Source organism: Nicotiana sylvestris, chromosome 3 (genome assembly GCF_000393655.2).
Source record: "Nicotiana sylvestris chromosome 3, ASM39365v2, whole genome shotgun sequence".
NCBI lineage: Eukaryota > Viridiplantae > Streptophyta > Magnoliopsida > Solanales > Solanaceae > Nicotiana > Nicotiana sylvestris.
Window position 1 is genome coordinate 147,917,865 of NC_091059.1, and position 71,915 is coordinate 147,989,779.

General features: G+C 40.1%; 5 protein-coding genes and 1 long non-coding RNA gene across 7 annotated transcripts; 4 read left to right on the forward strand and 2 right to left on the reverse strand.

Moving 5' to 3' along the window:
* Positions 1-3,190: 3,190 nt before the first annotated feature.
* On the forward strand, positions 3,191-3,712 carry LOC138888155 (uncharacterized). The gene has a single exon (XM_070169971.1). The coding sequence runs from the start codon at positions 3,191-3,193 to the stop codon at positions 3,710-3,712; it is 522 nt and encodes a 173-aa protein (XP_070026072.1).
* A 13,085-nt stretch (positions 3,713-16,797) lies between these two features.
* LOC104245346 (glucan endo-1,3-beta-glucosidase) lies at positions 16,798-19,226 on the reverse strand. 2 transcript variants are annotated; one of them, XR_715715.2, is made up of 3 exons: positions 18,666-19,226; positions 16,965-18,540; positions 16,798-16,870 (listed from the first exon to the last, which is right to left on the reverse strand). XR_715715.2 is itself a non-coding variant. In XM_009800937.2 (2 exons), the coding sequence occupies exons 1-2, from the start codon at positions 18,742-18,744 to the stop codon at positions 17,459-17,461; spliced, it is 1,161 nt and encodes a 386-aa protein (XP_009799239.1). In that variant the 5' UTR covers positions 18,745-19,226; the 3' UTR covers positions 16,891-17,458. The 2 variants fall into 2 exon arrangements, 1 of the variants encoding a protein (XP_009799239.1); XM_009800937.2 differs by lacking the exon at positions 16,798-16,870 and having other exon boundaries at positions 16,891-18,540.
* Positions 19,227-19,639: 413 nt separating this feature from the next.
* On the reverse strand, positions 19,640-22,769 carry LOC104245347 (thylakoid lumenal 17.4 kDa protein, chloroplastic). The gene is made up of 4 exons (XM_009800938.2): positions 22,572-22,769; positions 22,323-22,450; positions 21,292-21,538; positions 19,640-20,146 (listed from the first exon to the last, which is right to left on the reverse strand). The coding sequence occupies exons 1-4, from the start codon at positions 22,687-22,689 to the stop codon at positions 19,923-19,925; spliced, it is 717 nt and encodes a 238-aa protein (XP_009799240.1). The 5' UTR covers positions 22,690-22,769; the 3' UTR covers positions 19,640-19,922.
* Positions 22,770-24,849: 2,080 nt separating this feature from the next.
* On the forward strand, positions 24,850-29,214 carry LOC104245348 (protein ACTIVITY OF BC1 COMPLEX KINASE 3, chloroplastic). The gene is made up of 7 exons (XM_009800939.2): positions 24,850-25,379; positions 25,464-25,691; positions 25,858-26,193; positions 26,365-26,920; positions 27,069-27,255; positions 27,357-27,723; positions 28,292-29,214. Exons 1-7 carry the CDS (start codon positions 25,056-25,058, stop codon positions 28,427-28,429), a joined length of 2,136 nt encoding a protein of 711 aa, XP_009799241.1. The 5' UTR covers positions 24,850-25,055; the 3' UTR covers positions 28,430-29,214.
* A 2,439-nt stretch (positions 29,215-31,653) lies between these two features.
* On the forward strand, positions 31,654-33,929 carry LOC104245349 (subtilisin-like protease SBT3). The gene has a single exon (XM_009800940.2). The coding sequence runs from the start codon at positions 31,656-31,658 to the stop codon at positions 33,927-33,929; it is 2,274 nt and encodes a 757-aa protein (XP_009799242.1). The 5' UTR covers positions 31,654-31,655.
* Positions 33,930-36,564: 2,635 nt separating this feature from the next.
* On the forward strand, positions 36,565-40,713 carry LOC104245350 (uncharacterized). The gene is made up of 2 exons (XR_011406210.1): positions 36,565-36,924; positions 40,422-40,713. It is a non-coding gene; the product is annotated as an uncharacterized lncRNA (long non-coding RNA).
* The last annotated feature ends 31,202 nt before the right edge of the window (positions 40,714-71,915 follow it).

Consider the following 71,915-nt stretch of genomic DNA (forward strand, 5'->3'; position numbering starts at 1 on the left):
TTCTGCTATCTCTTTGGTTACTTGCTATTATTCTGAGTTAGTCGGCTGCAAGCCAAGGCTAACTATTGTGCTTTCCTATTCCTCACTTTGTGTTTACCATCTCTCTACACTAATGTACTGATTTTAATTCAAGTTTCAAAACCAATATGTTTCTTTTACTACTTCAGTTTATCATGTTTTTCATTTGTTTCTATCTATGATTCTGTTGTTCAACATGCAATTGACATGTTTACATTACTGCTTCATCTAGCATGCTAGTCTAACCTTCTTAGGGCTTTTCAGAACATGTTCTACCCCCCTCTCCTAGTAGTCTGTCTCAACATGACTCTACCTTGCTTTGAATGCTTGTCTACTTATTATCCAGTTTTGATATGTAAGCTGATCTGTTACTTTAAATGGCTGATTATATGATTGTTTCCGATACTCCTACTGTATTGGTACCAATAGCTATCCCCTAATCCCTTAAACCCCACAAGAACTGCTATGCTCCTAATACTATATGCTCTATGTGTCCCCAATTCCCATTCCCCTCTATGAAGGACTGTTACTTGAGTATTGCTGAACTTGTTTGACTGGCTTGATGTTTGTTTAACTACACCACTGTTTTCAAAAGCTGTTTACCCAACAACTCACTTGCTTACAAAGTTATTTCAACTAAGTCTCTTTTTTACACTGTTTTTCCTACTGAAAACCTTTCAAACTATGTCAAGCACTCTCGCTCTACTCCTAAGTCCCTAGGTTATGCCCCCTTCAGTATGTCTACTATCTTGGGATCCTCTTGAGATCTCTCTAAACTCTGGCACACTGAGGCTGGCCCTTCCATACTATACTTACTCAATTTGGTTACAAAGTCTAGGTGTGATCACTGCCCGGGATCTTGAGATCCTTAGGGAACTCTGACGCACCTAGACAATGATATTGTCTATGAAATTGGCATTTAAGGCTATTGGAGGTTTAGGAAATCACTTGGGTATGCTTCAGGCTCCCTATAGTGTAACTTCTTCTTTTTCTTTTTATCTATTTATGTAATTCATTCATCTGGTTTGTAATAATTTGTAAACGAATATTAGGGTGACTAGTGAAAAACGGTTGGTAGTTACATATTTGTGGGGTAATATGGGTAGAAACCATGCTTATAGGATTTTATATTTGCTATGTTTGCCTTACCATGTTAGAAATCATGCATATAGGTCTCAAGTGGTTCCAATAATAGAAATCATGTTTATAGGTCTTAAAATCAACTTCACAAGTGGATACCATGCCTATAGAATATGATATAGTTCAACTTCTGTTATAACAGGTATTTACATGTGTTTTCATTTGTTATCATGCCTACAAGTTTCTAACATCAGTTCTTAACAATTAGATATCATGCCTATAGGGAACAACATCAGAAATTTTGCCTATAGATCTAAAATCAGTTTAGTTTAAATAAGTCAATCTAGTTCATGATTAGTTTGTTTCGAAACTGGTCTAATTAGTGATTTGTTTTCCTTGAAATGAATTCTTTCGAGTACTGCTCTAATTTACTATTAGAAAGCATGCCTATAGGAACTCAAGATCTTGTTTTAAAATCTGCCCACGGTTTTACTATATCAAACGTAGTTATCATGCTCTTAGGATACCACTATTCAACATGTAGGCAAGCCTATAAGGCATTTTCAAATCCTACAACTCTGAAACAGTTTCTGCTACTTGATGTTGTTCTAATTAACAGGCTTAAAATCAGCAGGCAAACTGATAGGGCCATTACTTCTGAGTTTATAAAAATAAACCACTTATCTTCTATGTCTTGATATTCACTTAGACATCATGTCTTAGGATACCGTTTAACAATACGACTCTTATTTGTGTTTGAGTCGTGCTGCTTATGTGTGTTGTTTGTGGAGGTAAACTTGAGCCTCTAATTGCTTCTTTTATGTCTTATGTGCTAAGGTCCTATTTGTTCCTACCTGCCGCCTTAGTATTTTCGCCTTTAAATATTAGGGGTCTGTATAGAACTGCCTATAGGTAGAGGTCATAAATTTCCTCCAGGACCATTAAGAAGGGACAGGTAATAGCACACAATAAAGATCGCTAACCAACACTCGCTTTAATAACCACTAAGGGGGTGGGAAGAGTAGATATGGGATATGATGACTACGCGCTAATGTCATGTGTAGCCCCTCATTGAGGAGTGTTTACAAGACATTGTGTGGGGTGATCCTGTAGGCTAACCAACCTAGGACCCCTCCTTTTCCAAAATCCCTTCTGTTTAAAACTTTGTTTTATATATATACAACTTGTTCAAAATCTTTGTCTTATTATTTGATCTATACAACGTCTAACGTACTTTACTTGCAAATTATTTGATTCAACTATTTATTTGTTATTGGACTTATTCATAAGTTATATTCAGTCGGGATCCACCGTTGTGGACCGCGAGGGGTGCCTAACACCTTCCCCTCAAAGTTATTTCGAGCCCTTACCCTAAATCTCTGGTAATGTAAACCAATCCAAGAGTTAATCGCTCTAGGTGCCCTAATGCATCATAATCCGTTAGGTGGAGACTCTGCAAATACCCAACTCCCAAAAGGAAACGAGTTATTACCCCAATGAATGTCGAAACTTGGACTTTCTCCGCAGAGGAAAAAAGGGGGCGTGACAGTTAGCCCTTGCATTAATAAGCGCATCTAGGAAATTAAAACCATATTTTCAATGCCATCCAATATGTGTATTGACTACGTACCCACTTTGAAGTGTCTTGCATAAGCCCGAATTATCGGGCAGACTGGCCAAATGGGCCATCGAATTTGGAGGGTATGATATGAAATATCAGCCTCGAACGACTATCAAGTCTTAAATTTTGGCAGACTTCGTGGACAATTTCACGCCTGCCATCGTACCCGAAGTAAAAAAGGAACTCTTGATAAAAACAAGTACGTCATCGGAGGTATGGACCCTCTTCACAGATGGTGCCTCGAACGTGAAAGGATTCGGGCTCAGCATCATTTTAAAACCACCTATGGGCAGTGTCATTAGGCAATCTATCAAAACTTCAAAATTGACTAACAATGAGGTCGAGTATGAGGCCATGATTGCAGGTCTCGAACTAGCCAAGAGCCTTGGAGCTAAGGTCATCGAGGCAAAGTGTGACTCCCTTTTGGTAGTAAATCAAGTAAACGGGAGCTTCGAGGTTTGAGACAATCAAATGCAGAGGTACTTAGACAAACTTCAAGTGACATTGCACCGCTTCAAGGAATGGACATTGGACCATGTACCTCGAGAACAGAATAGCGAGGCCGATGCACTTGCAAAATTGGGGTCATCGGTTGAAGAAGATGATATCGCCCCGGGGACTGTCGTCCAACTATTGAGGTCGGTGGTTGAAGAAGGCTATGCAGAAATTATTTCAACAAGTTTAATGTGGGATTGGAGGAATAAGTACATTGACTACTTGAAGCATGAGAAGCTCCCCACGGACCCAAAAGAGTCGAGAACACTTCAAGCCAAAGCAGCTCGATTCTCACTCGATGAAAATGGAACGTTGTATAGAAGAACCTTTTATGGACCAATGGCAGTATTCTTGGGACCCGGGGACACCGATTATGTATTACGAGAAATCTACGAGGGCACTTGTGGGAACCATTCTGGTGCCGACTCTTTGGTTTACAAGGTGATCAACGAGTACTATTGGGATAACATGGAAAAGGATACCAAGGAGTTCGTTTGAAGGTGTGATAAATGCCAAAGATTTGCACCGATGATCTGTCAACCCAGTGAACAACTCCATTCGGTCCTATCCCCATGGCCATTCATGAAATGGGGGATATCGTTGGCCCCCTACCAACGATGCCAGTAAAGCTAAATTTATTTTGTTTATGACTGACTACTTCTCAAAATGGGTAGAAGCACAGGCCTTCGAGAAGATAAGAGAAAAAGAAGTCATCGACTTCATATGGGACCACATCATATGTTGGTTCAGGATACCTGCCGAAATAGCATGTGACAATGGGAAACAATTCATCGGCAACAAAGTAACAAAATTCCTTGAGAACCATAAAATCAAAAGGATTCTATCAACGCCTTACCACCCAAGTGCAAATGGTCAGGCTGAGACCACAACAAAACCATAATTCAAAACTTAAAGAAAAGGTTAGATGATGCAAAGGGCAAATGGAGAGAACTATTACCCGAGGTGCTATGGGCATATCGAATGACGTCAAAGTCGAGCACGGGGGAGACCCCGTTTTCTTTGGTATACGGGTCTGAAGCATTGATCCCAGTCGAAGTCAGGGAACCAAGTGTCAGGTTTCAGCATGCCACTGAGGACTCAAATCATGAAGCTATGAACACTTCTCTCGAACTACTAGATGAAAAATGTGAGGCCGCATTAATTCGAATGGCCGCGCAAAAATAAAGGATCGAAAGGTATTACAACAGAAGGACGAACCTTCGATATTTCAGAGTCGGGGACTTAGTCTTAATGAAAGTCACTCTCAACACTCGAGACCCAAACGAAGGGAAACTAGGCCCCAATTGGGAAGGACCGTACCGTGTCCTCGGAGTCGTAGGGAAAGGATCCTACAAACTTAGAACAATGGAAGGCAAACAACTACCAAACAATTGGAATGTATCGTTGCTCAAACGCTATTACTGCTAAGGTATGACCTTCTCCCCTTTTCCATTTGTATTTAAAACTAAGTCCTTGCAGACGTTCGATTGGAAATATCGACGCACCTTTCAACTCGTAGACCTTGGATTTTAAAGCATGTGTTGCCTTTTTTTCCCTTAGATCGGGTTTTATCTGAAATAGGTTTTATCGGCAAGGTTTTTAATGAGGCAACACCTATATGCTACCTAAGGAATATTCAATAAGTATTCAAGGCTTCTTTTCAATCAGCCTCAAACACTGGGGGGGCATCACCCTTGGAGGACGCATTCTCGAAGAAAGCAATTCATGCCAAGGAGGGCTTCGATAGAAAAATGTTGTAATGGGCCATATGGTCAAATGAATCATGTCCATGTAGAATAATCGAGCCCCAAGCGGCAACATGTACGCATGTATCAACTATTTGAAAAGCATTCTTATTATATCAAAAAACTTTGTGCCTCGAAGAAGCCTATTATTTTCACATTTAACGGCCCAAGGGCCAAAACACCGAAGGTACCCGAATACTCGGGGACTGCCATCGACAATCAACACATCGAACAATCGAACTTATAAGACCTCAAAGAGGCACACTCAAACTCATAAGACCTCAATGAGGCACACTCGAACTTATAAGACCTCAAAGAGGAACACTCGAGCTCATAAGACCTCAAAGAGGCATCCCCTCGATATTAAGACCAAGGCCATCACACTACGGTCATATGAAAAGGCTACGACCGAAATAATGCAGCTCGGAGACGTCCGAATTCCGCCATAAAACTAAAAGGCCTTCATAAACTTCGAAAAAATCGGTTAAATCAGGCTACCCTCGGCAAAAGCAAATTATAAAGGGCTTCGATAAAATCAGCCCTCGAATAATGCAAAGGCTTCGATAACATCAACCTTCAAAGAAACCTCAAAAGGTATTAGATTAACATTGCATATCAAATTACAAATGAGGTTCCAATCAATCGAACCTTCGAAAAAATCGAACAAATATGAATACAAAAAGTACATGCTAAGGCATACCAAATTTTTCACTAAGTCTTTAGCCAGAAATAGGGAAAAATTATAGCCATTTTAGAGGCGGAATTGGCTCTACCTAAAGAGCCTAAGGGCCAACCCAAAAAATCCTAAGCACCAACCTAAAGAGCCTAAGGGCAAATAGTTAAAGAGCTTAAAGGCCGAAGCACACCATGCTCGAGACCTTACCCAGCTCGGACTCAAAAATCCCGAGCTAAACTTAGCTCGAAGATCGAACCTTAAGTAGTAACCTATTATGGATCGTTGATCAAAACACAAAACTTGAGGGTCTATTCTACCGCAAATTTGAATCAACGCTCAGAGATTATAGCATCAAAAATCAAGCAAACCTTGAAGAAAAATTGAAGACAAACGATCGAGGAAACTCCTTTCTTTTTTTTATATACAAAACGATATTACACAGGAGTCCTACAAGGCAAAAAATTATAAAAAGAAAGAAAAAATTCTACTTACACCAGTGGGGCATTCCCCCCCGAACCTGTCACTTCCCCGGGACCAGCCTCTTCCCCGGGGGTAGCTTCTTCGGCAACCTCCTTAGCTTCATAATCTTTGACGTCATCATTATCATCAGAGGAAAGGACAAATTTGGCATAAGCCTCATCTGCCTTAGTTTTCTTTATCTCCTCGGAAAGATCGACGCCCTTAGCATGGACCTCTTCGAGGGTCTCCCTCCGGGATCGGCGTCGGGCATAGTCATTGCTTCTTTTCTCTCGGTCAGAAGCCCCCCTCAACTCCATCTGAGCATCGGTATCATCCTTCGAATATATGGCCACCATCCTATCGGCCTTAGCTTGTATTTCTCCGGTTTCGGCCCGGACTTCCACAACTTTGGCCTTGGGCTTCGCACGACCAACCTCGAGCTTGGCTATTTTACTAGCCTGAACCAAGTTGCTCCCTTGAGCATTCCGAAGTTGAACATCGAGGGCCGATACCTTCGCCAGTGCATCATTTTTAGCCATAAAGAGGGTGTCCATATTTGCCTTCCATTCATTGCACTCAGCTCGAACTTGATCTACCTCGCCCCGGAGCTACCCAATCATATCTAGCTTTTGTTGTAGCTGAGACATTGAAGTATTAGCCTCCAAAGATGGGAGAGGTAGCCCGTATTTTTTCAGAACAAAGGTTACCTGCCTTTCTAACTCACTCTCATATTCAGGAGCTTTGGTCAACTCCGATTGAAGATGCTTCAGTTCTTCCTCCTTTTTGTCAAGGAGAAGCCTGAGGGTTTTTTTCCTCATTCAAAGCTCTACGCAACTCGACTTCACAGTGATGCAATTTAGTTTTCAATTTGCCGAAGGCCTACAGAAAGGAAAGGAATAACCGATTAGACAAAAAAAGTTTGGCATTGGAAAATATTGCAGTGCCACTAAAAACTTACAATTAAGCAAAGATGTTAAGCCTCCTCGAAGATTGAGCTCGCGTCCACTAGGTCGGCCTCATCGACCCCAGCAAAGCAACCCTAGAAGGGGGTCATTTTCACTCTAGACTCCGCCTATCTCGGACGTCTTCAAGTTCTGAGCATCCCTAATGGCATCCTCGGAGAAGGACGAAAATGACGAGGAATAACCTGCTGTCGTGGCCTCTGGGAGATCACCCGAGGAGCTCTATTCAGGCAAAGAAGCTTCGAAGCTCGCTCCCTTTAGAGTATTTCCAGAAGTTTGAGAGGCAGTTACCACGTCAAGCGATGCAAGGCCTTCATCTTCTTTTTCTTTTAAAGTTCCTTCCTCGAGGCTAGGGGCCCCGATGTCAGCAGGCTTGATAGCCTTGGAAGATTTCCTGGTTCGAGTCACCAACGTCGAACCCTCCGTCTCGTCACCATCATCATCCATGAACTGGTGGACCAAGTCTATATCCACATTGATGACGATTCTTTTCTTAGACCTCCGAGCCGGCTCTTCTTGTCTTTGAGTGTCCTCGATCATCGAGGATCTTTTTCTCTTGTTATCCTCCTTTGGCTTTGGAACCGAAGATCCTACTTCCTCCCCAGAAGGGGGCGGCCCCATCTCGAAGAACTCAACAATACCTGTGATAGAGGAATCAGGTCACATGAAGAAAGACATTCTTAATAAGAAAAGAAACATTATGACGCGTACCGTGGTGTTTCGCTTCCCACTTGCCCTTCGACAAGTCACGCCACTTGAGTTATGTCATATGTTGAATTAGCAGCTAGTTTGTGAACCTAGTCCTCGAGGTCGAGAACCGCATTAGACATCCACAGAACCGTTGCGGAAAAGAGAAAGGAATAATTATGCGAAGTTTAGCAAAATTTATGAAAAAAAACTAAAACAAAGAATTAAACTCATGTTTAAAGTTCCATTTCTCGGGGAACGGAAGGAACTCCTTGGGAATAACATTGACGGTCCTCACTCGGATGAACCGGCTCATCCATTTGGATCCTTTCCTTCCTCGTTACTAGCGAAGAAGAACTTGGTTGATCGGCGTTGGAGTTTGATTAAACCTCAAAATGTTAAGGTCGATATAATCGAATGAGGTGGCTAAGGGTGAACTTGAGCCCGACCTTTTCGATGAAGAACCTCATCATTATTACAATCCGCCAAAAGGACGGATGAATCTATCCCAGGGTGACTTGATATCTTCGGCAGAATTCAAGCAAGAGCGGGTCGAGGGGACCCAACGTAAATGGGTATGTATACACACTCAGGAACCCCTCTATGTAAGTTGTGATGTCCTCCTCACTAGAAGGTATTTGCAGAACAACCTTCTCTTCCCATTTAAACTCTCTCTTCATAGCATCGAGGTGTTCTTTCTCAATTGACCTTATGTATCCCGATGCATGCCCTCGACAGCCGGGGACGTCGGGAGGGTTCTCGATTATAAAGTCCTTTTATAAAGAAAATTGCTCGGTACGATCTCGTGAAGCGCCGGCAGTTTACCACCGGCCGGATGGGAAGTAGAAGAGTAGGTTCCTTCTTTCTAAGGAATGGTGGAGGTTCCTTTTTTCTGAGGAACGGACTTGGAAGTTTTTGCCATCAGTTCTTTAGAAAAAGAAGGAAGAAATGAATAAATCGGCAAGGTTTTGAGCTAATATGGCGGAGGAACTGGTGGTGAAAAGGAAACGTATAGAGGAAAATAGATGTTTCAAGGTGGAAAAGTTCTTAATGAGAAGAGAAAACAAGTATATATATAGAGGAAGGCGACGACGGTTCATTAATATTGATGGTCGACCGGCTCTGACGTGCATTTAATGCTTTTGGGAAGAGAACCGACGGGACGCTTCGGTCATTTCAATGCTTACATCATAAAAGTGATGGCATCATAAAGGACTTCGGGAATTCAAATTGTTTCATATCATTTCATTCTAAGAAACGCGGGGACTATTTGTATACGATCAAAATCGGAGAGCTCGACTTCGAGGACTTAACGGTACCCCGGGCTCGAGTTCGGGCAGCACGAAGTAAAGACCAGATCTGACTGGAAAATGCATACCTCGAAGGAGTGAATTATAGACCCGTCATGATCTGCCTCAAGGGCAGTACAATTTTGATGACACTCAAGAAAGAGCAGGAATTTCTCAAGGACACGTGGATCAGGGCATAAACTAAAGGATAAGATTTGTATGAAATAGTACGAGTCCATACTAGGTTGTTATATACTGTACCAATAGAATCTTTACCATAATTGGGAATGTACTATATTAGGGTTTTCCCCTCCTATATAAAGGGGACTCCAATCATTTGTAAAGATCATCTCATTCACTGCAATAGAACATTTTACTCTGCTTTTCTCATTTACTATGCTCCATAATTGTTCTTTAGCTTTATTGTTTTTACTTTACTGTTCATATTTTATTGCTCTTGACTTACCTCGAGGCCCCCGAGATAATCGAGCTCGAGGTCCCCATTACTCTAACAATAGTGGTTTGGTTCATCAATTATTCTTACTTAAATAGAATGTTATTGGTATACTCACTAGTATTGGAATAAATTACATATCTTTAAAACCACAAATCACATTTAATTGTTACTCACATTTTTCGAGGTAAACAACTACCAAAGGAGTGGTATAACTCGAGTTAGACGAGAGGCAGGGATGTAATTTTTAAAGAGGTTTGATCAGACCCTGTTTACCCTTAAACTAGATAACAATTGAATTTGTACGCGGTTTAAAAGATATGTAGATTGATTCAACACAAATGATCAAAAATGTTAGATAAATAAGTTAAAGACACAATGAGTAATCAAACCAGTCGTGCCGTTATGGCCTAGCTTAGTCTTGGATTGGGCAATAGTTTCTGCCTCGGTTGGGTCCTTGACTCGAGGCCAGTCAAGAACAAAGAACAAAAGTAAAGTCAATACCTTGCAATAATTAGAAAACAGAGAAATAAGTTTGTATTGCCTTGATATGCATGTTACAATATGTCTTATTGAAATAAAAGTTTCTACCCAAACTCACCCATGAACAAAGAGAAGATATATTGTCATTAATTAGACAATAGGGAGATCATGTATACAATACCAAATCATTTCCATTAGTTACTTCTTTTTTAATGTCTCAAAATACACACACTTTCATAGTCTGAAGTAGAACAAGTGATATAAACATAACATGAATTGTTTGACTTTCTCCAACACCGATATACAACCCACACTATGTCTACGAAGCCTCTAATAGATACAAAGAAGTACAATGATAGTGACGGAAACAAGGCTCCGGCTATACCTCAAAACATGATAACATAATGAACAAAAGATACATGATCCCGGAGTGAGGTGGGACTCACCAAGTCTGCTGGGAGGAGGGTGTACTACTATCACTGATATTACTGCGTACTGTAGAACTACCTGCACCAATAAAGATGCAGCGTCCCGACAAAAATAGTACTAGTATGTATAACTAAACATCATCTCAATAGAATGAATAATAATATAAAGGGAGGACAATAATGAAATCAAAAGAAGCCTCAAACAATACCAAAATATCAAGTTAAGAACCACATAAGTTTTCAAGTAAATTTCCATATTTTTAAGTTGAGAGATCTTTAGTACCGATATACCATCATTCACTAGACCACTGTACTTTTACATTTAGTTCGATCACGGTCCGATCGGCTAGGACACCTCATTTGAGACATCAACCACAATCACAATTTCAATTATAATTTCCAGCACAATCACCACCATGTGTGCGGCTTGGCATCCGATCACGGCCCGATTGGCTAGGCCGTCCCTGCCTGAGACATTACCCTTTTCTATCAATCATCTCACTTCATACTTCTTTCACATCTCTTCAATTTATTGGCACTAGTTTCCACAATTATAATATCATTCTTGGCACTTGACCGTATTTCATAATTCAAGTCTTTTTCCACATTCAAACATCAGTATCATCATCAACAACAACAAGGTTTTCCATTCAAGACTTTAAATACACATGTGAGCAATTTAGAATCTTAGGCACATAGAGACTTTTCACACAATTTAACATAACAACCTTCATTCGAACTTGACTTGAAGTCTTAATATTTTTAACACCCATCCCATACTTTGAACACATCCTCGAATGATAAGATAACATGATAAAAGCATTTGGAATACAAACTGAACATATATCTTTCAACACAAGCATATTCGGAATGACCATTTTTATAATGATCAATTTGGGACTTACATAACTTACATGAACACCGTGGAATTCAATTCTAAGAAAAGGGTTTTATACAACATATCTCAATTGAGCTTCCTTAAACTCTAAAATATTCCGGAATTCTTAGAAACTTCAATTTATTTTAGAAATATAATAAATTGAACTAAAATTAGGGAGATGATCATGTTCAAGCTCATTTGAGCATTCTATCAAATGCTAGATGTGCATTAAGGTTTCAAAACACTTTTTATGGAGGATTCCATCTTCCACAACCCATTTTTTACTATTTTTAGCTCACAATCTTCCTACACCCTTTGTTAACATATGCATATAAAATAAACAACTCCCACACCTAAGAATTGTCTTGCTAATTACCTATTTTTAGATAAATTTTTGAAATTAATTAGGGTGTAGAATCTTACCTCTAGGATGAAGGCCTAGTGCACTTTCCTTGTTAATTTTCCAAGATTTGAGTAGGAATTGGTGGGTAAAGTTTAGGAACTCCCTTTCTCACTCTATGCCACCCCTTTCTCTAGAAACATATGATTTTCCTTCTAAAATGACCTCCCAAGGTGTTTTATTGAAATGGGTCGAGTTCAAAAATTAGAAAAAAAATAGGATCCCCGACACAGGTCTGCGGCCGTATATGCGACTGCATAATGCTTTTGCGATTCACAAAATGGACCACAAAATGGCCCTCCAAAATTGGGCAAGTCTGCCCCACTCTGCTGCCGCATAATGCGCCGCAGAACCTCCCTCCAAAAAAATTTCATGCTAAATTTGCGATCAGTGTGCGGCCCGTGAAATCATTGTGCGGCCACATAATGGGCCGCGAATTGGTCCACAATTGTTGCTCAAGTTTCTGCTTCACTCTGCGGCCATTCTGCGGCCCGTAGAGTGATTTTGTGACTGCATAGTGGGCCTGGAAATGCCTTATTCTGCTACCATTTTCCTTTAACTCCTCAGCGCACTATCCATAAGCCTATCATATAAGCCTATCTCGGCACTACGAAATTTGGAATTTTCAGGTAAAATTTTACGGGGTCTTAAAAAAAGAGACCCTCAAAGAGATTCACGCCCGAGGTTTTGACTTATCAGCCGAAATTGAGAAAGCCAAGAGTCTCGAGGCAGAGGAAAAGGAGCTCTATGAGCCCGAGGGTGCTGATGATTCTGGTGGTGAAGACCAGGCGTAGATGCCTTAACATCTTTTTAGTTTTTGTTTTTCCTTATGTACATTATTTAGGCTGTTATGTCGAGTCTTTGTATATATATATATATATATATATATATATATATATATATATATGTATGGAATTTTCCCTTTTGGCAATATCGTGTCTTTACTTTTCTAGCATCTTTTTATAATTTCTATTCATGTAATGTTTTTGATACCTTAGCATAGAATCAAAAGTAATTATGGGGAGTTCGTTTTTCAGAGGTTCAGGCTTTGAGACCTCGGTGCCGAAAGATTTTCAAGATGCTTAAGTGATTTTAGACGATACTTTTGCCGAGGGTAAACTTTTTGTAGGTTTCAAGTTTTTATAAAGGCCTTACTTTTTCATTACGAGCTTCGGACGTCTCCAAGCCGTTTTTAGGGTAGCCGTAGCCTTTTATATTTGGGCACCGCCTAAAAGGTTTGGTGCATTGGAGAATCGGTAGCCCGGATTGTCCGAACTTTCTTCGGGTGATAATCCCTGAGTAGGAGTAGCTCATGGGATCAATAGTCCCCGAGTAAAGGCAACCCGTGGGCTTTTAGGATCCAAAATTAAAGAAATAAGAAAACACGTAATAGCAAGGCGAAACTTTCTTTCATTTCAGTGTGTAAAGTACAAGATCGAAAACGCGTAAAGCCTTGTATCGTGGCTAAAGTGGACTATGTGGGCACGGTTCATATGACTTTTTGGCCCTTACAATGAATCCTAACTACCAAACCTCAGCTTCTAACATACAAGGTTTTCCTTTTTTTCTTTGTTAAATTTTTCCTTGCTAAAATCCTTAATCCTAAGGTAATGGCCCCAAGTATTCGAGGTCGAGCTTGAGAGGGCTCCGATACTGTTGATGCGAAGTGAGTGCCCATTGACTCCGATTTGAGATCGGCCTTCAAATCTAGGTTAGCATGTTGTATTGTTGCCTCGTTAAAAACCTTGCCAAAAAACTCATTTTGGAAAGAAAAAACGGTTGAAGGGAAAAAGAGTACAACGCGTGCTTTCAGACCTATCATCCATATCCATCCTTGGTCGTTTACCTATAAATGTTAGTCCGATTCATAACATGATTAAAGAGTAATTGAGTTCCTACCTTAGCAGTAGTACCACTTTAAGTGTGTCACGTTCCAGTTGTTCGGTAGTTATACACTATTTCCTGCTTCGGTTTTGTACGAGCCTTTGTCGGTAATTCCGATGACTCGATATGGTCCTTCCCAATTCGGTCCCAGCTTCCCCTCATTCGGGTTCCGGCTGTGTATTGTTACTTTTCTCAATATCAAGTACCCAATCTTAAAGTGTCGTAGGTTGGCTCTTCAGTTGTAGTATCTTTCTATTAGCTGTTTTTGGGTGGCCAACCAGACTAGGGCGGCCTCCCGCCTTTCATCCAATAGTTCTAGGCTCGTGATCATGGCCTTGCCGTTTGACCCTTTTGTCGCATATTGGAACCTGAGGCTCGGCTCTCCTACTTCGATTGGTATTAAGGTTTCGGCCCCGTAGACTAATGAAAATAGGGTGGCACCGGTACTAGACTTCGAGGTCGTATGGTATGCCCATAGGACTTCAGCCAGGATTTCATTCCATTTCCCTTTGGCATCGGTCAACCTCTTTTTCAGTTTTTGAAGTATGGTCTTGTTTGTTGATTCTGCATATCCGTTCCCACTAGGGTGATAAGGTGTTGATAGTATCTTTGAAGAATTTATTTACCTTGCTGCCGATGAATTATTTCCCATTATCGCAAACGATCTCGGCCGATATCCCAAATCGACATATTATGTGGTCCTAGATGAAGTCAATGACTTCTTTTTCCTATATTTTCTCGAACGCTCGAGCTTCGACCGATTTGAAAAAATAATCGATAATGAATAGTATGAATTGAGCCTTACCGGGTGCCCACAGCAGGAGATCGACGATGTCCATTCCCCATTTCATAAATGGCCACGGGGACAAGACCGAGTGGAGCAACTCTCCTGGTTGATGGATCATTGGTGCGTGTCTCTGGCAGCCATTGTATTTTCATACTAAGTCCTTTGTATCCTTCTCCATTTCGGTCCAATAATAGCCGACCCTAATTAATTTTCGAACCAAAGATTTCGCCCTCGAATGGTTCCCGCAAGTGCCTTCTTGAACTTCTCTCAAGGCATATTCGGTATCTCCCGATCTCAAGCATCTGGCTAACGGGCCGTCGAATGTTCTTCTGAACAAAGCCTATTCGACCAAGTTAGATCTGCTAGCCTTTGTACACAGGGACCTCGATTCTTTGTGATCCGAAGGCAGTTTTTCGGTTTTCAAGTAGATTATGTATTTGTTCCTCCAATCCCAAGTTAAACTCGTCGAATTTACTTTGGCATGGCCTTCTTCTATTACTGACTTCATGAGTTGTACTGAATTCGTCGACATCGACCGACGAACCCAAGTTAGACAGAGCATCGGCCTCACTATTCTAATCTCGCGCCTCAGCTTGAAGATATTTTTTTTATTTTTCAACTGTAATTGTATTTTCACCAACACAACTTCAATTTTCAAAAATTATTTTTCAACACAACTTCAACTTTCAAAAATTATTTTTCAATACAACTTCAAAAATTATTTTTTTCGAGTTTCAATCAAATCTATATCCAAACACTAGCTTAAGATTGGTAAAATGACCGCTCAGATCGATAGCAGCCCTTCCAAAATGTCTGGATTTAATATATTATTGCATACTATATATAGAGTGAAATTAACAAAGTTACACCCCACTACTCGCCTTGTTTAAAAAGTGCAATATGTGAAAATAGTAAGAATCCATCAACGGAAAGACTATAAAATATGCTTTTCAATTGAATTTAAGTTGCAAAGTTGAAATTTATAGTTAACCCAGGGAACAAACGTGCATTTTTTCTATATTATATATCGGTGAAGGCCAAATATACCCCTCTATTATTCGAAAAGAATCAATTTACACTCCGTATCGGACAAACAATGCCCCTAGTGTTACAAAAATGGTTCAAAATTGCCCTTTAACCGTTAATTCCCTCCACCATGGCTAACACCATCCCATGTCCATGTGGCCTGCCAGCCTAACCCCACTTAACCCTCTCCCCAAATACTTCGCTTCTCCATCCTTATTTTTCACCACCATAGCCGATTAGTTCATATTCCATTTTTCAAAAATAGAAACAAAAATATAGTTCGCCATACAAAAATCACTTACAAATGCCAAATTTCACTGGCTAGTCTCCAATTTTAAGTTTTTAACTTCAACACCCACAAATTCATATTTCTCTTGAAAATTATTCTCGTCGAAGAAGGAAAATAGGAAATTGTTTATATAAGTAAGGTGCAATTTTTGTACTATTATTTATCTCCCTGGTGTAATTACTTCACAAGAAAGCATGATAAGAAGCTCTCTGGTCTACGGGCTTTGTTTTAGTCTTCATTCACAAGTTTTTTTCACAGGTTCACCAAATAAAAATTTGATTCCTTCAATTTTAGCTTCTCAACAGAATTCAACATATGAGAGATTTTCAAAATTCGCTAATCCTAGTAGCATAGTTATTCTACGAACTTCCTATTCTATTTGTAATAAACATTGGAAATAAGAAGTAAGAATTCTTGAAAATTGAAGTACAAGATTTTCTATTACTATCTCTGCAACGTCTGCCATTTGGGTATAATTCAACGTCTGCCTTCCCACATCCCAGATTTGTTAGTTATAGATAATTAGAAATATAATTGGATTCAAGTTTTGATTTTGAAGAGAGAAGGAAACATAGTTCACCGTAGAGTAATTAAGGTGAGTTTATAATGTTGGGAAAGTAGAGTGTGGCGGGAGAGGAGGGGATAAAATTGGGTTGGGTGGTCAGGTGCCACATGGCATCCACCTCATACAAATGTTAGCCCACGCAGGTTTGGTGGTGGCCATGGTGGAGGGGTTAACGGTTGAAGGGCAATTTTGATATACTTTTATAACGTCAAGGGTATTATTAGACTAATAGTATAACGGAGGACAAATTTGATCCTTTTAAAATAATATGGGGCATATTTGAACCTTTTCACTATTATATATCTTTGAAGTTCCACTTTATGAAGCTATAGTTATTTCTGGTAATGTTAGGATTAAGAATCGCGGGCTAAAGAGAAGGACAATCGCAAGTGAAAAGTATGAAGAAGATAGATCGTTAATGAGTGAAACTAAATCTGCTTCGCATATGTCTTATTTCACAAAGCCAAATGTAAATTTTCTTATTTCAAATTTGAGCAATCAAAAGAAATTTAGAGGGTGATTGACTACGCTTATAAAAACTCATCAAACTAGCTTATAATTACTTTTTTGGTTAGTATATCTTCTATACACGGTAGTTCTTTTGCTCCAAAACACTCCTTCAATATTTCCACTTTCCGTAGCCTGAAATTTCAAGATACAATTATACAAAGGAATCGAATCATTAAGCTCTCACAACATGATTTAAAATCAAAGCAACTTAACCACCCCAACTTACTTGGATCTCTAGTGATGACGGCTCCACTTCCTTTAAAATTACAATCATAACCATACTTCCACTAGCTTGGATTGTCCAAGTCCATATAAGGAGACCGCCAGCCCATTCCCCAATCAATGTGTCCCCTCGCATGCCCAGACCACCAACTGAATATATTATAGGGGCTCAAACGGGAACAAACTTGACTCTGATACCATGTAAAGATATGACACTTGGGCCTAACTCAACCCCAAAAGCTAGCTCATGAGGCGAGGATTACCAAAGTTCATAAGGAGACTATCAGTATCAGTCCATTGCCTAACCAATGTAGGACTCTAACCCACTCCAACACCCCCTTGCACGACCAGACCACCTACTGGAGTGTAGACAATAATCAATGTTTCGGAAGACACCATCTTTTTCCTTTAGCAAGTGCAGGTGTTGTTGGATTCATAGGTGCAGCCTTTGGGGTCGAATACGATGGAATCACTTTTGCCTGCAGACCAGAGCCAAATTTACAGACACATCAAGCACACGTACAGGAGTATTAACAAATATGTTCTACTATTAGTGTGACCATGATCAGTGACGGGCACAGCAGCATTGGCGGCATTAGCTACCGTTGGACGTAGGATTCCTATGTCATAAACTGGAGTCATATTAGGCTTGAACAATCCAAAATTTCTTTCACAAGCTGGCCCTGGTTTTAAATCCTCATTGAAGAGTGCAAAAATGTACGTTTCAAATGTCCTGTGAGGCATTAGTGGTGTCCCAACACCAGACATCACGTGTTGCATGAGCTTTCTGTTGTATTCCGCGGCGCTTTCAGCGTCTACTCCAGCTTGCCCTGGATCTCCTTTCGATGGCCATCCAGTTTCTGCAATAACAATCTCTATATCTTCGAAATCCAAGAGCTTTAGGGCCGAGTAGACAGCGTCTAACTGTGCATCCAGCATGTTCGTGTAGGTGAGTCGTGTGTTTTCGTCAAACACTCCTGGATTAGGTCTGAAGAGTGCATAATCTAGTGTGTTTTCAGAAGAACCGAAAAATGGATATGGATTTATCATGAATGGTGAATTAGTAGCTCTGAGGAAGTCAAGCAATGGCTTGAGAATATGGATGTCATATCCTGGTCTAAATTTCCCAGTGGAAGGTGGGCTTGAACTTGCGAGTATGCCTAATGAATGTGGTGTAGATATTTGGATGAGACGGTCCAAGGATCTTTCAACAATGGCAGCGTGGAGTGTTTCCATAGCAGGAACTAGGCTCCCAATAAGTAACTTGTTGGCAGTTGAAATTACTTCATTGCCAACAAGTATTCTTACTATGTTGGTGGCAGGGACGTGAGGCAGGACATTATATTCCACCCATTGTCGGGCAAAACTTAACTTGAGAAGGTGCGGAATTAAGTCATTGGGAACGTTTACAGTCACTGCAATACCAGTGCGAGCAAATGCTTTCAAGATTTCTGGATTGGCATCAAAGAGTCTCACGCGACTGATAAAGGTGGATTCAAGGAGGAAGCGCGCGACTTGGACTGGTGGAGGGAGGTTGTCAGCCACTGTGCCATAATTGATACCAATTGTTCCTTCAACTCCTATTACAAAAAGAGAAGTTCTAATTATATCCACTGAGACAGTGTAAATATATGAAGCACATGTTATTAAACTCAGTGACATGCATTTGAATGCTTTGAGCTGATAATAAAAAGGACTTGCTTACCTTGAGTGAGAATTGGTGTAAGGACGAAAAGCAATGCGCCAAGCAGATGAACTAAGGGTGAGTAGAAGACCTTCGCCATTACTGCGCTTGGTTGTTGCAGGTTGCTGCAAATATGTCTGCATGTCAGCAGCTTGGCTGAAGAAAGGCACCTGTGGTAGATGCTTTCCTTTGGAAATTGGCATTCAGATTGATGTTATGGGTTGTCAAGTGAGGCAAGGTATATTCATAGAACAACTAGTACAGGAGAGGAATCTCTTCTTTTACGCTTTGGCAAATATGGATATGAGATACACCCCTTAGATCTTACTATAGGAATATGCTAGTTTTTGTATTGGAACTTTCCCAGACTCTTCTATCAAATGTTCTTCCTTCCTCTTTTTTTTGGGGGGGACTTTTCACATCAAAGACAGCCTTGATAAAGGAAGTGAAAAAGAGAAAACAAGGGGTGTATTATTTCGAACACTTTGACTTGACAGTTAATGTCAAAAAACTAACATTGACAGAACAGGGCAAAGGAAAACATATATTACGGGAAATAGTCAAATTTAAGCTAGCGTTTGTACATAAATTTGATTGAAAATTGAAAAATACAAGTTTTTGAAGATGATATGAAAAAAGATTCTTGAAAGTTTAAATTGTGTTTGGACATGTATTTTACTTGAAAAGAATTTGACGTTTTATAACTAGAAAACTTCAACAAAAACTACTATAAAGTTGTTTTTGGGATTCGAAAATTTTGTTCAAAATCTGCTAAAAAGGTTAAAATCTATAAATATTTGAAAAAAAAAAAACTCCCAAATTTTATGGCCAAACGGGAGCTAAAGCTTTTGACACTTTAAATCAATCACGAGTTTAGATACCTTAGTTTTTTGCAATTAGACATGATATTCCATATTATCCCTCTGATAGTCCCCCAACCACGTTACCTGATGCATATTTCTTATCCACAAACAACAATAACAAATCACTGGTCGAGGAGCAAATTTCAGAGTATGATTTGCTTCTAGAAAACCAACTTAAGTCCATCAGGTTGAACATGTGAAGCTTAACTAGAGTATCATGTACAAAAAGTGTAAATTAATAAACTTCAAATTAAAAGAGAAGAGCTGACTCCTAGTTGCCTTTACCAGCACAACTCACCCTCTTTGCTATACCAAAATGACAAATATATGAGTAATAGCTTACATTCAATTATTCCAGGGATCATGGAAGATGAATCAAGTACAAGAAAACTGGACAATAACATACGGACAACGGTTATCTACATCCCAAGTTAACTCTCCCTTCTTCATTAATAGTTTTATTCAGACATATCTTCTGAAGATCAATGTAGCCAATTATTGTGTCCTCAAAATCTGCATCTTCAAGTTGAGCATCATTAAAGGTAGATCCTGATAGTACAGTGTTCTTAAATGAAGCTCCCTGGAGGTTGGCTTTCTCAAAGTTCACTCGATCTAGAACAGCATTCGAAAAGTCTGTCCCTGTAAATAGTGAAGAGTCAGATTCCCAACCTTGAAAAGATGTATTTCTTCAAATAAGGCATAAAGTCAGAAAGCTTCGGCCATTCTTTAGCCCCTTCCAGCGAAACATATTAGTATGGTAGTTGTCAAACTTTGCCCATGGCTACTGTAGAAAATCATAGAAAGCCTTGGAGGACAATACTACTATGATTTTCTAAAACGTATAAAGGGCATCCCGGAGTAGGGGTAAGGTCTGCGTACACACTACCCTCCCCAGACCCCACTTGTGGGATTCTACTGGGTCGTTGTTGTCATTGTGTAGTTGTATAAAAGGGCAGCCCGGTGCACTAAGCTCCTGCTATGCACGGTATCTGTGGAAAGGCCGGACAACAAGGTTTATTATACGCTGCCTTACCGTGCATTTCTGCAAGAGGCTGCTTCCATGACTCGAACCCCTGATCTCCTGGTCACATGGCAACAACTTTACGATTTACGCCAAGGCTCCCCTTCGATTTTCTAAAACATACCCCAAATATAAATGCAACAGCTTTTATTGGTTTTACTTCAGTGAAGAGACAGAAATAAGAAACCTGGAAAAAGAAAAATATACTTAATCTGTCTTAAATTCAGATATGCAATATCCATCTGATGATTATTCTTCTCATCCATAGTTCTTTTGTCAAAATTTCTGGGAGTGATCAAAGAAATTCTTTTTATGGTACATTTGCAAGTAGACTATAACAAAGTTATTCTGATTACTCAGTGAGTGTGGCAATAATGAGAGCATAGATATGAGATATTCAATGATCAATTTCCATTTCATCTTGCTCAAACACGGAATAGTTGAGAAGTACTCTATCATGGTGCAAGTTACTAAATAATTCCTGCTGTTCCAACCAGCCTTGACATTAGAGGCAAATTACAAATTGATGGACATTGTATAAGTTATTATAAGCTGGTTAAAAGACCCTCATCATATATCTCATGAAATACTAGGTTTTCATTACCACATACAGGAATGTGTACACAAATATAACTTGTAATAATTCAATCAAATGCATTCGTTCCTTATTTCCTGCATTTCTTTGTTAGCCTATTGCTTCTTGGGAGGCTTTAAAAACACAAGCAGAGATTTGTTTTCTACAAAAATTGTTATGTTAACTTACCCTTAAAACTAGCTCCAACGGCATAAGCCTTAGACATGATCACTTCAGTCATGTCTGCACCATCAAATTTTGCACCAGACATAAGTGCTGCTGCAAGTGACTTCCCCTTGAGGTTATTTTTCTCATTTGTGTAATCACAAAAGCGCAGATCAAGTGGTTTGTCATAAACTCCATTAGCTTGACCTATTGTGTTACCAACAAAGGCCCGTGCACACCTATCTGGGTCGGTTGACAATGGAGGCAATCTCTGCAAAATCAACCCAAAATTGTAAACAAATGATAATCTTGCATCCATGTTCATATTAACCAATGACAACTCCTTATAGATTACTCTGTCAAAATCTACATAGGCTTATTTCCTATCTTTGGAACACGAGCTCCAAGATGTTTTCTCTCCTTTAATAGTACACACATGCACTTCTGTAAATCATCATATATTTCAAACTTCGTCCAATCCAACCTAGACTATAGCACCTTCACATGAACTTTATATAGGTTCTTTTGTTTTTTAAGAGAGGTAACATTGACATATTAACTTATGTAGCTAATGACAACTTAGGTAAAACTTGGTAACAAACTTTTAACATAAACCAGTCAAATTTTGGTCTTAGATCCTAATTCATGACCAATCAAGAGAATGGCAAAATCCGAATCTATAGAGGAGTTAATCTGCTTGTGGATTGGGAAAATTAGATTTTGAATTTCTTATGCCATTTGGATTAGGATACTTATTTGACAAACTAAAAACTTTAATGGCGATAATCTTTTTTTCCAGGAATTAGCTCACACAATTTAACTTGGTATCAGCGCTCTTGGTTTAAGTCATGCGTCCATCGATCAACCAAAATATTTCTACCTACCCTAAGTAACATGCTGAAGAGTTAAAAACTAAAAAATTAAAAGGATTCTAGATGCAGTGGTTTACAACACCAATCAATACTGCGACCATTGAAATTAGATAAAATATATCAAATGCAAAGAAATATGTGAAATCGCATAGCAAGAGAGTAACTGTGTGGTATTTCCCCAACCTGACCCGCAGCAATTACGGGAGAAACAGAATTAGCCACTGCCCAAACAGCAAAGAACCCACAAGCAACATTCCTAAGTTGCTTGAACTGACACGAGCTTTCCTCATTATCCGAACCCTCCTTGGTAGCTGCCCCCAGATGCAACAAACGGTAATCACATCGAAAATTATGATATTCAGATGCCATTCAACTTGAAGAGTATTGAGAATCCAACTTGAATATAAGAAAAGATAATTGCTAGAATCGTACCTGAACATTTGATTTGGATGGGTAAGTGAAATTGTGGAGTAGTGAAGTGAGGACGATAACTTGAGGAACGACTGAGGGAATGAGATTTATACGCCAGAGGAATAGATATGGACGCCATTGTTTGTGAATTGTGAGTATTATTGCCAGCGTTGGTCTGAACTCGTTCTGACTTTATCCATCCATCTGTAGATACATCTCCATCCGACGTGGCATCTAGACACTGCTCCTTTTCCTTTCTTTTGCGTTTTGGCCCCTTTCTTCTTCTACTATGACGTTATGGATCCAATTCTTTTATCCTTTTAGTGACTTTAGTCCTTCTACTTTAGATCATAGGGAGCGAGGGGGCTATTGAAAAATTCAATTGTATTGTAATTCTGGTTTTTGGTCAATTATTAGTGAATTAAGTGCATTTAAATCTTTAATTAATAAAGGGGTGCAATTTAGTCCCGGGGAGAGTATGTAAACGTGAAACAAAAAAGAGATGGAGTTACAAATAGAATTTATCTCAAATGATCATTCAATTATTCTAATTACCTACTAAAGTCATGTTTCTTTTGTTTGTAATATAAATGTCACTTAACTACTTCTATAACACTCAAAAGGTCACTCAACTAGAGTTCTTAAACTTTCGACGCCAAAATACCTATTTTATCTTTTAAATTGTCAATCATTATTTTTAATATTATAAACTTTTCTCTTTTTAATCTATATTATGGACTTACCTATAATAAATAATTCTTGCTTATAGAGTAAAATTATAAAAAAATAAATTTAGTATTTTATTAGGGTAATTTGAAATAATTGAGCGATCATCTTACTAATGAACTCCTTGCAAATGGGATGTAATCCCTAAGTTGTATGATAATATTTCTCTTTCACAAGTGTAAGCATTGTTCCCTCAAAAGTGGTTAAGAAAAGAACTTAAAGTTAAAGGTATTACCTTCAAGTAAGACTTAAGGACTAAATTATACTCCTATACTTTATTTAGTTAAGATTAAATGTACTTATTCGATTAATATAAATATCAAAATCAGAATAGGCAGTAATTTAGGGACTAAAATTGCTATTTTTCCTACTGTAAAAATATTAGTCTCCTTGACTAAAAGCCAAATAACAATCGAAGAGGAGGGCAATGTAATTTTACTTGACAGACCAAAAAATAGGGGAAGAAGATGAGCTGCTGTAGTTTTTTTTTTTGGTCCAAAAAAATTATTTATATAAAGTTTACGGTGGCAAAATACAATGAGCTAAGCTTAAACTAGGCACAAGACAACACAATAGAAGAATTACGGGGCGACCTCGCGGTGGGTCGTTACAAAAAGTGGGAAGGGAGTGGAGCTAGAACTAACTAGTTGTTCCCTAAGATGGGTTATACAAAAAGAGGCGTCAAATTGACGCATGACACAATCGGTACAATGTCATCGGATAAGAAAAGATATACCAGATAGAGGGCAACCAAGTCCATTTTTGAATGAAAAGGCTAAATCATCACCTTATTTGAGGAAGTAGCCATGGAAGATTGGGTTTGTATGACTTCCTGGAGTCGAAAGATGCCTTGAAAATATGCTGCTGCTTTAGGTATCTAACAAAAAGCATTCCTAAAAGATCTTCTTCCAACGGTTGGTGCATATCACCAGCTCGTTTTTTCTTCCCCGCCACCATTACCTCCACCTTCACCACAAACCAGCTCCTCCTCTTCCTTTCTCTCTTTTCCCCCCAACTTTTGACTAATTATCTGTTTTTATTTTTTTTAAATTTCTAATATTTATTTCTTCCGTTGGTTCGGTTTGTTATGTTAGAAGAGAATGACATTACCGCACTTATATTGATTTTGGAACTATCAGAATTGTGTTTAATAGACACATTTGTTACAACATAAGATGTTTTATATGTCACAACTCATAACTATTGTTGAGGTGTTAAACGTGCTAAGCGGTGTGTTAATTACACCAAGTTAGAATTAGACCACGGTTAGTTAGTTAGTTAGCTTATTTACGTATCCAGGGTTAAATGACAGCTCTGGTTGAGTTAGATATGAGTTAGCATAAACAGGCTAGCTAGGATATTTTATACAGTTTTGTCATTTTAGCAAGTTTGCTGATAAGCTTCCAGAACTTTCTCTCTTCGTATTTCTTCAATTTCTTCGTGTTCAAACTTGTAATTAGCTTAGATCACTGAAATTGACAAAACAAATGAATGGCCTATAATTTTTGTAAAATAAAATTTCTCTTTTTTGTGCAATATTTAATTCCAAAATGAAGCCAATAACTTCCATATCTAGTGTTTGCGTACCGAGGTGCAGACACGTATGCTCTACGTAAGATGAAAATAAATATTGGCCAGAAAAATAATGGACTAAATAAATGAGAAATACAGCAATTCTGGCAAAGTAATTGGTTCGTTCCGTTCCACATCATTCGCCTGTACTTCCTACTTTTTTTGGGGGAAAAATTAGTTGCTCCGCCGCGCCGGCAGCCTGTCACGATGAGTTTGACGGCCAATCATCATAGTATGCTGCCGTCCTGCGCCGATGTGGTTCGGCTTTCACGGGCGAAAAGCTCCAGCTCCGGCGGCCGGAAAGTGAAGTTAAGAGTAACAGTTCCTCGAGCGGCTCTGGTGGAGGCGAGGCCTCAACAACAAGTAGCAGCAATTAGAGATGTAAGTAATGGTGCAGGGGTAGCCCTTCAAGTTGGGAGAGATCGAGCCGAGGATATGCAAGCTGAAGCCAGAGCTATGCAACGTGCTGCGGGTGCTTCTGTTTATAGTCCCGAACTTTTGGCCACCAAGTATGGCTCTCGCCCATTTAAGGTAAAAATCACTAAATAATAACGAGCTTAAATCGATTTAGTTGGACTTGGTTCATTCGCCCAATTTTGCTTGATTGCTTGGTAGGTAGTGAGCAGAGCTCTTCAAATATTCACTGGACTTGGTTCATTCGCGCTAAAAGTATGGCTTGACCGGTTGAACGGGGAGCTTGATCGCAACATGAGATTGCGTGCCGTTGAGCTTAGGCAGACTTTCACCAATTTGGGCCCTACATTTGTTAAAATCGGCCAGGGTTTATCCACCAGGCCTGATTTATGCCCACCCCAGTACCTTGAGGAGCTCTCTGAGCTCCAGGTATGTATTTTCTTCCTTTTTTGTAGATTTTCCATCACAAGCAAATTCTTGGCATAGTTAGTGTGTTTCTGATTGAAATACAACCTTTGATGTTACTTTCTAAAAAAAATAAAAATACAACCTTTGATTGCGCAAACCAAACTTGACCATTTTTACTTCTGAGCAGGATGCCTTGCCTACGTTTCCAGATGCACAAGCATTTTCATGCATTGAGAGAGAGTTGGGTCGTTCACTTGATACCATCTACTCATCTATATCTGCATCCCCTATTGCTGCAGCCAGTCTCGGTCAAGTTTATAAAGCTCAACTTAAGTACTCGGGCCAGATTGTTGCTGTGAAGGTGCAAAGGCTGGGTATCGAAGAAGCAATAGGATTAGACTTCTACCTAATAAGGGGAGTAGGCATCCTGATTAATAAATATGTTGACATAGTTACAAGTGATGTTGTTGCTCTTATTGATGAATTTGCTCGCAGAGTTTATCAAGAGCTCAACTATGTACAGGTTAGTTTTTGAGTCTTTCTCTTAAACAATACCTTTAAATGGATGCATAATAGACAGTTTAATTTTGTATATATGGAGTCAAGGAGGTGTAGAAGCGGAAGAGCTGCAGCGTTGATAAAATTCTACAACATTCCTCTGGGTTTGAATGTTAATTTTGACAGGTTGATGCAGGAAGGGCAGAATGCAAGGAGATTTAAAAAGTTGTACGCTGACAAAGCAGATGTTCTCGTTCCAGATATTTTTTGGGACTACACAAGTGGGAAGGTTTTAACAATGGAGTGGGTTGAAGGTGTCAAGTTGAACGAGCAAGAAGCAATCGAGAGGCAGGGGCTAAAGGTTTTGGATCTGGTAAACACAGGCATCCAATGCAGTCTCAGACAGCTGCTTGAGTATGGTTATTTTCATGCTGATCCTCATCCAGGGAACCTCTTGGCAACACCTGATGGAAAACTTGCTTTTCTTGATTTTGGGATGATGAGTGAAACTCCTGAAGAAGCAAGATTTGCTATTATTGGTCATGTTGTTCACATGGTCAACCGGGATTATGAAGCTATGGCTCGTGACTACTATGCTTTAGACTTTTTGTCTCCTGATGTAGATGTTTCTCCAATTGTACCTGCATTGCGTAACTTCTTCGATGATGCGCTTAATTCAACTGTGAGCGAGCTAAACTTTAAAACACTTGTAGATGGTCTGGGTGCTGTGTTGTATCAATATCCCTTTAATGGTGAGTTGCTAGACTTGCAATGAATAGTATGCTGACTACTGGTTAGAATGTTTAACAACTTTAGCTATTTGCAAATAAAAGAAATTGTTTAACAGCATTATAGTATCATGTCTGACATTGCTTCTTTGGTTGTTTGATATTCTTGCAGTTCCGGCTTATTACGCATTAATTTTGAGATCTCTCACAGTTTTAGAAGGATTAGCTCTATATGCTGACCCTAAGTTTAAAGTACTGGCTGCTTCATATCCATATTTTGCTAAAAGGCTTCTTACGGATCCTAATCCATATCTGAGAGATGCTCTGATTGAGTTACTTTTCAAGGATGGGAAATTCAGGCAGGCATCATTTTTCCCTTTTTTCTGCTCCTTCTCTAAACTTAGCTCATTCTTCTGATTGGCTGCTAACAATGTGAAGCTCTTATTCTTGGTTACTACAGGTGGAATAGACTTGAAAACTTGCTTGTCCAGGGAAAGCAAGACAGAGACTTTTCTGCAAAAGATGCTTTGCAACCTGTCCTGAAGTTGTTGTTGGGTCCAGATGGTATAGAATTAAGGGATTTGGTTATTAAAGAGGCAGTCCGTGTCAGTGAAGCTATTATTCTGAGTTCAGCTATTGAATCATTTAATTCTATTCCTGGTCCCATGAGGACTTTTGTTTTTAATGGAAACACAAATGGCCCCTTTACAATAAGCTCTGCTGAGCAGCAGAGTTTAATGGAACTTAGAACACAAGTGATTAATATATGGGGATTATTGCGATCCTCAGAGAATTTTGATCCAAGTCTTTTGCAACCAATTTTGCAGGTTAGAAGCTCTCTTTCCATGGAATGTAATTTCCATATTTGGATTGAATTGGTTTATGCATTTTCGGCTTACTGATGCAAGATGGTTTGCCCGTTTACTGTGTGTATTCACACATATAAACAGTATATAGACCTGTAGTTATACATGTATGTGTGTGTGTGAATCTTTTGTCTTGAGACAGACTTCCCATCTTTCTTCTTTAGTGGGGGTGGCAGGGGAGGGTGGGAAAAGGTTGGAGAAAAGGTATTGCGGGAGCTCTAATTATTTTTTAGCTAGGATATGATGGCCCAAATTGCGTGTTTGCAAGCTTAGTTGAAAAATCATGATGCTTACTAGTGTGATATACCATAATGATTGAATTTCTGTGCTGTTCATCATCTTGATGTTTTCACCATTAAGGTTTCAAGTCTCTAAGTTAATATTCGGTTGAAAACATTGAAAATTGTTTTTGTGGTTCGTTTTCCTAATTTTCACAAAATGTGTTTCAACCAAAGTCCACCAAAGAAAAGGTTTTTAGTTTTCGCAGATAGAGTATGTGCTTACTGATAACTGTCTACCACTTGAGCAGGTACTTCAAGAACCAGAAGCACGTACTATTGGAGGGCGTGTAGTTGGTGGAATATCTCAACGTCTTGCCGCACGATTACTGCAACAAGTTCTTCGTGCTCCAGAAACAACGGCCTCTGCTGCACAATTGTTGTCTTGAAATTTTATGTAACATATTAAATGACAATAAAATTAGAAATTTGCTTATACTATACATCAATGTATATAATTGTTGTTTTAAACTTTTATATAATGTAACTGACCCGTAAACATATTTTAACCGGTGAAAGGAAGCTCATAGAATATCAATCAGATTAGACAGCAATCAAGAATTCAATGGAATGGGCTTCAATTTGATATTCCTAGGGGAGCTTGCTAGGATTTGCAAGGGTGGTTATATTATGCGTGCTATATCTTTGAATCGGATCAAGAGGGCTTGTGACAGAAATCCGAATCTTGCTAATCTACTTGTGGATGAAGAGTTTGCAAAAGAGATGGTTAAACGGCAGTTTGGTTGGCGAAGAGTAGTCTGCCTAGCTATCAACTCGGGAATTAGTACACCGGGTATGTCTTCAGGTCTTCCTTTGACTCATACAGGAGGGAAAGTCTTCCTGCCAATTTGGTCCAAGCTCAAGTGATTATTTTGGTGCTCATACATATGAGAGGATCCATGTGCCAGTGTCTTTCCATACGAGTGGCTAAGCAGTCAGAAATGAGGTCTTCTGATGTTTTTTTTTTGGACCTAATTGAATACGGTTCTTGTTGTCATTGAATCTAGGAGGTTAGATTTTGTAGTATCATCTTGTCAAGTGGTCTCTCAAATGTTGGAACTTTGCATATGTTTTTGTGAAGCTGTTTGTATTTGTAGGCCTTGGCGCCTTTCCTTTGATTTTTGTCCTTTTAAGTTACATAAGATCATATAAAATCAGAGCAAGTATTTTACCATATTGTGCTGGAGAAGCCTATCAGAGCTTCTCCGGTTCTTTCTTTTGTGCTTGTTGATGTGCATTTCTCAGTTCCTTTTATTATTTAAGCCCATTTCTCTTCTCCCTCATCTTACATTTTGTCAATGTTGTGCATGCTAATGTCACATTCATTTGAAATGTTTTTGAGTATTACCTCAGAATCTTCATTGACCTATTTTCTGTTATCGAAATCAGGAAAGATCTGTATTGATTTTCCCAGTGTTGTGTCAATATCCAATCGGCCTTTATATAATGTTCATAAGTGAATTTCATTCTTCTGCAGCTAAGGATCCTTCCATAATTTTGGGAAGTTACCATAGTCCAAATCCCTGACTTACTTTTCGTCACACCGATACTTAAAGTCTCAGGAAAGTATTTTACCCTGATCTCGCTTAGACAACAGGCCAACCATTTAGAATTCAAGGTAGTCAGTGGAAATTTACCAGCTATATCATGTCTCTTATCTGCCTGTAGGTATGTGGCATGGAAGCAAGATAGCTAAATCCTAATTTTTTACATCTATTGGAAGCAATAACTACTCTCTAGTTGCTGGAACTGAATTTAGTTACTTTGCCTACCGACAAATCTTGTCAAGCTATGATGTTTATCTTTCAGGATAATTCTCAGATCACATCCAGGGGATAAGTTATTCACTAGGGATAGTCAACTAATGTAGAAGGAATTTTAGAGAATCACCTTTACCATTCCCAAATCTGTTGTGAATTGGTATCAAATGTTTCAGCTAATTCTGTTTTTTCCTTCCCTTATTTCTTTTCTTCACCCCCTCCCCCAAACCCAGGGGTGCAAATTTGCTTGAATTAATTGGAAACCACATTCTGTTCTCTCTTTGCTTCCCTTGCATATGTACACCATTGTGGATTGAACCACGAAGTTTATTGTTTTTAAATTCTCATGACCAGATTGCGAGCAGTTGTCCATACTATGATTTGTAGTTCAGGATTCTTACTTTGGTTTTAACTATTTTTGTGGAGCTTTCACGTTTCTCTTTTTTCTTTTTATAAGTTATTGCTTGAAGCGTCTAAATTAAAAGATGATCTATTTTTCAGTTCCTTTTGACTCGATTCCTTATTTCTAATTTCTTTTCTCTATATATTGATAACCAACAAAAACCGGATTGAAATATAGAAAACCAAATTGAACCGAGCAAACATCTTTTTTGTTTATAAAACTCTTCCAAGAAATGACCTCGAACGTTAAAGATGGAAACAACTGGGTAATATTTCCATGAGCAGAAGTCACTCAATTCCTTTTCTTCATATAACAATGTTATAGTAACTAAGTAAGGTGTGAAAACTTATGAAGAGAATAAACGATATGTTCTTGGAAAAGATAGAGATATTAAACGATACTTTGTTTTTTCTGATTATTATCTGTTAACAAGATTGATTGAACCTTAAATGGTTCGTCCAAACATAGCTAATATATACTATACAATACGCAAAAGAATAAATTGAAGTATATATATAAAATCGTACTAATTTTGAATCCATTTATTTTAATCATGAATCCTCAGATTGTTGATTACCTAGTAGTATTGTTCTATTCAATCAAGAAATTTTCTCAATTTCCACGCTAGTAATGCCATTCCCTTTGTACTTTAGGGAGCAAAAATTGACAGTGAACTGAACTTCTATATAAAACCAGAAAAGAAGATAACTCGTGTTGGTTTCCTCTTCAAATTTCTTGTAATTATAAGATAACACTCATTTTAGCTTTTCCTTGTAATGAAGAGTGTGATAAGATTTGTCTAAGAGTAGCATTTTCTTTATCACCACATTCTGCTGCTGATATTGATGTTAATGATGCTCTAGATAACTGAAAAAATCTTTCTTAAATAACTAAAGTAGTTCAGTTAAGATATCATGGATAGTAATGTGAATTCAATACTACGATAAATGATAGACTGAAGTGACTCTTGACCTCACAATATAACCCTTTTCATGCACAAAATCCTTTTCCCTCAGAAATTCCTTATGAAACAGACAAGATTTGAGGCTTTTCTTGTTTTGTTTTGCTGCATTATGAGATCTCTTCACTCTAAACTCTTCTGAAATATCAAATAATCATGTTCTCGGAAAACTTTTGCAGGTAAGGAAGAGTAACAACAAAGAGCTAAATAAGGAAAAGATTAGTAAAAGTTAAAAGTTTGTTTTAAATTTCCAGAATTTGGCTTATCATTCTTCACAGCAGATACCTGTCGTAGGATTTTGATTAACCACTTATTTTGAGAGCTTCAGTTGTACCAGCTAAATTATTAGCTCAAGTCTGTGGATACTGAATGTATTGAAGTTGAGCATTATGACTGATGGTCTTGGCTTCTCATAACTCTCCCTCTATATAAGTAAACAAAATTTTGCTTACGAAATCATCTCCTCCTCCATCTATCTAATGCTAAAAAACATGGCTAATCCTATTGCCGCGTATCGTTGGTTCTTTCTCATCCTAATTCTTTTACTTCCATCAACAATGGCTGAGTCCGATAGTTATATAATCCATATGGACACATCAGCCATGCCAAAAGCTTTTTCTAGCCCTCATTCTTGGTACTTGGCTACTCTTGCTTCTGTATTAGACAGTTCAAGTGCTGGCAGCAAAAACACCCTCGCTTCCTCTAAACTAATCTATTCTTATAAGAATGCTATGCATGGTTTCAGTGCTAGTCTTTCTTCTTCCGAGTACAAAGCCATGAAGAATTCTCCAGGCTATGTTTCTTCGTCGGAGGACATGACAGTTAAACTTCACACGACCCACTCATCCCATTTCCTTGGCCTAAACTCAATGTCTGGTTCATGGCCAAAGTCAAATTATGGCAAATATGTTATCATTGGTGTAGTTGATACAGGGGTTTGGCCGGAGAGTAGAAGTTTTGATGATGATGGGATGACTCAAGTTCCATCAAGGTGGAAAGGAATATGTCAAACTGGCACTCAGTTTAATTCTTCATTGTGCAACAAGAAACTCATCGGAGCTCGTTACTTCAACAAAGGCCTACTTGCTAAAGTGAAGAATCTTACCATCACGAGAAATTCTGCCCGTGATACAGAGGGACATGGAACTCATACTTCCTCTACAGCTGCTGGAAGTCTTGTAAAGGGTGCGTCTTATTTTGGCTATGCCCCTGGTTTTGCTATAGGCGTCGCACCAATGGCTCATGTGGCTGTGTATAAGGCTCTCTGGGATGGAGCCGGTACTATTTCTGATATTCTTGCTGCATTGGATCAGGCAATTGCGGATGGTTGTGATGTCTTATCCTTGTCATTTGGTGCAGTTTCTCCATTTCCTCTATATATAGATCCTATCGCTATTGCTTCATTTTCTGCCATGGAGAAAGGCATATTTGTTTCCGTTTCAGCTGGAAACTCTGGGCCTTTCGATCAATCTTTGAGCAATGAGGCACCTTGGTTTCTCTCTGTTGCTGCTAGCACGGTTGACCGTGACGTTATCAGGATATTAACTCTTGGTAATGGAGTTTCAGTCACTGGTTTATCTCTCTACCCTGGGAATTCTACAAACGATATTTCTATTATTCTTGTCAAGAATTGCTTAGATGAGCAGGAATTGCAAAATGTTACAGACAAATTTGTGGTCTGCATTGACAAAAACTCATTGGTTGGGAAACAAGTTGAAAATGTGAGACATTCAAATGCTGCTGGTGCTATCTTCATAACAAATGACTTTGTCACTGACTTGGGCGAATACCTCAAAACAGAATTCCCATCTGTGTTTCTGAATTTCCAAGATGGTGATCAAGTTTTGAAATATGTTAACAACACTTCTTCACCAAAAGCAAAGATTGGACTTCAAGGGACACTAATTGGTGTCGGACGAGCACCAGCTGTCGCACATTTTAGTTCGAGGGGGCCATCAACGACCTGCCCGTTCATCCTCAAACCTGACCTGATGGCTCCTGGTCACTTAATACTAGCTTCATGGTCTCCACTATCATCTGTTAGTCTATATACTGAACTTCACAATATCTTTAACATCATATCTGGCACATCAATGTCATGTCCACACGCTGCCGGTGTAGCTGCACTTGTTAAAGGGGCCCACCCTGAATGGAGCCCAGCTGCCATTCGTTCGGCCATGATGACTACAGCAGATGTTCTAGACAATACACAAAACCCCATCCAAGACATCGGTCGTCCAGAGAATGCTGCTGCCACTCCTCTTGCTATGGGAGCTGGCCATATCAATCCTAACAAGGCAATAGATCCTGGACTCATCTATGATACGACACCACAAGATTACATTAATCTTCTTTGTGCTCTAAATCTCACATCCAAGCAGATAAAAACCATCACTAGGTCCTCTTATACTTGCCCCAACCCATCATTGGACCTAAACTATCCATCTTTCATTGCCTATTTCAATGTGAATAGCAGCGAGTTGGATCCTACAAGAATACAAGAATTCAAGAGGACAGTGACTAATGTCGGAGAACGTGTGTCAGAATATACAGCCGAGCTGACAGCAATGCCTGGACTTAAAGTTAGTATTGTTCCTGAAAAGTTGGTTTTCAAAGACAAGTATGAAAAGCAAAGCTACAAGCTGAGGATAGAATGTCCAAAACTAATGAATGATTTCTTGGTTCATGGTTCTTTAAGATGGATGGAAAAGGGAGGTAAATATGTGGTTAGAAGCCCAATTGTTGCCACAAATTCTAAAGTTTGATCCTTGTCAGGATAGCACTGATTACTGAATATTCCACTCAACATGTCTTTTGAGAACATGATGTGTAATACATACTTGTGTAGTTCTATGGTTCACAATATTATTGCCCTGTCAGTTCATAAAAGAATTTTCAGATTAATGGATTAGTAGTTTATCTATGACGATTACTTGAGTTTCTCGTTCAATCTAACTCGTCAAAACACGTACCAGTTGATATATCTTATGAATTTAGAGCATAGAATAAGATAGATTTTGTGATAGATGTGTTGAATGCAATAGAATATAGGCATGTCTTTTCGGTTTGTATCACCAGAAATATTACACCTCCCTGAAACTATTCCAATTGAAGGCGAAAATTACTGCCAATGTGTAACGAAATGCAATAAACTCGTTGCTTGAAAAGAAACTTGTTTGTTTTTTTTCTCTGGGTGCTTAAATTGAAGCTTTTCATAATTTTTGTCAATCCTTAAAATGGTCAGATATGATGGGATGCACCCTTGACTCTGTTATTCAGCTTTATAAACTCCCTGATATTTATTGGCAGTAGGAAAGTTGACAAGATAAAGGTCTGATATTCTGTTTCTATTTAATTTTTAACCTTGAAGAACTAAGGCTGCTCACTTTTTGTACATCAAAGTTGAATGAATGTCTTCTTCTTTACATTCTGTCTATACCTCATAGACAAAAATGCAGCATTTGAAATGGCAATATAGGAAGGGATCTCCACACCTGAAATGGGAAAGAATATATAAGCCTAATGTTCCTGAATAACTAGAAAAGAGCCTATATAAATAGAGGCCATCTGTTGTGCTGATTGAATCTTGAAATTAGAGCCGTCAATATGGGTCAGCCCAGTCCGTGATTTAGCAGGGTTGGGCTAGAATTTTTTGACCCATTTAAAAACGAGGCTTTTAAGCCTGGCCCAAGTAAGCCCGTGGCCCGTGGGGCTTGATTGGGGCTGGGCTGGGCCGGTGCGTCGGCCTAATAAAAATACGTATTTAAAATTTATAAAGTATAAAAAATATACGATATAAAAAATAACAAGAAGAGTATCCCAAGCTTAAAGTTTATTAAGCTCATCATATTAAAAGATCAAAGTCTTAAATCGTTAATTAATTTTAAAAATTTTGTTATTCTTAATATTTAACTAATTAATATTACATACGAATTGTAGATGTAGATGAAAGTGAAGATGTTAAGAGAATCTTCTCACAAGCGGATTCAAATGTGTTTGATGAAGATGGTGTGTTGGATATCCCATAAGCGTCATGGACGTTATCTTGAATAGTTTATTTTGAGTTTTGACTTTCAGTGAATGAAATATAATCTTGTCATTAATTTTTTAGTGTTTATTGTGATATATTAGAACCGTATAAAAAGTTATTTTAAAAATATTTATCTTTTCAAAATATTTATTAACTTTTATTGTGATATATTAGAACCAATAAGATTTTTTTAACTTTTAAATATTTATCTTTTTTAAATTTAGAACTTAAAGAAAAAATATAAAATCATATTTTAAAAAATGATGGACCGGCCCGTGAGGGCCCGTAGCCTACATAAGGTCGGGATGGGTTGACCATTATAAAACTCATTAAAATGGTGGACTAGCCCAGCCCGTCAATTGCTAAAGCCCACGTGGGCTGACCCGACCATATTAACAGCTGTACTTGAAATCTTTCTTGCTTTATGGGTTCCATTTAGGGATTAGATTCAACATCTTGTTTGGTTTCATCATGTGTGTCAACATTCAAATTATGGCAATCAGGTTTCATGTGCAAGGACAATGATGCTTTACTTTGCTTGCAACAATATCCATCTCTTTTATCAAGTTGTCCTTGCTTTAGAAAGATATCAAGATTCCTCATGGTTTTAGCAATTGTGGACGAACTATGATATCAAGCATAAGCACTAAGCAGTTCCCTAGTATTGATGCGTTAACTTCATGATATTTTTACACCAAACTGTACTAATTTGGAGCCCGTGTCACATAAGGAATTTTGACTTCAGGGACATTGGATTTTTTTCAACCTCCCCCAGTCTTGAGGTAATTTCTAATAAGTATCTCAACTCGTATGTCCTTTGTAATTAGTCATGAAAAGAGAAAAAGAAAGGAAAAAAAGGGCATATTGCAAAATTTGGGTAACAGTAACCTTCATAATACGAAAATTATTTTTAATTATTTAAAATTTAGATACATATTTTAAATTATAGAGAATATACTAGTTTTTAATATATATCAAAGTCGTCATCTAATAAAATACTATATTTTTATATTTACTCCCTCCCTTCACTTGTAGTTGTCTACTTTTAATTTTGCACTTACTTTAAGAAAAAATAAATAAAGTATATATTTTATTTTATCCATAATAATGATAAAATTTTAAAAAATTTTGAATAATGAATAATTAATGATAAAGGTAAAAATGATCTATCTTGATACGCTAAAATAGACAAATAAAAGTAAATTAGTATAGCACACAAATATAGTGAAGGCAGGGAGTAGGGAGTAACTGTGTATGAGTTGTTGCATAATCAGACCACCCTAAAACGCAGCAAGAGACGTGGGCCAAGAATAAACCAAGGATCGACATCTGGCAGTTAGGATAAAGACAAATTGTAATTCCTAGCTGATATTCAGAAGAAAGCCACCACCTCATTGACCATTTTCGCCTCGCCCAAATCCCTCTCTTCGCTGAATTAGGGTTTTCTGTTTGATCCATAAATTTTGCAGAATTCAATCAATCATGTCATACGAAAAGCTCGACGGTTTAGCTAGGTGGTTCGGTACGAGCGTTGCGTCGGCATTTTTCGCATCTTTAGAACGATGCTCGTGTGTGAATCTCAACACCTCCGAATCCGACGACGAGGATGAGGAAGAAGCTAAAGATCGCCCTCTCATGGTCTCCACACTACCTTCTCACCTCGATTCTTTACCCCCTGCAACCAATCCTACCTCCGTTGATAAACTCCCCGTTTAATTCTACATTACTCGGTAAAATTTCTTTTTCTTGTTTTCCCCCCAATTTACCTGTTTCAATTGTGCATTTCGAGTGTTTGTTTGCTAGTGTTATAACATCTATTGAGTATGACAAGGAAGCAACTATGAGAATCAAAGTTGTTATGTAGTAATTGCTTTGTGTAATTGTGTCGGTTGCTTTGACAATGTAATAAAGTATTGTATTTGAATTATCTTGAACTACAAAAGAAGAAAGTATGCTGTAATTCTATAAGCATTGTGGTATTTTGGTATTAACCTTTCATATCTGTGTATGTGTGTTAATATATGAATAAACATGCAATGTTATCAAATTGCATTTATGTCTATTGAATACAGTATCTGTGTGTTTTGTTTGTGTGATATCTGTTATTTTTTTGTTTATTTTAATTTAGGTAAGTGCCATTCTGGAAACAGCCTCTCTACCTGTCAGGGTAGAGGTAAGGTCTGGGTACATACTACCCTCCCCAAACCCCACTAGTGGGATTATACTGGGTCGTTGTTGTTGTAAGTGTAATTCTGCTATATTGGTTGTCTATTGCATGTTTTTTTAAAGTACCGAAAGATTTGTTGATGAAATTTTGAGCTAACAACAATATCTAAAAGTTCCCCATGCAAGTTTTAACCTTGGAATCATCGATGATAAATAAGATATTGGCAATTGAAAATACCAATAGCAGCTTTTTGATGGATAAGGATGGGGTGGTCTATTGGAAAACATTCACTTGACAATTGTTCCTCGCAAAAGGAATATAAGTTATAACCTTGATTGAGTTCGGGAATAAGGATTGTTCTTTTCCTCAATGGATGAATGACCTTTTGGTTTTATACAGTAACTAATAATACTACGAAACTAGAAAATAAACAAGTAAAGAAAACGAACAAGCAAACTTAGGTTGTAAAATTCAATAAGACAAAGTATTCTAGAGATTATGGGTCATTTAACAATCCGGTTGAGTCACTCACATAAATTGACTAATTAATTTTTTTGGTTTATTGGTTGACAAAGTTAGTATTGCTCATAAGAATTTATTGAATCATTACTCGCCAATTCAAGTTAAAATAATGCCTATATTCTTATAGAATTAGAATTAACAAGAACGCTTTAGTAATTCCTGGCTAATAACCAAGCAAGACGATTAGGTATATTCATACGCTAACTATGAATCCATTCCCCGAGGTCTAGGTGCAAGAATTTGCTTTATTCAATCCTATTGCAATCTAGAATTTCCATTTCCGAGTTCAATTCAGCATTCATAGTTAGTTGGCCAAACAATCAAATAATTAAGCTAACCAATATGATAAGTCAATTCAAGCGTCAAACATCAACAATCATGTAGCACCGTCACCCTAAAACTAAGGAACTTTAATATTAAAGAAAAGAAAAAGAGAAGAAAAGCTTAGGATTGAATTTGTTCCCTAGTTGCTTTAGCCATCCTCTCTTCCTCCAAAAGTCGAATCTCCCCTCAAACTAGGTTAGAGTCCTTTTACAAGCAGTTGGGGAAAATCTAAGACAAACCCCTTCCTATTCACATAGGGATTACGCTTGATTGCCCTAGGGGGCGCGACGCACCACTAAGCGTGGTGGAAAATTTGCACATTTTGTTTTGGGTGCTACAGGCACCATGGGCGGTGGTCATGGGCGCTGAAATTGCTCTCTGGAAATTCCTAAGTGTTGCGTGCTACTGGCACCGTGGTGGAGCAGTGGCCTAGGCATTGAATTCTTCCTTGCCATATTTCTTCGTTTCTTGCTCCAAATTCCATCTCCCATGTACCCCTATCATCCATTAACATCCAAATTAGTGTAAGACTCGATATTCAAGCTTTCCCCACTTGTGGGACTATAATGGCGTTGTTGTTGTTGTAGTACTCGATATTCAAGCTAAGTTAGGCATGTTCAACATCAAATACAACTAAAAAGTGGTAAGAATGTGAATAATGTAATATCTAAACATACATAAATATGCCCAACATCATTAGAGGGCAGGTAACAGAAGAAGATTCTTTAAGATTAGGGCAATAGTTTACTTCCGGATTTTTCTTTAAGAGCTACGCTATTAACATTGTCAAACAAGTTTTGACATTGTAGATTATGCAGTTTGCCGAGTTATAAAGGCGGTGACTACACATGGAGTTATTAGTTTAGATATGACATGATCTGGAAATCTGTTTTAGATGAAGTACATCTTTGTTACTTCGCTCACCAGAAACATTGCGCACTTTATTAGTGAGATTTTAGTTGCCTTTGTGTTTTTATTTAGAGAAACTAAGGTTGACTAGAATTGTGTTTTTTTACTCTGAGAAGAAGACTGTTATTGGTTCTGCCTGTGGATTTAGAAATCTATTTTAGATGTAGTACATCTTTGTTACTTCGTTCATCAGAAACATTGCGCCACCTTATTAGTGAGATTTAAGTTGCCTTTGTGTGTTGATTTAGAGAAACTAAGGTTGACTAGAATTGTTTTTTACTCCGACAAGAAGACTGTTAATGGTTCTGCCTGTGGATTTGAAGTCTCAATTTGTACTATAGGCTATAATTGGTTACGTTATGCCTGTCTTTGAGAGGATTTGGTCAATTATAAAGTACTGCAATGTCTAGAACGCTTCTGGGTAGAATATCTAAAGACCGAACTGAATGAGGAGTATGTGTAATGCTGCTTAGATAGAAGACTTTGGCGATGTCTATATATCTCAAACCAATGTCATCTTGGCCAAATCATAATTCTGTTGATTAACTGCTTTCTGGCGGTTTGCTTTGACTACTGGCAGAAGAGTTTAATGCTTTATAGCCTGTTTGGCCAAGCTTCTTTTTGGCCAAAAATGCTTTTTTTTTTGGGGGGCCAAAAGCACTTTTGGCTAAAAATTGAGGTGTTTGGCCAAGCTTTTGGAATTGAAAAATGTGCTTTTGAGGAGAAGCAGATGCAGAAGCAGTTTTGGAGAAGCAGAAAAAAAGTAGTTTCTATCCAAAAACACTTTTTTAAGTACTTTTGAGAAAAATACACTTAGAAGCATTTTTTTAAAGCTTGGTCAAACACTAATTGCTGCTCAGGATTGCTGCTCAGGGGTGCTTTTCAAACTAATTAGCCAAACATAAACTGCTTTTCACCAAAAGTACCTTTGAGAAAAACACTTTAAAAAAAAAAAGCACTTCTCAAAATAAGTTTTTGCAGTTTGGGCGGGCTATTAGTTCTAGAAAGAGCTTGTCTGAATAAAAGGCTTGGTTATTACGAGTCTTTGGGAACATTCTTGATGCTAAATTTTGGCGTTGTTTCAGACTAACATCATTGGTGCTGAAAATTACATGAATATTGACACTCTCTTTAGATAACGAACTTAAGGGATAACACAACCCCCCACACACACCCACTCCCGGGGGAGTAGGTGGTGTTGCAACTTGAAAAAGTTTGATTGCAATCCATATTTTTTGCTCATGTTCACGGTGCTTTTGCAACTTTATTTCACCAGCTTATCTTTTCCATTTTCTTTTTTCTCAGAATTGGGATCATGCAGCAGCTTTGTCATAGCAGTCATTTGATTCCAACAGAGTGGATTTACTCTGGTATAAGCTGTAACATTGTTAGTAGACATTCATTTTTCTTTGATAGGGTTGTATAAAATGTGTTGTCTGTTGACAGTCTTGTTACAAGATCAAACATTAGAAGCACTTGTTGTATGCATTTTGCTTTGCCTTCACCTCGGCTTATTGAAAACTATGGTGACAGAGAATGGCATGCATAGCACTGGGCTACTTGAATTTCAAATATCCACAGATTGTTTTTACCGATAGTGACTTCTGTGTTTGTGCACCTTTTATACATGACCACCGCACCTTCTTGGTGCCAGATTAATAAAGCATTTGCTTATATTGAAAGAAAAAGGATTTTTTGTGGTCGTGACTTCAACGTTTATTTGATTAAGCAACCATGTTTACTAATTAGATAAAAGTAACAAAATTTTCTCAAAAAAATTGAAGTAACAGAATATGCTATGAAATGCTTTTCTGGTTGGCCTGGGGACAAAGAATATGGTTTTTATTGTTTAGCTTGGCAATTCTTCCATTTTTTACCAGTTTCAAACCAAGGAATGGGAGAGTGAAAGCAAAGAGACTGTTTAGTGCGGTAGATCATGGACAAGATAATGAGGAATAAAATAAGTAATTAGATCGATTACGAGTGAGATTGGTGGTCTTGTTTGTTATTGGCTCATTGTCATCTGACTGTATTAGGTAAGTTGCTTATTATCGTTGCCATCCATTACACTTTCCGGAATATAATCTGAATTGCACAGGTTAAGAGGCACAGGTTATCGTTGCCATCCATTACCTGCTTAATTGTTGAAAAAGGCTTTTCATGAAGTTAAATTTGAGTTAAAGGATTTTTACCTATCTTTCACAGTCTTTATTCATGTTTATAAAACTCTTCCAAAAAATTAGTGGGTAAGGGCATCATAAGATGAACAAAATTGCAGCTAAAAATTTATAGCAATAAACGGACGGCGGTGGCTGTGGTCTGTGGAAAGAGCAGGTTAAGAGGTCTATTTGTGATAAATGCTATATAGGTCTCTTTTTGGTTCTTGCAAATAGGAACTACTCTATAATACTTGAATTACTTATCCCACTTAAAGCACACCGTGCGAGATGAATTGTAATACTGACGATTTTATGAATTGCTAAATAGCCTACTCACTTGAATTAGATGTGCGCTTAACATTCTACGACTATTTTGAAAATTTGTTTTATTTGGTTTATAGTATTAGGGAATCTATGGGCACTTATCTTAATTTTGGCTTTTTGAATATATTAAACAAATTGCCCTAGTGTCACGATCCCAAATACCGGTCGTGATGGCGCCTATCACATTACTAGGCAAGTCGGACCAACTATCAAACCACAACCCATTTTTTTCATTCTTAATAAATCATTTGCTAATACGGTTTAATAACCAATTATCATAATAAGTATGTAAATTAGCAAATTAGATATGCGGAAGTCTATGAACACTGATCTGGTGTCACAAGTCTAGAGCCTCTAATACAAGTCTAAACAACCTACTACGTAGATAGTCTAGGAATGCGGAAAAGTAATAAGATAGAAGGGAGAAATCAGGGTTGCGGACGCCATGCAGCTACCTCGAAATCCCCGACAAATGCTGAACGACTGAAAAGCTCTCACTCGACCTCTGGGGCACCTGGATCTGCACGCAAGGTGCAGGGAGTAATGTGAGTACTCCGACCCAGTGAGTAATAAATATAAATAATGACTGAAAGTAAGAAAACACGTATACACAGGGTATTCCATAATGAAGCAGTCAAATAAGTAATTTGTAAGCAGTAAACCAATGAAAAGTAGAATAAAATACTTCTATAATAAATAAACAGGTAATTGACAGACAATTAAGATAAAGTAAGCACATAGAAGTTCGCCCCTCGGGCACAGTATCAACAATTTCCGTCCCTCGGGCTCAATCTCACATCACAATGGATACCCGCGCTCACTGGGGGGTGTATAGACTCCGGGAGAGGCCCCTTACGGCCCAAGCGCAACAACAAGCCATCTCGTGGCATCAAATATAGGCCATCGGCCTCGTATCAATCAAGCCACCGCGTGGCGAATATATGTATCTCAGGCCTTCGGCTTCATATCAGTGTCAATGTTCCTCACAATATAGGCACTCGGCCTTACTCAGTCCAAAAATCATCACAAGCCCCTCGGGCAATAGTAAAATAGTGTTTTTAGCCCAAACATCATTCAAAATATCATTTAAGTCTTGAAAACTGAGAAAGAATAGCTTAATAGTAAAAATAGTGGAAAAATATCATGATTGAGTTCAAGTAACAAGTCAAAACAGTGAGGAAATAGTGATAAAAATTCCCGAAGGGTTCAAATAGTTGGCACGAAGCCCAAATATGGCAATCAACCCAAATCATGATGATAGCAAATAAGTTTCAGTCAAATACGCGGTAAAATCCTCAATCGGGACGGACCAAGTCACAATCCCCAATAGTGCACGACCCCACGCTCGTCATCAAGCGTATGTCTCACCTCAATATAGCACTACGATGTGCAATTCGGGGTTTCAAACCCTCAGAGCATCATTTACAATCATTACTCATCTCGAACCGGCTAAATCTCTAGCTCGCGACACTTTTGCCTCTCGAATCGGCCTCCACGCGCGTTGGATCTATCCAAAATCAGAACGAATACATCACAATATGCTAAGGGAAAAAAGCCCAAGCGAAAACAATCGAAAAATACCAAAAATTCCGAAATTAGCAAAACCCGAGCCCCGGGCCCGCTTCTCGAAACTCAGAAATTTTCACATCATTAGAATCCTCGTCTCCCCACGAGTTAATACATATTAAGAATACCATAATCGGACTTCAAATGACCCCTCAAATCCTCCATTAAAGGCCTCTTAAACTTAAGTCCTAAACCTCCATTTTTAGTCCTTTAATCCCTTAATTTCAGTCCTAAATCATGAAATTTTACCATAGAAATGTATTTTAAGTCCAAAATCCTTACCTCAATGATGTTTCTTTGATTTCTCTCTTCAAAATCGCCCAAAGCTCCCAATTCCGAGTTAAAAATGGTTAAACCCTTCAAAAAATCGTGAAGGATGAAATATATACCTTTTGCCCAGGTATTTCCGCATCTGCGGTCCAAAACCCGCTTTAAGGTACTGCATTTGCGGTCAAACCTCCACTTTTGCGGAATTCATTAAACCAGCCCAAAATCGCATCTGCGAACTCCCTCCGCATCTGCGATTACGCGGATGCGGCCCAAAACTCCGCTTCTGCGGTTCCTGACCCTCAGCCCAAATCTTGCATCTACGGCCTACACCCTAGGATGTACGACACTGCACCTGCGGTCCCCAAGCCGCAAGTGTGAAAACACCAGAAGCAGCAATTTTCTGAAATCTCTTAAGTCTCAATTCTTCCCGTTAACCATCCAAAATCACCCCGAGCCCCCGGGACCTCAACCAAAGCACAAACATGACCCAATACCTTATTCAAACTTGTTCCAATCATCAAAAGACCTCAAACAACATCAAATTACCCAAAACTCATCGAATTCAAGCCTAAGTTTCTAAAATCTTCCGAAAAATGCTTTTGATAAAAAACCCAACCCCCACGTCCGAATGACCTGAAATTTTACACACACGTCCCAAATGACACAACGAAGCTACAGCAACTATCGGAATTCAATTCGGACCCTTATATCAAAATCTCGCCTATCAACCGGAAATCATATCTCAACTTCGCCAATTCAAGCCTAATTCCATTCCGGACCTCCAAAACCCATTCCGATCACACTTCTAAGCCATAAATCACTTCCCGAAGCTAACCGAACCATCAGAACTCACATCCGAGCCCTCTAACTCTAAGTCAACATCCGATTGACTTTTCCAACTTAAACCTTCTTAAAAGAGACTAAGTGTCTCATTTCTTACCAAATCCTCTTCGAACTCAAACGATTAACCCGATCACATAAAACACAGATAACAAAGCATAAAGAAGCAGAAATGGGGGAAACAGAGTGGTAACTCATGAGACGACTGGCCGGGTCGTCACACCTAAAGAGAAGAGTAAAGCGGATACCCTGAAACTTTTGATAAGTTAGACATGCTTCCAAAAAAAATTGTGTCGACTAATAGGAAATAAGACCATTCAATTTGAGATGGAACGCCGCTATGTTTTAGGAAACTAGTATCTATGGTTGTACGTTAATACTAGCACGTGATGGTTTAAATATTTATTTATATAAAGAAATAATAAAATTTAATTAACAAGAAATTTTTAATGTTTAGTAATACAACAATCATCTAAATACCAAAAATATTACATTAGCATAATACATGAATTTAAAATAAAAGAACATCATCATAACTTACATAAATGATCAATTTTATCATGTTAGTTAGATAATTATGTATTATAGTTTAAAAGTATTTAATGTAATGGTATCTTAACGAACACTTATTTGTGGACAATATTTTTTTGTGTATGTTTCCTCATAATGCTTTGGTTGCTTTGCCTTAACCAGAACCCTTGTTGTCGATCTTGATATCCCTTTTGAAAGTGCAACATACAGTTGTTCGTGCAAAAAAATATATGTCACGACCCTAAACCCGGACCCGGTCGTGATGGTGCCTCTCATGAAGACAAGGCCAGTCGACACTACCATTTTCAGTATTGAACAGTTAAGCATTAAGGAAGAGTCTAAAGCATGATCAAATAAACCAAGGTTTAAGCAGTTAATAGCATAACTCGCGAAAAATAACCCAACACAGCCCGATACCGGGGTGTCACTAGTCATGAGCATCTAACAACACGGAATACTCCCAATCAACTACAGAGTATAATATAGAAAACTAAGAATATGAAGGAATAAGATAGGGAAGAGCTCTGGGCTGCGAACGCCAACAACTACCTAGAGACTCCTCGGATCTGCCTGAGTCGGAAATGATCAGCACTCAATAGCTGGACCAGATGTGCCTGAATTTGCCCGCAGGGTGCAAGGAGTAAAGTGAGTACTCCAATTCAGTGAGTAATAATCATGAATAAAGACTGAAAGCAGGAAATCACATAAGGTACAAAGCATGCTATAATGAAGCAGTAAAACCATTAAAAACAGTAAACCTGTGAAAGATAGGTAAAAATCCTTTAACTCAAATTTAACTTCATGAAAATCCTTTTTCAACAATTAAGCAGGTAATTGACAGTCAATTTTGAAAATAAACATATAAAGGTTCGCCCCTCGGGCACAATATCAACATATTTGCCCCTCGGGCAACATCTCAGAACAATACCAGTCCCTCGGGCTCAATCTCACATCACGATGGGTACCGCGCTCACTGGGGGTGTGTAGACTCCTAGAGGGGCCCCTTTCGGCCCAAACGCAATATTAAGCCATCTTGTGGCATCATCACTAGGCTCTCGGCCTCATATCAATCAAGTCATCTCATGGCGTACATACTGCAGGCCCTCGGCCTCATAATCAATATCAAATGTTTCCTCACAACATAGGCCCTCGGCCTTACTCAGTCAAATTCCTCACAAGCCACTCGGGCAATAGTAAAAACACGATTCTCAGCCCAAAATATCATTTAAAAGATCATTTAAGTGTTAAAACATAATAAACATGGTTGAGTATGAAAACAGTGAAATACATCACGACTGAGTTAAAGTATAAAGTCAAAATAGTGAGGAAGTATCAATAAAAATCCCCGAAGGGTTCAAATAGTTGGCACAAGGCCCAAATATGGCATGCATCCCAAATCATGATGATAGCAAATAAGTTTCAGTCAAATACGTGGTAAAATAGTCATTCGGGACGGACAAAGTCACAATCCCCAACAATGCACAACCCCACGCTCGTCATCAAACGTGTGTGTCACCTCAATACAGCACCACAATGTGCAAATCCGGGGTTTCATACCCTCAGAAAATCATTTACAAGCATTACTCACCTCGAACCGGTCAAATCTCTAGCTCGCAACGCCTTTGCCCCTTGGATCGGCCTCCACTCGCGTCGAATTTATCCAAAATCAGAATCGCGTCATCAAAATATGCTAAGGGAATGAAGTCCAAGCGAAAAACCAATATACGACACAAAACCCGAAATTACCAAAACCCGACCCCCAGGCCCACGTCTCGAAATTCGATAATTTTTACATCAATAGATTCCGTATCTCCCCACAAGTTCATACATCAAAAGTTCTGTAATCCGACCTCAAATGGTCCTTCAAATCCTCAAGCAAAGGTCTAAGTTTCCAAGCCCTAATTTCCTCAATTTTTGCCCTTAAATTCCATTAATCATAGCTTTAATCCGCGAAATTATAGCATAGGAACGAGTTTTATGTCCAAATTCCTTACCTCAATGAAGTTCCCTTGAAATTCCTCTTCAAAATCGTCCAAAAAGCTCCCAAGCCGAATTAGAAATGGTGAAAATAGCTCAAAATCACGAAGGACACAATTTATACCTTCTACCCAGGCATTTTCGCAGTGGTTCTGTAGCTCGCAAGAACCCCATATCGGAAAAGAGAGGAGGAATCCTGGGCTATATTAGTAAGACTTGGACTTACATGAGCATAGGCCTTTTCCCCAGTAGGACTGGGGGAGAACAAAACCGTGTGGGTGGGACCCAAAACGGACAATATATGCACAGTGTGGGCCGGGGTCGTTGCAGTTGGTATCAGAGCCGACTCTCACCTAGTACAATGGGTGGGTACCCACAACTAGGACGTTGTTTCCTGTTGGTGGGGTGAGTGCAGTGGGACTGTATCTCGCAGGAATCCCATATTGGAAAAGAGAGGGGGAGTCCTGGGCTATATTAGTAAGACTTGGACTTATATGTGCTTAAGTCTTTTCCCTAGTGGGACTAGGGGAGAATAAAACCGTGCGGGTGGGACCCAAAGCGGATAATATATGCACAGTGTGGGCCCGGGTCGTTACAATATATTGCGGTGAATATAGTCCAATATATAGGATGTTTGTCCTTGTGCTTTATTTATTATATTTTCAAAAACATAAACATACTAAAAATTATTTTCACACAATTTAAAAGGATATTCCTTAGTTTCGGAAGACGAAAGTTGAATTCATGGATAAACATATAATTAGAAGCACATTGACCAGTATCATAATTTTTGCATGTAGGATGTTATTGTCAAAACTTCTATATACCATATGTGTGCTATTACATAAGCTATTTGGTGTATCTAAGTTTTTAGTAGCATGATGGGCATATTTTTTGTTCAAAATTAACCTATATACTATAGAAGATCAATTTTAACTTAGTCTATTATATATACGGTTACACTAACATACTGTCAGGACCCAAATTCCACTAAGGGTAGTGATGGCGCCGGACACCTCTGTTAGGCAAGCCAACTAAAATTTACTAGCAATCTCTCATTTTAAATTATTTTGAAATCATTTCCTTTAAACAAATAAATAATAAATATAAACTCCGTTGTATAAAAGAGGGTGTCTTTACAAAATTTAACTACTGAAAAATCCTGTGATCATCCCAGAACCCGGTGTCACAAGTGTCACACCTCCTTCTTCCGCGCCCGTGAGGCGCAGGGGGAGTTTTTCCAATTAAAGGACAATCGAAACGGGATTTGTTTATTTGTTTCAGAGTCGCCACTTGGGAGATTTAGGGTGTCCCAAGTCACCAATTTTAATCCCGAATCGAGGAAAATAATGACTCTATATTACAGTCTGCATACCAGAAATCCGGATAAGGAATTCTGTTAACCCGGGAGAAGGTGTTAGGCATTCCCGAGTTCCGTGGTTCTAGCACGGTCGCTCAACTGTTATATTCGGCTTGTTTATCTGATGTTTAATACAATTATGAACCATGTGCAAATTTTATCTTTTAACCACTTTTATTAATTATTATTATTAGGAATGTGAACGTCGCTTAAAACATGTCTTTGGACTGCGTCACATGAAATGCACCCACAATCCGGAACATATCTTATTTGACGTTTTGGGATTTGGATTTGGGTCGCATGAAATGCACACCCCAAGTTTTAAGAAAGTAAATTATTAAACACGCGCCTAAAAGACTATCGCGTTATTATTTTTGGGAAGGCCACGAAATTCACTAAGCGGCCCTCCTGAATTCTAAGTAATTTAAAACAAGTATTTACTGAGGGCCCCGCAATTTGTATTTTTATTCGGCGAGGCTCATCTCATTCTTATTTTTGAAAGGATATCCTATAGCAACTACGTTTCTTGTCGTGTTTGTCTCTATCAATCGAAAGCAGGAGATAGTCCTAATTAATTAATACTTGCAAGTTATTTTATAACAGAATTCGGAAATGCTTAAAATCAGGAACAAGGCTGCGCGCACAGTCAGTCGAATAAATAATTATGGGCCCAAATCCAGCCCACGCGCGCTTGGCCAGACCTGGGCCACTGCTCGCTCGATGCGGGCCTGCCTGGTCTGTCTTCGACCTGGGCTCGACCTTCATGAGGTTGAGGCCCTGGATTTTGTGTTCTTTATCTTGAAACATGGTTTTAAGAGTTATGTATGGCAATTCATTGGAAAGGAAAGAACTTAATTTACAGTGTACAAATTTCATGCTTGGACTACATTACAGCATATATGGCAAAGTAAACTAAATCTGAGATGCAACCTAATTCATTGAGACCACTTTTATCTAACAGCATACATATACAACCATCATTCGATACCCTATATTGACATCAACTAGGATTGTAAGCTAACTTCAGTATCCCAAAATATGAGCTATTAGTCATTATATGACATTCAACACCATAGTACATATATATAAACAACATTTGCAGATCTTCTCTTTTACACTCATTGCTCAAACTTTTGAGTTACATTGGTAGTGTAATTGTGTACCTGGTATAGAGGACAAAGAAGGAAGGAATGATCAGCTGGGTAGTAAGCAGTAAACACAGCAACAACAACCAAACAGTAACAACAGCAAACCAATAGCCACAAATGCTTTCCACAGTCCAACAGACAAATAGCGACAGTTTCCAGAGAACCAGAAACCACAGGTGGTCGAGGCCCAAACAAACAATCCCAGAAAAGAGTAATGAACCAGTAGGAAATCCAAGATACCAAATGTGACAGCAACAGAAAAACCCAATAACCACAAAGCTCAGCTAATACCCGATACAGTTTCAGCAATCAGGAAGACTAAGACTCGAACCACAACACACAGAAAACTCAGTATAGTAACAATCGCAGCAGAAATACACAGCCTTTCTCTTAATGGAACAGTAATGATCCTAATTAGAATAACTGGCTTGGCTAGAATAGCCCAACCAATTTAGCTTCTCCTGCAGTTTTGGGCAGTGATTGGTTAAAGTGTTCTGAAAATTTCCCCTTTTGTTTTCTCTTTTTTCTGAAGACCAAAAGTTCAGCCTCGTTTAAGTTATCAAATGGCCTATTTATAGGCCAAATGAACCAGTACAGCTGAGCTGCCTGCCCTGCCAATTGGCAGAATGCCCATACCCTTTAAGCCCATGCCTAAGCATCTTTGGTGCCAGCCCCTTTGCTCCCCACGCCTGGTCTTTGTTTAATCAAGAGTTATGGGCTCGTTTTATTTATTCATTTTAAACCCATACTCTTGTGTCTTGTCCCCCCATTAGCATTAGTTTAATCCTAATTTCGTACCCCATTTGTCAGCTCACTTAAACTAATTACTTCTGTTCTTTTTGACACCCCAGAATACCCCTGTTAAACCCTGGTTATCACTGTCTTGACCCTTTGCAGCATCAGGGCATTTTTGAACTGATGAGAGTTCAAATTCAGGACTGCCTAGACTGAACCCTTTTAGTCATTTTTATAATGCCAACAAACCATTTCAAACATTACTGGGACATTCAGTCAGTGTCCGAGTTCAATTAGTTACGTGAAAATACTAGCTCATTCGATTCATTAGTTATAGCAAACTAATCGACGACATTTATCGAGTCGACTATACTAATTATAACAGGTAATAATCAGTCGCTCATATAAACAATACATTCAGGGACCTAAAGGGTATCAGACAACTTTTGTTCAATTACTGGGAACCTATATAAGTTTATTCATTTGACGACTAATCTAATCGAACATGTTCATCACAGAATACATTCAAATCATACACAGAAAACAATTGACCAAATAAAAGGTCTTTACAGAGATGAAAGAAATCCAAAAAAATAACAAAATAACAACCAAACACCAAACACAAAGAGATATGCTGACAACTTATTTAGAAATAAAACAAAAGAAAGGAAAACTTACCAAAACGTTTAAATCAAACAGACCCAAATCTGATTCAACTCCGAATTTTTGAGGCCGAACAAACTTTAATCAGGGTGTTTTCACATGAGAACACCTTGATTAAGGTCTATTAGACCTCAAACCCATGTCAAAACTGGCCGGGTTCCCCAGGTGCATGTGTTTCAAGTTCTGGATTTCCAGATCTGGATTTTTAGGAGTTGTGGGTAGATTCGGACCAAACCAAGCTTGGTTTGGTCACGAGGAAGGTCAGGGGAGTGTCTGGTATGAAGATGGGATGGTTTGGCATAGATCCGGGTTCGACTCAAATCTTCAAATGAAGATTCGAGACGAACGGAAGTGATTCGAGGCTCGTGGTTAGTGGATTTGTGTTCAGGACAGTGAGGTGGTCCTAGGGTGTTCAGGAGGTGGCCACCGGCGTTCGTGCCGCCGGGTTCTGGTGAAAGGGAAGCTAGGGCGGCTGCTAGGGTTTGGGGGGGGGCTTCAGTGTTTGGATGAAGACGATGAGTGGGGGGTTAGAATAGGGGGCGTGGGGTGTGATAGGAGGCTTATATACGGGGAGGCTGATTCAATCCTGGCCGTTGGATTGATTAAAATTGATGGCCAGGATTGGGGAGGCTAGACCATACGGTGCCGTTTGGTTAATCAAGGGGTCGGTCAAAAACGGGAATGGGTCGGGTCATGAGGGCTAATAAGGGCCATCGGATCAATGGAAATGAACGGCCCAGATTAACCGTCCCTGAAACGACGTCGTTTCAGGAGGTGCCTGGGCAGGCCTGGTCTGGACCGGACTTGTGCTGGTTTGGGCCCATTTTTTTTGTTTTATTTCCTGGGCCTAACCCGTTTTTCAATCCCTCTTTTTGTTTTCTATTTTATTTTTTCTTTTAAAACAAAAAATGAAATAACAAACAATAAAATAATGAAATTAAAACCAACAACAATGCAACATTTTAACACAATTATCACAAAAAATATTTCGGTAAGTTAACTAAAAGCCTAGAACGAACGATGCACATATATTTTTTGAATTTTCTTTTACTGACCGAATTATGGTTTAATCACCCTGACATGCATATTTTGTATTTTGTTTGTTAATGATTAAATGCAAAATGGACAGATCCACAAATGACTAACAACACATGTCACGAAAAACTCGAACAATTGTACAGCGAAATCATTTGTCACTATTTTTATTTTCTTTTGGAGCGATTGCTCGTAAAGCAAAAATCACGTGCTTACAGCTGCCCCTCTTTGCACGAAGACACGAAGGGTTTTCGCGCAAAGATAAGCGAGCGATTTTTGCCCGTCCGAATACTCCGTGTGAAGCATTTTTGAAAAAGATTTGACCGAACCTTTGCTTCAGAGGTTTCCTACATATCCTGGGCTGAAAACAGGAATCAGGTCAATGTAGTTCGGGAAATTTGGTAGCTGGGACTACCGTGTGACTGTAGTGCTTGTTGTTGTTGTTGTGCGCTGTTGTATGCTGATGTAGGATGCTACTGCTCAACCGATCTCCCTATTACATTGCTCAAAGGAAAACAAGAAGCTAAGCTAAACTGAGGATCCTGAAATCTCATCCATCTTCAACTTGTTCTTGTTGCCTTGCTTTCTTGTCGGCTACCACTTTCCTCCGATGCCTTTATCTTGTGACTTTGGGAGATGATGCTGGTCCTTTGCTGACGTTTGAATGCCAGTTTCATCACTTTGCTTGATCCGCTGGGGACACGACTTTCTTCTTTAAATTTTCCAATGGTTTCTTCAGTGGTATGTTTCTTCATCAGCATCGTCATACTGGGCATGCTACAACGCTCCCAAACTGCTTCTTTTGAGATGCGTTCCTTTTTCCTTTTGAATTGCGCGCTTGCCTCTGCAGTTGTCTGCTTCTTGGTGCTGGGGATTTTATGGTTTCCTGCTTGGGGATCTTTGTTGTAACCTTCCGTCTTCAGGTGGGGCTACTGATTCCAAACTCTAGAGCTAAAAGTATTCCCGCATTATACTGGTGGGCGACCTAGAACTTAAAATGTATTCCCGCATTATACTGGTGGGTGACCTAGAACTTAAAAGTATTCCCGCATTATACTGGTGGGCGACCTAGAACTTAAATGTATTCCCGCATTATACTGGTGGGCGACCTAGAACTCAAATGTATTCCCGCATTATACTGGTGGGCGACCTAGAACTTAAATGTATTCCCGCATTATACTGGTGGGCGACCTAGAACTTAAATGTATTCCCGCATTGTACTGGTGGGCGACCTAGAACTTAAAATGTATTCCCGCATTATACTGGTGGGCGACCTAGAACTTAAATGTATTCCCGCATTGTACTGGTGGGCGACCTAGAACTTAAAATGTATTCCCGCATTATACTGGTGGGCGACCTAGAGCTTAAATGTATTCCCGCATTATACTGGTGGGCGACCTAGAACTTAAAAGTATTCCCGCATTATACTGGTGGGCGACCTAGAACTTAAAATGTATTCCCGCATTATACTGGTGGGCGACCTAGAACTTAAAATGTATTCCCGCATTATACTGGTGGGCGACCTAGAACTTAAAATGTATTCCCGCATTGTACTGGTGGGCGACCTAGAACTTAAATGTATTCCCGCATTATACTGGTGGGCGACCTAGAACTTAAAATGTATTCCCGCATTGTACTGGTGGGCGACCTAGAACTTAAAAGTATTCCCGCATTATACTGGTGGGCGACCTAGAACTTAAATGTATTCCCGCATTATACTGGTGGGCGACCTAGAACTTAAATGTATTCCCGCATTATACTGGTGGGCGACCTAGAACTTAAACGTATTCCCGCATTATACTGGTGGGCGACCTAGAACTTAAAATGTATTCCCGCATTATACTGGTGGGCGACCTAGAACTTAAAATGTATTCCCGCATTATACCGGTGGGCGACCTAGAGCTTAAAATGTATTCCCGCATTGTACTGGTGGGTGACCTAGAACTTAAAAGTATTCCCGCATTATACTGGTGGGCGACCTAGAACTTAAATGTATTCCCGCATTATACTGGTGGGCGACCTAGAACTTAAAAGTATTCCCGCATTATACTGGTGGGCGACCTAGAACTTAAAATGTATTCCCGCATTATACTGGTGGGCGACCTAGAACTTAAATGTATTCCCGCATTATACTGGTGGGCGACCTAGAACTTAAATGTATTCCCGCATTATACTGGTGGGCGACCTAGAACTTAAAAGTATTCCCGCATTATACTGGTGGGCGACCTAGAACTTAAAATGTATTCCCGCATTATACTGGTGGGCGACCTAGAACTTAAAATGTATTCCCGCATTATACTGGTGGGCGACCTAGAGCTTAAATGTATTCCCGCATTATACTGGTGGGCGACCTAGAACTTAAATGTATTCCCGCATTATACTGGTGGGCGACCTAGAACTTAAATGTATTCCCGTTGTTTCCCCGTTCTTCCGAGAAAATTTTCGATAATCGGCAGAAAATTTTCTGCCCCGGTTTTTGGTGAATTCCATGGTGGTGCGTCTTGCTGCCATCATCAATCCTTTGTTTTCCTGCAGCAGACAAAAGGATTTAATCAGTTTTAATCGTGGTGGTAGAGGGTGCCTTTCTGGCGAGCAATTTTCTCTCTTCCCCTTTTCTTGCTCTTTGTCCCCATAATTGGTTGGCGGGCAAAGTTGCCTGTTGGGGGTCTCTAGCCTGCTGGGGATTGGTTTTCAATTTATCCCCTTTTCTGCTTTCTTTTAAAACACATGATGTGGGAGTCTGCTTCTAACTCCCGAAACCAATCCCTTTTGGAGCTTACTTCTTCCAACATTTCCGAGCACAATCCCTGCATTGCCTGGGGCCAGCCTTTAAGACTGTTTGTATTATCCTGCATTGGATGAATTCCCCTTCGGTTTCTGGTAGTAAGCTCTGACAAATCCTTCAAAGACACATTTTTTAGGAAAAGAAATAAAGATATGGAAAAGAGAAAATCTTTCTGAACCAATATTTTGTAGGAGGAGACAATCCAAAGAACTTATCTGGAGGACACAACTGGTCCTCATGATCATGACGTGCACCATAGATTCCCGACCCAGTCTATTTGTATCAATCGATTTGCCGAATGGTCTGACTTGCTGGGGATGATAAGTGACCGTCCATGCTGTTGCAAATGTGGTAGCTCTTGTTGATTCGTCTTGTCGCCTCATAGTGCCCTTCGAGGGGTTTTCACTAATGAGACTCTCTTTTTTCTCTCATCTCCCGGCGCCTTATGGTGCCCGCGAAGGTTTTCACCAATAAGACTCTCTCATTTCATATCCCTCATATTACATCGCCTTTCGGTGCCTGTGAAGGTTTTCACCGATAAGACTCTCTCATTTTATTTCTTTCGAGAATCCAGTGTGTTTGTAGATACGACCCTCTCTTCCGGGGATTCTTTTGACTATCAACTCATTCCCAGTCTTACAATCCTTTTCTTTGCTGGGGATCAGTGTATTATTCTCGGCCTTATTTGTCGGATTTGGCATCTCTCGAACGTTGATCGGGAGGTCTTTTGGATGTCGATGTTGGTTTTGGTGTGGGTTTGAAGAAAGGCTATAAAATGAAAACAACTTGAAGGGTGATGTGCTACAACTTTTGGAATCAAACCTTTGTTGGAACTTAAAACATAACCTCTGCCCCAGTTTTCTTGCTTGGGGGATTTATTTTTTACGCTTATGTTGAGTTACGTGCGTTACGCACATTGTGCTACATTGTGCACACTATGTACATTATGCATCCTATATTTGCTATGATGCACACTATGACCGAGCCGTGAGGCGCCTACGTATCCTCTTTGAGGAATCAGGTCAAACGTAGTTCCCACGGTTTTATATTCCTTGATTTTTCTTTTCTTTCTTTTCATTTTCTTTTCCTTTTCTTTTTCTTTTTCTTTTCTTTTCCTTTCTTTTCTTTTCTCTTTTTTCGTATCTTTCCCATTAGTGATTCCAAAAGAGGGGTATTGAAAGAATTTGCTTAAGGCTCAAAGGGGGAAGCAAGGGTTAAACAGTGTTTGGGTAGAAGAAAGAATTGCCTCCGTCATCTCATTATCCAATAAATGCCAAATACAAACAAACAAACCGAATAATTGCCATAATTAAAGAAATTACGCATAATATCTCTTGACTGCATCTGAATTGATAGCCATGTCGACACATCTACCTTCGACATCTGTCAAACACAAAGCACCGTTGGACAATATTCTGGTCACGATATAAGGCCCTTGCCAATTTGGGGCGAATTTGCCTTTTGCCTCGACCTGATGTGGGAGGATCTTCTTTAATACCTGCTGCCCTACTTCAAACTTCCTGGGGCGCACCTTTTTATTATACGCTCTTGCCATTCTCTTCTGGTACAGCTGACCATGGCACACTGCTGCCAATCTTTTCTCATCTATCAGGCTCAACTGTTCCAAGCGAGCTTTGATCCATTCATCATCATCAATTCCGGCTTCAGCGACAATTCGGAGGGACGGAATTTCGACCTCCGCTGGTATCACGGCCTCAGTTCCATACACCAACAAATAAGGAGTTGTGCCTATGGAAGTCCGGACGGTAGTGCGGTAACCCAACAAAGCAAAGGGTAATTTCTCGTGCCATTGTCTGGACCCTTCCACCATTTTTCGCAGTATCTTCTTGATATTCTTATTGGCTGCTTCGACTGCTCCATTTGCCTTAGGACGATATGGGGTGGAATTGCGGTGTGTAATCTTGAATTGTTGGCATACCTCTCTCATCAAGCTGCTATTAAGATTCGCACCGTTATCCGTGATGATCACTTTTGGGATCCCAAATCTGCAGATGATATGGGAGTGAACAAAGTCCACCACTGCCTTCTTGGTTACTGATTTGAAGGTTTTAGCCTCAACCCATTTGGTGAAGTAATCAATGGTCACTAGAATGAACCTATGACCGTTGGACGCTGCTGGCTCGATGGGCCCAATGACATCCATGCCCCATGCTACAAACGGCCAGGGTGCTGACATCGTATGTAACTCTGTTGGCGGAGAATGAATCAAATCTCCATGTATCTGGCACTGATGGCATTTCCTTACGAAAGTGATACAGTCGTGTTCCATGGTTAGCCAATAACACCCTGTTCGAAGGATCTTTCTTGCCAATACATATCCGCTCATGTGCGGCCCACAAACTCCGGCATGTACTTCCGCCATAACCGTCGTTGCCTGCCCGGCATCTATGCATCTCAACAATCCCAAATCCGGGGTTCTTTTGTACAATACTCCTCCACTGAGGAAGAAACCATTCGACAAACGCCGAAGGGCTCTTTTTTGGTCCCCAGAGGCATGTTCTGGATATATCCCCATCCTGAGGTATTCCTTGATATCATGAAACCAGGGTTCGCCATCTGCTTCTTCTTCTATGGCATTGCAGTAGGCGTGCTGATCACGGACCTGGATGTGCAGAGGATCAACATACATTTTGTCAGGGTGGTGCAGCATTGATGCCAAGGTGGCCAAGGCATCCGCAACCTCATTGTGAACTCTCGGGATGTGTTTGAACTTCACCGATCGAAATTGCTTGCTCAGATCATGCAAGCATTGTCGGTATGGTATGAGCTTTAGATCTCGTGTTTCCCATTCACCCTGAATTTGATGTACCAAGAGGTCCGAGTCTCCCAAGACCAAGACGTCTTGGACATCCATGTCGGCAGCCAGGCGCAGACCCAGAATGCAAGCCTCATATTCGGCCATATTGTTGGTGCAATAGAAGCGCAGTTGAGCCGTAACAGGATAATGCCGTCCTGTTTCAGAAATGAGTACTGCTCCTATTCCAACCCCTTTTGCGTTCGCAGCTCCATCGAAGAAAAGCTTCCAACCCGGTTCCTCAGGTAATTCCAACTCATTCGTATGCATCACCTCTTCGTCAGGAAAATACGTTCTTAAGGGCTCGTATTTTTCATCAACGGGATTCTCTGCCAAATGGTCTGCCAGTGCCTGGGCTTTCATGGCCGTCCTCGTTACGTAGATGATATCAAACTCTGTGAGCAGAATTTGCCACTTTGCCAACCTTCCCGTGGGCATAGGTTTCTGAAAGATATACTTCAATGGGTCCAAGCGGGATATGAGATAAGTAGTATATGAAGACAGGTAGTGCTTCAACTTCTGAGCTACCCAAGTTAGGGCGCAGCATGTTTTCTCGAGTTGAGTGTACTTGACCTCATGCACTGTGAATTTCTTGCTAAGATAGTAGATGGCCTGCTCCTTCCTTCCTGTGTCATCATGTTGCCCCAGTACACAACCAAATGAATTTTCCAAGACTGTCAGGTAAAGGATTAGGGGTTTCCCGGGCTTAGGCGGGACCAACACGGGTGGATTAGACAGATACCCTTTGATTTGGTCGAAAGCCTCTTGACACTCTGTCGTCCAACCTTCTGCAGCATCCTTTCTCAGTAGCCGAAATATGGGCTCACAAGTTGCTGTGAGTTGAGCGATGAACCTGCTGATGTAATTGAGTCTACCCAGCAAACTCATTACCTCTGTTTTGTTCCTTGGCGGTGGCAAGTCTCGGATGGATTCAATTTTGGATGGGTCTAACTCAATCCCCCGTCGACTGACGATGAATCCTAGCAACTTTCCTGATGGAACCCCGAATGCGCATTTGGCCGGGTTAAGCTTGATATCATACCTCCGGAGTCTTTGGAAAAATCTCCTTAGGTCTGCCACATGGTCCTCCTGACGCCAAGATTTGATGATCACATCATCGACGTACACCTCTATTTCTTTGTGTATCATGTCATGAAACACAGCAGTCATTGCTCGCATGTACGTTGCCCCAGCGTTCTTTAACCCGAACGGCATTACCCGATAGCAGTAGGTTCCCCATGGCGTAATAAATGCTGTCTTCTCAGCATCCTCCTCATCCATTAGGATCTGATGATAACCTGCATAGCAATCCACAAAGGATCCGATCTCGCGCCCAGCGCAATTATCGATCAGGATATGAATGTTGGGTAACGGGAAATTGTCCTTGGGACTTGCTTTGTTGAGGTTGCGGTAGTCGACGCACACCCTGATTTTTCCATCCTTCTTTGGGACTGGTACCACATTGGCCAACCACTCGGGATATCGAGTGACCCGAATGACCTTCGATTGCAACTGCTTAATCACTTCTTCTTTGATCTTTACACTCATTTCTGTTTTAAATTTCCTTAGTTTTTGCTTGACCGGAGGGTATGCCGGGTCAGTGGGCAATTTGTGAACCACTAAATCGGTGCTCAATCCAGGCATATCATCATATGACCATGCAAAAACATCTTTGAATTCCCTGAGAGTTTCGATCAATTCTGCTTTGACATTCGGCTCAATGTGGATGCTAATTTTGGTCTCTTGGATGTTATCAGCGTCTCCTAGGTTCACAGCCTCAGTGTCATTTAGGTTAGGCTTGGGTTTCTCTTCAAATTGGCACAGTTCTCGGTTTATTTCTTCGAAGGCTTCCCCTTCGTCACCTTCGGATTCATTATCACAAACGACCTCTTGCATCATTGAGTCAGATTCAGATTGATTATTTAGACTAGGTCGAAGATCCGCTGTGCATGCCATGTCATTAGGACCAGTAAAAAGAGAACTGTTCAGAAAGAAAAAGAACAAAACAAGAAATTAAAATGGGACAAAAGAAAAGAACTTTATTAAATTTGCAGGATAAAAAGGGTTCACACTTTTACAAAACGGGAGTAAAATTTGGATTACACCCTTGAATAATCCGATCAAACAAATAAACAAACAAAACATTAATCAAAGCCTACTACCAAGACTCCCCTCGGACAGGAAGAGGAGTAACCGTCCAATTGTTGGTCTTGGCCTCAGGCCCCACGAATTGTATCTCTGCTCTGCTGGAACCCTCTCCAGCTTCCACCATACTGACATCCGCGAATAGTCTCTCAAAACTTTGATTCAGGTCTTCACTTATGCCGATCAAAGGTCCTCGAATCTTTGGGATCGCTGACCCCTTGGCACTAGCTTTAACAAAAGACCTTGAGAGGCGTGGCACTGGTTTAGGCAGAAACCAAACTCTCTTCTTCATTTTTCGCGCTTGCTTCCTGTCTGCTGCGGTTGGTTTGAACCCCAACCCGAAAGTTTCCAGATTCTTAGGAAGGGAGACAGGTTGGACTATCCCTTGAAGTTCAACTCCCAGGCCTTTGCCCGGCACAAACCCATTACCCAGCATTTCTGATATCATCATGACTGTTGCGGCAGCTACCCTAGGGTGCGGGATGATTTCTCCTTCAGAAATTTTGTTGGCCGACCCTGTATCGAGAATCTGGTAGGCCCAGGGACCCTTGTCATCAGTGGTCTCTATGAAAGGCACAATGGTTCCGCCCATGGTGCATGTTGTATCCTCGCCGTGCAACACGACCTCTTGTCTTTCCCACTCGAACTTCACTGTCTGATGTAGGGTGGAAGGCACCGCTTTAGCTGCGTGAATCCAGGGTCGTCCTAACAGCAAGTTGTAAGATACTGTGGCGTCCAATACCTGGAATTCCATGGTAAACAGGACCGGGCCAATGGTTAGTTCAAGTACAACATCCCCCACAGTGGCTGTTCCGTTTCCGTCAAACCCTCGGACACAGATGCTATTCTCCCGGATTCTTCCACGGTCAATCTTTAACTGGTCCAGGGTGGATAATGGACAAATATTGGCGCTTGAGCCGTTATCCACCAATACTCGGGTTACCACCGAGTCTTCACATTTGACAGCTAGGTATAGAGCTTTGTTATGCTCCGTACCTTCCACCGGCAGGTCATCATCTGAGAATGTCACTCTGTTCACCTCGAAAATCTTGCTAGCAATGGTTTCCAGGTGGTTTACAGAAATCTCACTGGGTACATGGGCCTCGTTCAATATCTTTAACAGGGCCCGACGATGTTCCTCGGAATGGAGGAGTAATGACAATAGTGAGATCTGGGCAGGTGTTTTTCTCAGCTGCTCAACCACAGAATAGTCTTGTACTTTCATCTTCCTCAGGAAGTCTTCAGCCTCTTCTTCTGACACTGGCTTCTTGGTCGCCACTGGGTTGGTTTTTCTTAACTCCACCGGAGCAAAACATCGACCTGATCGAGTCAGCCCTTGCGCTTCACAACTGACTTCTTCCACCTATTTTCCTTGGTACGTCACCACTGCTTTTTCATATTTCCAGGGCACAGCCCTGCTGTCAAGCATTGGCAGTTGGACCACCGGCTTTATGGTCACTCGTTCTCCACATACCCCTTTCAACATGACTGCCGGTGTGGGCAGGATCCCTGGTATTACCAACTTGCTTGGCTCGGGTTTGCTTGCTATGACGGATGGGCTCTTACCCCATATCACTACCGGCTTGACGCCTTCTCCCTGCGACTGTACACTCGTTCCTCCACTGGTTAAGACTTCTTTCGGGGCGGCTTGGATCATCATCACTGTTTGTGAGGGTTTTCTTAATTCTCCTCCCTCACACACCAACTCAATCATGTGAGTTTCGTGGTGCGCTGGCAGTGGGTTTTGGTTGATGTTAGGAGCCTCTGGTGTCTGGACCTCGATCTTATTGGTGTCAATAAGATCCTGTATGGCATGCCTTAACTTCCAGCACTTCTCGGTATCGTGCCCGAGCATCCCTGAACAGTATTCACAACTGATTGAACGATCCAAATTCTGAGGCGGGGGATTTGGTTCCCGAGTATGGACAGGACTAACCAAACCCAATTGCCGCAGCTTGTGGAACACAGCGGTGTAGGTTTCTCCCAATTCGGTGAAGGTTCTTTGCTTCCGCAACCTGTCATTCCTAGCATCTGGATTTCCCCGGAAACCTGCCCCTGAAGGATTTCTATATGCCCTTGGTGGAGGGTAAGTGTTTTGTGGTGGTGCACATATGTTCTGGGGAGCCGGTGCGCGCCATTGTGGGCGAACCGGAGGCTGAGTGTATACCTGGGCTTGGTGTACGGAACAATGTGGTTCTCGAGGTGGATAGAAATTTTGTGGTGGGTTGTATGGGTAGTTTGACCTTGTGAGGCCTGGGTTGGTTGTAGTGTGGCCTGCCAGCCCTGGACCAACTGCCTGCCTCGATCGTGGCAACCTCTTCTTTCTTTCTTCTTAACGCACCTCCCGTGCCGCTTTGAATAGCCTGGGTTGTGGCCTTAAGTGCCGAATAGTTTAAGATCTTGTCCGACCTCAAACCTTCTTCTATCATGACCCCTATTTTGACCACCTCGTTGAAAGATTTTCCAACCGTTGTCACCAAGTGACCAAAGTAGGTTGGATCCAATGTCTGCAAAAAGTAGTCTACCATCTCTCCCTCTCTCATGGGAGGATCGACCCTAGCTGCTTGTTCTCTCCAGCGGAACCCGAACTCGCGAAAACTTTCCCCGGGTTTCTTCCCAGTTCTCAGTAACGTGAGACGGTCAGGAACTATCTCCAGATTGTACTGGAAATGACCTGCAAAAGCCTGCGCCAGGTCATCCCACGTGTACCACCTGCTGAAATCCTGCCTGGTATACCATTCCAGTGCAGATCCGCTCAGACTTTGGCCGAAATAAGCTATCAAAAGCTCATCCTTGCCTCCTGCCCCTCTCATTTTGCTACAGAATCCCCGCAAATGTGCCATGGGATCACCGTGCCCTTCATATAAATCAAACTTGGGCATCTTGAACCCAGCCGGGAGTTGGACATCTGGGAAAGGGCACAGATCTTTGTATGCCACGCTGACTTGATTGCCCAGCCCGTGCAAGTTCCTGAAGGATTGCTCCAGGCTTTTGAACTTTCTTAACACTTCATCCTGTTCAGGGGCCTTAACCGGCTTCTCAACCTCTGCCGGTACTTCCAAATGGGGATTGTAAGCCTGTGGTTCCGGTGCGTGGAATGTAGGCTCAGGGGGATAGTATTGTGTATCGTGAGCCTGAAACAATGGCTCACTGGTCGTTCGCTGCAAAGGGGCTGATGCAGGTCCCACAAAAATGGGGATATTGGGTGTTGGGAGAGGTTGATGGGGTGGTGGAGCTTGGGAATCATGAGGGCTTCTTTCTTGATGATAGAGGGGATTTGGGCGGCTTGTGGAAGGGCCAGAGTGAGGGTACTCCGGCACGTGTCCCACTGTCTCAGGGCTCTTTTGCGTTTTGGCCAGGGCTAGCTGCATTGCATGCATCTCTAGTCCCATCCTTTCAATCTTTTCCATTGCCTCTTTTAGCAACTGGCTCATCGGCCTTTCTTCCTCATTACTATTCTCTGAAGTGGTCATGCTTGTTGCTACCGGTCCTTTGGATCTGGTTTGGTATGAATGTGTTGCCAGAATTCTTTAACAACTAACTGTCTGGTATCAGACAACAACAAACTTTGTTAGTGTTAGAGCTTAACAGATTTGATCATAACACATAGAGGATGCAATGCACCTAGGCAGTTAACCGTTTCTACATGCTTTGCTTCAAACCACATGCGTCATCCCGGTTTGTTCATTCGTCTCTTTTTAAAGTATTTTGCGAAACCCCGCGTTTTATTTTATTTACATTTTCTTTTCTTTATTTATTAAAAGCGGTCGAATCTTATGGGGATTGCCTACGTATCACGTCCCCGCGTGAATCAGACCAGGCGTAGTTCTGCCTCAAAGCAAAGACACACAGTAATTCTTCTGGAGTCACTTAATTTCATTATCAAAATTTGCTATTACACAGTACTTAAAATAAAAATAGCAGAAGTACAGACTCCACGGTTTTAAACTTGGTTTGATGAAAAGAAAACAACATATGGAAAAACAACCAAAGCCAAATAAACAGGACTCGACCAAAACTAAATCTCCAATTTAAGGGCCCGCGAGGCATCATTCGGCCTTTCCGCGGCTCTAGGTGTAAGGTCTCTTTGCAGGTTCTTCAACTCGTTCATAATCCGGCGGACGCAGCCCATGATGGAAACAAGGAGGGTCTTCCGAGGTGTTCGCTCACATGCCAAGCATTTCATGTAGATGTAATGCCCTATTTCATCAATCCTTGCTCGGATGTCATCTCTTTCACTGAGCAACTGCCTGATTTGTTGGTTTTTTAACCTCCGTGCCTGAGCATCGTCAGCAATTCGATCCTGAAACAACCCCATTTGTCTTTCCATGCAGGCCATTGCATCATAGCACTGTCTTCTGTCGGCCTGGGCGTCTCGTGCTTGTTTGACGATCCGATCATGTAGAGTGGAGCTCGTTTCCCTTAATATTCTGACGCTCATTTCATAATCCCTTATGACCTGTTGCAAATGCTGCTTCCGGGCCATTGCGTACTTTGCCCCTCTGACCTTCATCCTTGTTATGCAAGCTCTTGATTGTTCTAATTCTTCTTGGCCTTGGATGACCTGATTTCTCAAACTTGCTATCAATCTTTCATCAGAGCGACGCTTCTGTCGGTCAACGTTACTCTTACTGGCTTGGCGAAGGCGGGCCTTCAAGGTTTGGTTTTCTTGGGCTAACTTGTTTCTTTCAGCCTGCTCCGAGGCGACTTGCACATTGTTCTCAAATACAAGCCTTTCAACTTGTTGCTTTAGCTTCCCGATTTCGACCCGGTAACCTTTCTCCCTTTTTAACCATCCCCATTGCTCTTGTGAATCATTGGTGAAGTGTTGGACGTGGGCCCTTTTAGCAGGTCTTTGCCGAGTCTGAAACCTTCTTTCGAACCAAGCATCGTACTTTGGGTCTACCTCACCTTTAGCTAGCTCTCGTACCATGGTTTTGGGCTCCAAGAATCTACATTCATGCCACAGTTTTCTAATCTTCCCCTCGGGGAATATGACTCCCGGGCTTAATTCCAAGGCATGCTTGCTCAGATTTTCATCATTAGGGACTACTTGAAACCTGCCCAGTTGTCGTAATACCCGATGAGGGGCATATGGCTGGATGCTGCGAAGCCCCATTAAGAGAACATGACATTCTTCAGCCGACATGTAGATAACCTCAGTATCAGTCAACCAACCAAATGCCCATTCAATTTGGTCAGATGTTGTTGACCTTAACCGTGTAAACCATTCTTCGACACCTTCAGGAAATCTGGCGCCTGTCATGCGCTCCTTGAATCCGCTGATACAGTTCCTCTCGGTCAACCCGTGGTTCATGTATCCTACTCGGTGATGGAGGTGTTCCTGCATCCATAGCTGAAGTAACAGGTTGCAACCTTGGAAGAACTTGCCTCCTTCTCGGCATATAGTCAGAGCCCGGTAGATTTCGGACAAAATTAAAGGAACCACAGTACTATTGGTTCTTTTGATTGCCACGTCGGCCATCCCTACCAGACCTATCTCTATCTTTTTGTCCTTCCTTGGGCAGACCATGACTCCCAAGAATGCTGTGATAAAAGCCAAAGTACGTCTTGCTTCCCATTTGTTTCTGTTCCCGCCGTGAGTTAGCCCAAGGTTCGGTTCCTCGAAACCCTGCGGGGTCCCGTACCGCTGATACAAGAAATGGAGATCACAACACCCTCTCGACAAATCGTCATGTTGTACCTTCCGACTGATGCTTAGTAGATCCAGAAACGCATGCGGGGACACTGGCCTTGGCGAAAGCAAATATTGCCCTCTTAACTTCTCATTCAGTCCCGCATACCCGGCAACTTCCTCAAGTGTCGGTGAAAGTTCGAAATCAGCAAAACGGAATACATTGCAGGTGGGGTCCCAAAATGGTATTAGAGCTTCAAGAATATCTGTCCTCGGCTCAACACCCAACAAATTTACAAAACCTCCCAATATTCTTCCTATTACCCCTTTGCTATCGGCTTCCAAGTCATTCCACCACATGTGGAGTTGTAGAGGGACCTCGCTGAGGGCTGAGAATGGTTCATTTTGCTCTGTGTTCATCCTGCACATTTATTAGGGTGACCTTTAAGGTGAGAACAAAAACCTTTATTTTGACTCTAACCAAAAATCTTTAGACAAAAACAAAAGAAATTTTTTTTTTTATTTATATACATGTATATACATATATACATATATGCTTTATGGTATATCATTTTTGGTAAAAATGGAAAAAGAGTTGGACCCGATGAGGGTTGCCTACGTATCTCACATCCGGTGAGAATCAAACCGATGTAGTTCGGGTGATAAACTAACTAGTTTATTTATTTCTATTATTTTTTTTTATTATATTTTTTTTTGTAAAAATTTCCCAACATTCAAAACCGGTCATCATGCATGTTTGAAGCAAATAAATGCACAAGCAGTGAGTAGGATGCATCAGGATGGCCTTCTCCATTTCAGGTTGCTGTTCCTAGACGGACCCAACCCCTGTGTTGAGTCCCCTAAGTCAAATGCACATGATGCAAATAAATGTTCCTACTAGGGATCCGGCATGTGGCTTTGTTATACTAGGTTCAGAACCTGGGTGTTTGTTCTAGACCTGGCTTACCCGAGCGGACAGCTCGAGCCGAGGGGGGCAGCGTACCGGGAATACAGAAGCTTCACCGGCTTAGCAACTTATCCGAACCTCGTTCTAAATTGGGATTTGACACTATACAGAAAAGAAGTCATACGAAGTACACCCTTCTTCATGATTTAGAAGACTCAGAAAGGATATGGGTTTCGGCACAGTTTATATACAGTTCAAATAATATCAAAGCGGTAAAAGCAGCATTTAACACATTAGGCTCAAACATGTAAAAATCAGATAATAGATAAAGCCAAATAATAACAATTATTTTAAGCTCGAATTCTTAACCCTGAACCAGTGGTTCTGGGTCAATCCCCAGTGGAGTCGCCAGAGCTGTCACACCTCCTTCTTCCGCGCCCGTGAGGCGCAGGGGGAGTTTTTCCAATTAAAGGACAATCGAAACGGGATTTGTTTATTTGTTTCAGAGTCGCCACTTGGGAGATTTAGGGTGTCCCAAGTCACCAATTTTAATCCCGAATCGAGGAAAATAATGACTCTATATTACAGTCTGCATACCAGAAATCCGGATAAGGAATTCTGTTAACCCGGGAGAAGGTGTTAGGCATTCCCGAGTTCCGTGGTTCTAGCACGGTCGCTCAACTGTTATATTCGGCTTGTTTATCTGATGTTTAATACAATTATGAACCATGTGCCAATTTTATCTTTTAACCACTTTTTTAATTATTATTATTAGGAATGTGAACGTCGCTTAAAACATGTCTTTGGACTGCGTCACATGAAATGCACCCACAATCCGGAATATATCTTATTTGACGTTTTGGGATTTGGATTTGGGTCGCATGAAATGCACACCCCAAGTTTTAAGAAAGTAAATTATTAAACACGCGCCTAAAAGACTATCGCGTTATTATTTTTGGGAAGGCCACGAAATTCACTAAGCGGCCCTCCTGAATTCTAAGTAATTTAAAACAAGTATTTACCGAGGGCCCCACAATTTGTATTTTTATTCGGCGAGGCTCATCTCATTCTTATTTTTGAAAGGATATCCTATAGCAACTACGTTTCTTGTCGTGTTTGTCTCTATCAATCGAAAGCAGGAGATAGTCCTAATTAATTAATACTTGCAAGTTATTTTATAACAGAATTCGGAAATGCTAAAATCAGGAACAAGGCTGCGCGCACAGTCAGTCGAATAAATAATTATGGGCCCAAATCCAGCCCACGCGCGCTTGGCCAGACCTGGGCCACTGCTCGCTCGATGCGGGCCTGCCTGGTCTGTCTTCGACCTGGGCTCGACCTTCATGAGGTTGAGGCCCTGGATTTTGTGTTCTTTATCTTGAAACATGGTTTTAAGAGTTATGTATGGCAATTCATTGGAAAGGAAAGAACTTAATTTACAGTGTACAAATTTCATGCTTGGACTACATTACAGCATATATGGCAAAGTAAACTAAATCTGAGATGCAACCTAATTCATTGAGACCACTTTTATCTAACAGCATACATATACAACCATCATTCGATACCCTATATTGACATCAACTAGGATTGTAAGCTAACTTCAGTATCCCAAAATATGAGCTATTAGTCATTATATGACATTCAACACCATAGTACATATATATAAACAACATTTGCAGATCTTCTCTTTTACACTCATTGCTCAAACTTTTGAGTTACATTGGTAGTGTAATTGTGTACCTGGTATAGAGGACAAAGAAGGAAGGAATGATCAGCTGGGTAGTAAGCAGTAAACACAGCAACAACAACCAAACAGTAACAACAGCAAACCAATAGCCACAAATGCTTTCCACAGTCCAACAGACAAATAGCGACAGTTTCCAGAGAACCAGAAACCACAGGTGGTCGAGGCCCAAACAAACAATCCCAGAAAAGAGTAATGAACCAGTAGGAAATCCAAGATACCAAATGTGACAGCAACAGAAAAACCCAATAACCACAAAGCTCAGCTAATACCCGATACAGTTTCAGCAATCAGGAAGACTAAGACTCGAACCACAACACACAGAAAACTCAGTATAGTAACAATCGCAGCAGAAATACACAGCCTTTCTCTTAATGGAACAGTAATGATCCTAATTAGAATAACTGGCTTGGCTAGAATAGCCCAACCAATTTAGCTTCTCCTGCAGTTTTGGGCAGTGATTGGTTAAAGTGTTCTGAAAATTTCCCCTTTTGTTTTCTCTTTTTTCTGAAGACCAAAAGTTCAGCCTCGTTTAAGTTATCAAATGGCCTATTTATAGGCCAAATGAACCAGTACAGCTGAGCTGCCTGCCCTGCCAATTGGCAGAATGCCCATACCCTTTAAGCCCATGCCTAAGCATCTTTGGTGCCAGCCCCTTTGCTCCCCACGCCTGGTCTTTGTTTAATCAAGAGTTATGGGCTCGTTTTATTTATTCATTTTAAACCCATACTCTTGTGTCTTGTCCCCCCATTAGCATTAGTTTAATCCTAATTTCGTACCCCATTTGTCAGCTCACTTAAACTAATTACTTCTGTTCTTTTTGACACCCCAGAATACCCCTGTTAAACCCTGGTTATCACTGTCTTGACCCTTTGCAGCATCAGGGCATTTTTGAACTGATGAGAGTTCAAATTCAGGACTGCCTAGACTGAACCCTTTTAGTCATTTTTATAATGCCAACAAACCATTTCAAACATTACTGGGACATTCAGTCAGTGTCCGAGTTCAATTAGTTACGTGAAAATACTAGCTCATTCGATTCATTAGTTATAGCAAACTAATCGACGACATTTATCGAGTCGACTATACTAATTATAACAGGTAATAATCAGTCGCTCATATAAACAATACATTCAGGGACCTAAAGGGTATCAGACAACTTTTGTTCAATTACTGGGAACCTATATAAGTTTATTCATTTGACGACTAATCTAATCGAACATGTTCATCACAGAATACATTCAAATCATACACAGAAAACAATTGACCAAATAAAAGGTCTTTACAGAGATGAAAGAAATCCAAAAAAATAACAAAATAACAACCAAACACAAAGAGATATGCTGACAACTTATTTAGAAATAAAACAAAAGAAAGGAAAACTTACCAAAACGTTTAAATCAAACAGACCCAAATCTGATTCAACTCCGAATTTTTGAGGCCGAACAAACTTTAATCAGGGTGTTTTCACATGAGAACACCTTGATTAAGGTCTATTAGACCTCAAACCCATGTCAAAACTGGCCGGGTTCCCCAGGTGCATGTGTTTCAAGTTCTGGATTTCCAGATCTGGATTTTTAGGAGTTGTGGGTAGATTCGGACCAAACCAAGCTTGGTTTGGTCACGAGGAAGGTCAGGGGAGTGTCTGGTATGAAGATGGGATGGTTTGGCATAGATCCGGGTTCGACTCAAATCTTCAAATGAAGATTCGAGACGAACGGAAGTGATTCGAGGCTCGTGGTTAGTGGATTTGTGTTCAGGACAGTGAGGTGGTCCTAGGGTGTTCAGGAGGTGGCCACCGGCATCCATGCCGCCGGTTTTAATGGCGAGGGATACTGGGGCGGCTGCTAGGGTTTGGGGGGGGCTTCAGTGTTTGGATGAAGACGATGAGTGGGGGGGGTTAGAATAGGGGGCGTGGGGTGTGATAGGAGGCTTATATACGGGGAGGCTGATTCAATCCTGGCCGTTGGATTGATTAAAATTGATGGCCAGGATTGGGGAGGCTAGACCATACGGTGCCGTTTGGTTAATCAAGGGGTCGGTCAAAAACGGGAATGGGTCGGGTCATGAGGGCTAATAAGGGCCATCGGATCAATGGAAATGAACGGCCCAGATTAACCGTCCCTGAAACGACGTCGTTTCAGGAGGTGCCTGGGCAGGCCTGGTCTGGACCGGACTTGTGCTGGTTTGGGCCCATTTTTTTTGTTTTATTTCCTGGGCCTAACCCGTTTTTCAATCCCTCTTTTTGTTTTCTATTTTATTTTTTCTTTTAAAACAAAAAATGAAATAACAAACAATAAAATAATGAAATTAAAACCAACAACAATGCAACATTTTAACACAATTATCACAAAAAATATTTCGGTAAGTTAACTAAAAGCCTAGAACGAACGATGCACATATATTTTTTGAATTTTCTTTTACTGACCGAATTATGGTTTAATCACCCTGACATGCATATTTTGTATTTTGTTTGTTAATGATTAAATGCAAAATGGACAGATCCACAAATGACTAACAACACATGTCACGAAAAACTCGAACAATTGTACAGCGAAATCATTTGTCACTATTTTTATTTTCTTTTGGAGCGATTGCTCGTAAAGCAAAAATCACGTGCTTACAACAAGTACATGAGCAATTTTTAGGGAATGAAATAAAATACAGTAGCTGTCCGGAATACAAGTGGACAGAAATAAAAATACAGTACAATACTCTGAAGGAGACTATGCTAACTACGGACGTCTCGATAAATGCAACTCACCTAAGTCTCCGTATTAACCATGCTGCTATGCTAGGGGTGTGCATTTGATTTATCGATTCGATTTTGACCCTTATCGATAATTATTTATCTATTTGTACATATGTTTATCGTTATCGTTTCAATAAGGTTTCGATTGTTTCGATTTCAATTTATCGATATTTGGGGCTTATCGATTCGGTTATTAATTACACCAATAAGAAAATTTGTGGGATTCCACGGAAAGTATATCGCTATAAACACGTTTATGACAAAAAGAAGCTAAAATAAGACGGACACCGTTTATAACATAAAAATTGTGTCAACAAGCACATGCAATGAAACCAAAGTAAGGGATCAAATGTATGCCACCAACACTCCAACGGTATAAAAAAAATACATCATCACGGCTAATTCTGTTTTCCATTAATTTGAACTTCATTTCCTTGAGCTTTAAATATGATCATTCCTTAAATGTGGTAGAAGAAATAATAGGGTTAGGGACTTAGGGTAAAGGGAAGGGTATTATAGAATAAGAGTAAAAAAATTAATTTTTTTTTGTCTTTTTAGTATATTTTATCGGTTTATCGATAAACCAATAACCGAAGATGACAAAATCGAAATCGATAACTCGATAAGGAAAATTTTGAAATCGATAAACCGATATCGATAGACCGCTAACAAATAATCGATTCGATTTATCGATGAACCGATTCGAATCGACACCCTTACGCTAGGCCACTAAGCCACTAGCCACATATGAACATGTGCAACAAAAATGCACAGCAAGTGTAGTATGAGTACGAAAACAACGTGTACCCAATGAGTATCCCGTCTAATCTCGAAGAAGTAGAGACGAGAGGTCGACTTCGACACTTACTAGTGGTCCAATAATGATATATTATTAATGCGAATAATCATGGATTTATTATGAATGACAGTAATTTCAAATAAGTCACGAACATGTAAAAGTTCCTTTTTATATTAAAGGTCTCCAGATTCATAATTCATTAGTTTTCAATTATCTCAAGTCGGGGAGAGCAAATATCAATATCAATAAATCTCAAGGCAAGCAATACAAGCATGTGCAAATCATGTTGAGGTCGTACGGCCCGATCCAACAATATTTAAATTGTGCACTGCCGAGGGTCGAACGGTACGAACCATAGATGCATCTATTACCCCGCTCGTGAATCATCCATGCGACGCAGTCAACATAAAATAAACAAACACCCTACTCGCGAATCATACATGCGACACAGATATACATAGAATCACATATTCAAACAGTTAATCAATACTTCATTAGGGAACAACTATCCAAGGAAAATCCAAATCCTCCCTTTTTTTAAAATGATTTAAGAAAAATGAATTTTAATCCTTTTAGAAATTTATTTACCAATTCGATAGAATTTAA

Bases quoted from the DNA above. Each gene is read 5' to 3' on its own strand.
- LOC138888155 (XM_070169971.1), top strand. From the start codon at position 3,191: ATGCAGAGGTACTTAGACAAACTTCAAGTGACATTGCACCGCTTCAAG.
- LOC104245346 (XM_009800937.2), bottom strand. From the start codon at position 18,744: ATGGCGAAGGTCTTCTACTCACCCTTAGTTCATCTGCTTGGCGCATTG. The intron at 18,541-18,665 runs GTAAGCAAGTCC...TTTTTGTAATAG, and splicing joins TACACCAATTCTCACTCAAG to GAGTTGAAGGAACAATTGGT.
- LOC104245347 (XM_009800938.2), bottom strand. From the start codon at position 22,689: ATGGCGTCCATATCTATTCCTCTGGCGTATAAATCTCATTCCCTCAGT. The intron at 22,451-22,571 runs GTACGATTCTAG...ATCTGGGGGCAG, and splicing joins CATCCAAATCAAATGTTCAG to CTACCAAGGAGGGTTCGGAT. The intron at 21,539-22,322 runs GTTGGGGAAATA...TTGATTTTGCAG, and splicing joins CCGTAATTGCTGCGGGTCAG to AGATTGCCTCCATTGTCAAC.
- LOC104245348 (XM_009800939.2), top strand. From the start codon at position 25,056: ATGAGTTTGACGGCCAATCATCATAGTATGCTGCCGTCCTGCGCCGAT. The intron at 27,256-27,356 runs GCAGGCATCATT...TGGTTACTACAG, and splicing joins TTCAAGGATGGGAAATTCAG to GTGGAATAGACTTGAAAACT. The intron at 27,724-28,291 runs GTTAGAAGCTCT...CCACTTGAGCAG, and splicing joins TTTTGCAACCAATTTTGCAG to GTACTTCAAGAACCAGAAGC.
- LOC104245349 (XM_009800940.2), top strand. From the start codon at position 31,656: ATGGCTAATCCTATTGCCGCGTATCGTTGGTTCTTTCTCATCCTAATT.